This window comes from Nuphar pumila, chromosome 6 (genome assembly GCF_984573655.1).
Source record: "Nuphar pumila chromosome 6, dmNupPumi1.hap1.1, whole genome shotgun sequence".
Lineage (NCBI taxonomy): Eukaryota > Viridiplantae > Streptophyta > Magnoliopsida > Nymphaeales > Nymphaeaceae > Nuphar > Nuphar pumila.
Genome location: NC_143254.1, coordinates 131152416 through 131205493, shown reverse-complemented (window position 1 = coordinate 131205493; position 53078 = coordinate 131152416). Strand labels below are relative to the sequence as shown.

At 37.7% G+C, this 53078-nt stretch overlaps 1 protein-coding gene and 1 pseudogene across 2 annotated transcripts; one reads left to right on the top strand and one right to left on the bottom strand.

The window, feature by feature from the left end:
- The first annotated feature begins 15549 nt into the window (after window positions 1–15549).
- LOC149836257 (uncharacterized) lies at window positions 15550–39993 on the top strand. Of its 2 annotated transcripts, none has more exons than XM_090009086.1 (12): window positions 15550–15689; window positions 16918–17177; window positions 17285–17365; window positions 17507–17602; window positions 18987–19070; window positions 19412–19481; window positions 21010–21092; window positions 37366–37445; window positions 37646–37744; window positions 37837–37936; window positions 39545–39634; window positions 39732–39993. In XM_090009086.1, exons 2-12 carry the CDS (start codon window positions 16932–16934, stop codon window positions 39768–39770), a joined length of 1068 nt encoding a protein of 355 aa, XP_089865212.1. In that variant the 5' UTR covers window positions 15550–15689; window positions 16918–16931; the 3' UTR covers window positions 39771–39993. The 2 variants fall into 2 exon arrangements, with proteins under 2 accessions (XP_089865212.1, XP_089865213.1); XM_090009087.1 differs by having other exon boundaries at window positions 15561–15689; window positions 16924–17177.
- Window positions 39994–49260: 9267 nt separating this feature from the next.
- The window catches only part of LOC149836256 (subtilisin-like protease SBT3.9), a 5345-nt pseudogene continuing 1527 nt past the window's right edge, over window positions 49261–53078 (bottom strand).

Genomic DNA, 53078 nt, shown 5'->3' with positions numbered 1-53078 from the left:
CGTCCCCAGGATCCACTGTCCTGGCAGCGTAAATCTCTGTGGGCTTTAACCCTTGCCTCTATAGAGTCGCTACGCTTTGGCTTGTGTAAGCCCATGAGATTTGAATTTATACCACCTGCTTAGCGGCCTAGCTAGGCCCCATCCCACCAAGTCAAACCCTTTTGGGGCAAACAAAAGATTATTGAAGACTGTTTTTTTAAGGTTAAGCTATGCAAGGGAAAAATCAGTACTCATCAGCTGCAACCAGGATGGTGTGAACCCAGATGGCTTTAGAATAGGACTCCGATAAGCCTCTTGAGTACCATCCCTCCCTCGGGCGGTACTTCCAGCTTCGGCCTTGCCCAAAGGATGAATACCATGAATATCGAACTCGCGACGTCAAGCTTTGGGCCAACCTACCCAGACAAGGAGATGACAGTGAAAATTACCATAAACACACACCCGGAGTAAAACAAGCAAGGTGTTGCATTGTGGGCTTTGCTTTTCTCGTGCATCAGTGCATGAAAGAAGGTATGAATAAAGAGGCCTGCTTGGTTCACTAAGCACGAAGTGCAGTGGATGCATGGCCTAAGGCAGGTCGTGATCAAGGAAATAAAAAAAAGGGGACAGTTTTAGCCTCTCCACTCTCTACTAGTGACAAACTGTGAGTAGTCATTAGGCATGTAAACTCTACTGTTTTTTATTTTTGGGAGTTTTGGCAAATTGGTCCCTCACTTATTGCAGATTTACAAAATAGTCCCTGACTTATTGAAGTTAACAGCGGTTTTGCAATACTGAAAATGACGGTACTGTCTTTGCAAAATGATGCATTTCTCAAAATACCTTACAATTTGATTCTCAATTTTTTAAGACATTTTTAACCCCTCCACAAATACAGTACTGCCTTTGGGAGAAGGAGAAGAAGAGGATGTCACTCCTCTGTTTTTGCAGCATAGAAAATGATTGTACTATCCAAAATTTTGATTCACAATTTTTTTAGGATATTTTTATCCCTTCACAAATGCAATACGACCTTTGCAACTTGAGAATGTCCTAAAAACATGCAAAAAAATGGCACAGGCAGGGGGACATTAATGTCATATTGTATTTGTGATTGTCCCACTGCCTATCTTTTTTTCGAGGACATTAACAAATGTGTGAGGACATTCACGTGTGAATGTCAAGATATTCACAAATGTGAGTATTTAGTTAAAGGAGGTTTGCAAAATCAAGATCCCAAAAAACGTGTGAACCTCCTTTAACTAAATACTCTCACATTTGTGAAAAAATTGTAGTTGCTTAATTAATCCATAGTTACCTAAACAAAATGCATGCATATTGATCAATGGATGGATAGAGCATAAAAACACAAAAAATATGTAAAAGTACTTTAAAACACAAAAAAGACCCTTAGCAGCGCTTTTGAAACATCGCTCAAGATCCCAATTTTGTGAAAACCTTTAGTGGAACTTCAAAATGCCGCTAAAAGCATATGCATAGATGCAATTGTCATTTTTTTCAATTGGTTTTACCAGTGTTTTAGAGTGTCACTAATATAACACCTCCAAAATTTTAACTTAAAATTTTGTGATTTTTTTTTTAAATATGACACACCTCAAATGAGAGAATCATTAAACAATGAAAATTGTTTTGAAATAAGTTAGACAATTCTGGGCAAGTTACAAGAAGAAAATCACAAATGACTGAATAAATTTTTTTGGACCTGGATCCAGATCCATATCACACGGGGTTCCTATAGAGGAAACAGACTCATACATACAAAGGTTTAAAATTTTGCATTCATCTAACAATAAATAAATGACAATTAAACTAAACAGTGTCATAGTCAAAATATAATTTAATAAGTCCCAAAGTATCTAGAGCCAAGATTTCAGTTTAATTGAAATCTCAAATTTCATAGGATCACAAAAAGTGTAGTTATGGTTCACTAGTCGCGCCATCACACCATCTGTTATTCATTACCTGCATCCTTATAAAATGAGGTCAGACTCTTTAGAGCAGGTAAGGTAAATAACACAACCACAAAGATTCGCAAGCTAGAACAATCATCTCATTCATATTAATGTTGTAATTAACAAAGAGCATTAATATCATGGTTGAACCAATGCATACACAATCATGATTCATCAAAGAACACATCTGCAATATGAATTACATAGGATGAATATCAATGCTCAAGAACAAATTTCAAAGTGACGACAATGAATCTTTAATTAGAAAGTGTCTTTGGGCACTCAGGGTATCACCAAATTAGCAAAGATCACTTTGACGTGTATTATTCCAAATATTTTAATTAATCAAAGTGTTCACCTAATCGATGAGTCCCAAACAGGCGACTCATGATTGAAAGAAACTTGAGAAATGATCAAACAACGAATAGAAACTTGAGAAATGATCAAACAACGAATATGACATACAAGACTATTGCAGTAGATGAAGTATATCACATAGGACTTTTAAATAACCCTGACCTCCCTAACTTCAAGTGAATAGAGACCAAAAGAGACATCTTGCTCTCATAATAACAACACAGGTCAAGTAGGTGAACCTACATACCCAAATTGTTACTCGAGGATGTACCATATATTTTCTTCGAGTAGACCATGTGGAAATGAGTTACATGATTTTCTTCTTATTAAATAATTTATTTCATCATGTACCTCACCCCATGAGGCAAATAAGGGCTTTGAAGCCCAAGTACCCTCTCAAGGCAACAATTACATTATGTTGTAATTATATGTACCCAACCAATTTCAAATGCTTGGGTGCTTTTTAGCTTACATGAGCGATCTGCTAGTGAAGGTGAACCAAACTTTACATGTGGGAATTTATTCATGTTCTATTAAGGTATGGTGCTTTCTTATATACCTCAAGGGTTCTTAATAGACTCAAGCTGGTACACAATCTCACAATCATAAACATAACTCACACGAATCAAAAGTCAAGAACAACACTAAAATATCCACATGAGTGTGCGCATTAGTACCTAAAAGGTTCCTTGAACCACAATACTCACACACGAGACATAACAAAGCATGCAAACATTCCATACATAGCTCATTATTCCATTTTAACAGAAATGTAATTTAAACATGATAGCATAGTCATTTTGTGAATCATCACATCAATATATGTATAATACTTCATCAAACCATCTCTGACCTCACATGTAGCATATATCACCACATCACCACATTGTATGATTGCTATCATGCACTTCACACCCATGCTCATACACGTAGTCATAATCAATACGTATGTATATGTATATGCTTCCAATTGTGTATATATATATATATATATTTCAAAACTAAGTTATTCATTCTTGAAGTGTGTGTGTGTGTATATATATATTAAAGCAAGAACAATCGCTGCACACACACTATTTTTTTTATAAGGGCCGACCTGCGATAAAAATCGTTGCGTTGATTTTTTTTATAGGGGTAGACCTGCGATGAAAATTGCTTCACATACACACACTATTTTTTTTTATAAGGGTAGACTTGCAATGAAAATCGCTGCACACACAATGAATTTTTTATATATATAAAAATCAGTATGCAGACTTGCGCCTATGACGCGGACTGCATATGGAGCTGGCTGCCACATGCAGAAGCATTGCCAAACCTTTGTCTAGGCCATGATTTGAACTCACGGGTAGAAATGGCAGTGGACCGGGGGAAAGCGGGGCCCCGCCTCGCCCCATTTGGACCGGGGATGAAGGGTATGAAACAGGGATGGAGGCGGGGGTGGAGGATAAAATCCATCCCCGCCACGGAGGCGGGGCGGGGGTGGACGTGCACTTTTCCCCGCCCCGCCCCGTCCTCGCCACGATCCCCGCCTAATCCCCGCCCCGACCACTTTTCCCCGCAATATCCCTGCCCCGCCCCGCCTCATCCCCGTTTGGACCGGGGATGAAGGGTATGAAACAGGGATGGAGGCGGGGGTGGAGGATAAAATTCATCCCCGCCGCGGAGGCTGGGCGGGGGTGGAGGATAAATTTTTGAGGCGGGGCGGAGGTGGAAACCTTGTCCCCCGCCCCGCCCCACTGCCATCCCTACTCACGGGGGTTCACATAAAAGAAAAATTAGCACTTAGCTGGGGCAAACCCACTGAGTTTCTGTTCAAGCCATGGCCTGAGTTCTCATGGGTTCAGACCATGCTCTGAACACACAACAACAAGTAGACTACAAAAATAATTAACTTAAGATGCAAGACTATATCATGTCTACATCACTAAAACACAAAACAAATAATACCACAGGTTATTTAGCTATATTAGAACAACAGAAAATAGGACACAACATGGAGGCAAAAACATTAGTGACTAAATAATAAAATCACAATGCCTTGTTTTTTTTTTTTTTTTGAAAAAGTATATATATTTCACTATGTAAAGATGCATACACTAGCTCATAACATCCATATGAGTAGTTTTAACCTTACCTTTGTAGAGTGGGGGATGAACAAAGAGAATTGCAAGACCTCCTTCCGTATCTGTGTAGAGGAGAGTTCGAGTGCACCTTCCTCTACACTTAGCCGGTTAGGAGGTTTGTCAACTTCAAAAGTTTCCACACAAGGAAGAGAGGTTTGGTATAGGATATATATATATATATATAGAGAGAGACTAAAAAAAATGTGAATAGTGACTTTGCTTCCTTCCTCAAAACGTGTTTATATAGAATGTTTGAGAGAGAGGGGAAAGATAGATGAGAATGGAGCGTTGGGAGAGGTTAAAGGGAGATAGAGGATTGACAAGAGTGAACACCAACCTTCTTTTCCCTATTTCAAGACCCTTTTCCCTTCTTTCACAAAAATGGAAAGAAGATAAAAAGGTAAGACTCATATGTCATATACATTGTATTTCATTGAAACACAAGTTTATGAACCACCAAAGACTTGGAAGGGGGGAAGATGGGTTGTCCCCATCATGTGGGCCCCACACCTTCCCAACAAAATTAGAATTTACATGGCATCCCTCCTTGGATCTCAAACCGGTTTGGGTCCAAAACAAAACCGATGTGGGTCCAAACCCACAAGGATATTAACATTTTTTTTGTTAATCCTCAACATCTTAGGTCACATTTCTAAAATAATTATATTTATAACTCAAAGTTAAGAATTCACTTAATACTTTAAGCATGATTTACATTATATACTTGTTAATTAGTAACCCATCACTAATTAATCAAAAATTGTGGATAAATGCTTATTGTATAACAATTATATGCCAAGAATTTCTAATTAGAGAACATAACTACTCAATCACCCACATTGTCGGTTAGACATCACAGGGTGTCAAAGTTAAGCTGAAAACATAGCAATTTAACACAATCAATCACAAAGGTTAATAACATAGGGAATATAAATTTCCTACATTGCGCACAATATTTTCTATTTAAAATTCTAAAACTTTGCAGATCTTACAACTAAAGGTTTCAACGGAACAAGGACCCTTAGTAGTGCTTCAAAAGCACTGCTAAAGGCTGAATGTCCTAACATCCACACGTGAATGTCCTCCAAAAAAATGGCACAAGCATGAGGAAGGCATAAGTGCCAAAATAAAATATCCTAATCAAAATATAAACTATAAAACTAAACATCGTTCCCATCAAGTTTCTCACCATTGAGTATAACTTATAAAAAATATTTTGTCTATTAAAGTGTTTTAGTTGTTGAGCACAATGTTGTAATATCATAGTGTATCATATGATATGTATCATATTTTGGGGAGAAATCGATATGATACGCACTTGTATCTTGATACACGTGTGTATCATATTATATACCCCTGTATTGCATGATAGGGTGTATCTTATGATACACAATTAGTGCAATTTAAGTTGCATTAGTTTCATTCTTTTTTGAAACATTGAAGTCTTCTTAAGGAGAGTTCATGTAATAAGAATGGAGGTGATGGTTGTGTGGTTTGTCTGAATGTTTGTGGTTGGTGTACGGGAAGAGAAGTCAAGAAGTTTTGGAGGGAACGATTATTTCCCTCCATAGTATGACATGCAAGCCAACAAGAGTCTATGAAACTCACATGGTTATTCATTCCTAAATAGTTTGAGGGTGATTTCAGGTTGATTTCTTGCAAGAAGAAGAAAAAGAAGATGATGATAATAATCATGATTGACATTAACTAGCTTGTTTTTGTTTGAATTTTGAAAAAAAAATGGTTATGAATTTTTTTTGAGATAGGAGAAACACTTTGTGATTTTGTTTTGTTTATGTAAACATGCACTATTATGAATTTTGTAACTTGTTAGCTTGGTTTTGTTGTTTAACATGTACATCATTTCATAGTTTGCATTTTTTTGATAGATATGCATGCCATCCATAGCATAGTGTTTTGATTATTGAATGTTTGATGTCTTATCCAGCTCATAATTGTTTGATATATATTATTATGGTTTTATTTGTCATTATTTCTTGTGTTATATTTTTTTATAATTTCCCTGCTTTTTTTTAATTTTGAATAAAAAATATAATTTTTTAACAATGACATACGTATCTTATTTTGAGTCCAACCGATATGGGTTATGATAAGCTTCTTATAACCTTGGTGGAGCATACACCAACAATTCTAGAGCATGTTATTTTTTACCTTGAGTTGGCATTAAGTATAGTTAACATGCTATCTTACATAATGACAACTACATGAAAAAAAAAACTAACAACCCTATATTGCAACCTAAAAATTTGTTATTTCTAAATCATGTGAATCAACATTTGAAGTGCAAGAAATCAAATTATACTTCAAGAACTGCTCAAAATTCACAAAAACAAAGAAGGAATTCAAAAAAAAATGTTCAGAAGGAGAGGCAAAATGTTCATGATTAGCTTCATGCCAAGCACGAAAAGCACACCGAGATTGAGTGTGACAATTAAGTGTCTGAAGAAGAGAGTTTTAAGAATAGAAAATCTTCATTTTGAGTTTGTTGACGACGCACACACACCATCCTTCCTTGTGGTAAGTTGATACACATAAAGAGAATAACTTCACAATGGCTTCATACTCCACCACTTGAGAGAAATAACATATTTTTCCTACCATGATATCTATTTCCTTCACTTGCATAAATCAATTGGAACTTCAATATATAATCTACCAGACACCACTCTTGTTTGAGATCTTATAAATGTATTGATCTCCAAGAGTTTTCAATTTAGATATTCAGTCAACCCCTATAAAAAAATGACGGTTTATGGGATCAGAGTGTGGGCAGAGATGGAAGAGAAAAGTGAGAGAGAAGAGGGAAGAAGGTTGGGTTGGTGAACGGCCTGCTGAGGAGAGATTTGCACTCGTGCTATGTCTACAATGTGCAGTGGCTGGGGCATAAATAACCTGTTATAATCTTAAAACTCATAAGATGACCCATTCAAGTATGATAATCGTGTAAGCAAGTCCAATAGGTTTGACTAAATCCAACGGTGTTGCTATGATAAAAAAATTTCAACTGGGTCAATTCAGATCCATTCAGGTTCAATCAAATCCAATATATATTACTGGATCCAACCAGGTCTATGTCACCTTAATATATCTAAACATCTGATTCATCATAAAAACCAGATCAATAATAAGTCATACCAAATCCATATATCAATACAATCCAAAATTTGAATAACTCATAAAACATATAAAAAAATAATATGCAATTACACACAATATTTCAAGAGCTAATATAGATGCATGCTAAAAATCCAACCTCTCCCATACCAGGGTAGAGATCCACTCCATATTATAACTGGATCCAAGAAAACAAAAACAACCACGATTTTTTGGATCACAAAAAAATTAATATATATAAATTTTATGGATATTACCTTAACCTAATATCAAACTCAAGAGATGATTCATGATCCAAATAATTGATCCAATCTTGTCTTTTACCAAAAAATAAAGCTCTAGGAGTTGTTCAACAAACAAGAGATGCTTTTATGCAAGCTTAGAAAAGTGAGAGTATTGTTTTAGAAAAAAACAATAAACAAGAACCTTGAACCTGAATTTCCAAACTATCTTGAGTTAAATAGAAAAGTTCATGTGGTTTTCTAAAATTTAAGAAAATGTGGGAGTATGTTTTTTCAGAAAATCATAGACTAAAACCCTGTCCCAAATAATTTATAGAGAACAAATATATTTCTAGAATTTTCTAAAAGCAGAGCCCCTGTTATGAAAAATAGGAGGCATGGGTGGAATAAACTGAAAAGATCAAGGGTAGATTCATAAAATCGATTTAAAAACCATATAAATGGAAAAGAGGGTTCTTGACCATTCTCAAACCCTATCTTTTTCTTTTTTCTCTCTTCTTCTCCAATGCTTCACCTCCTTTCTCCATCGCTATAGTTCTGACACCACGTCTAGTGAGCTACAAAGCTCGATCGAGGAGTCTCATCCACCCCTAACTTCGACAGCAACCACTCGAAGGGGGCTCCTCCACCCTTGACTCAAGTAAGGACCATGACAAAGAGGGGGTTTTGCCCCTGAAGCAAACAATTATTGCTCCTGACGTTGAAAAAAATGCCGCCCTCCAATAACTCTCCTTCACCTCGGCATCACTAACAACAACCACTCGACACAGGTTCTCCTCTGCATCTTTTTCTTTTACTTTTTATTTTGTTTTTGCTTTATTTTCTTTATAGCTTCCTCTGTTGTTGTACTAATAGGGATTTGGTGGACCGATCGACCTAGGGTCATCCTCCGCTTTCATTGTTCCTCTTATTTTCCTTTTTCTTTTCGTTGACTCCTAACACACGGCTGTCTTCTTAATCGGCCAACGCAGGTAGCATCCAGCGTCACTGGGTTTTTCTTTTTCTTTTTGTGTAGCAACACACCTTATTGTGCAAGGTTGCCAAATCTGCTCGATAAAGGAGTTTCCTCCACCCCTTTGTTGATGATTGTCAAGTTTAGTCAACCCATGAGTTTTTTAGTCAAGGATAAGATCTCCTTTGTAGAGGTTTCTCTGTTGCGGGGCACGACCATCTGGCGACCACAGAGCATGGCATCCCGCTCTTATAGTCTTCTCTTCTAGTGCCAAGCATAGCTGTCTGGAGGAGGTACCACTCTCCGTACCGTGCACACTCCCCTATGCTTTGATACCAATGTTGGGTTTTTAGTATTGAAGTGTACATAGAGAAGTTGAAAAAAACTGAGAAATAAAAGGGAAGGAGATTGGGTTGGTGAACAACTTGCTTAGGAGGGATTTGCACTCAGGCTATCCCTGCAATGCGAAGGGGATGGGGCATAAATAGCCCTCTCCTAGATAGTTATTTCCTCAACTTTAAATAAGATGTTTAATATCATATGTTTGTGTTCCTATGAGTTACATGGCTCCTTGGATTCCAGTGTGAGACTGTTATGGTCACATTGGATTCAACAAAAATCACGATTCCATAACTCTAAGGAAAGATTAGGAAGTTTGATCCAAACAGGAATCATAGATGTTCTTTCAAACTTCCATTTTGTTGAAGTATGTGGCTCAATTTTGATGAGTGGCAGATGGTGGAATGAGCGACGACATCTAACGTGTTCTACATTAGCCGAGATACCAATAGTTGAGGGTGCAGGGGAGTAGAGTCCTCACGGTTTGGTACAAGAGTATTTTATCTTTTTTTTTTTTTTATAATTATTCTCTTGTTTCTTAAAACTCAGTACACCTAGGTTTAGTATATATACGTATGTTGTAACCCAAAAATTTGAGATAGTTGAAATACAATCGCTCGCTCTCGTGGACGTAGGCACATTGTTGAACCATGCAAATTTCTGTGTTATTTTTTTCGTTGATTTTTTTTGCAGATTCATCACAATAACTGCACTCTTGTTCAACAACTGGTATTAGAGCACAAATTACGATGTCTGGGGTTTCATCTACGAGATTCAATCTGATTAAGTTCGATGGAACTTGTAACTTCAGATTAAGGTAGAGAAGAGTTAAGGATCTATTAGTGCAGCAGGGCATGGTGAAGGCGTTATGCGAAAAGAAACCAGAAGGCATGAAGAAGTCAGATTGGAAGGATTTGGAAGTGAAGGTTGTGGCAACTATTAGGCTTTGTCTGGCAGATGATGTGATGTATCACGTCATGGATGAAGAATCACCGATGGCAGTTTGGCTAAAATTGAAAAGTCGATATATGTCCAAGTCATTGACGAACAAGCACTATCTTAAACAGAAGTTGTTTGGTCTTAAGATGTTAGAGGGCTCGAATCTGAGCAAATACATCAACATGTTGAATCAGATCATCATTTATCTAAAACAAGTTGATGTGAAGTTCGAAGATGAAGACAAGGCATTGATGTTGCTGAATTCTCTACCGACGTCTTCTGCATACGAGAATATGGTCACGACCCTGATGTGGGGAAAAGAAAACCTCGAGTTGGAAGACGTTACAGGTTCCCTATTATGTTTTCATCAATAAAAGAAATCCAGCGATGAGATTTCATATGGTGAAGGGCTTATGGTGAGAGGTAACCAAAAACGTGGAAGACGCAAGTCTCGTAATGATTCGGGTAATAATAAGGCTCGATCTAAATTGAGGAAGAAGAAGGACTTCATGTGTTACAAGTACAGAAAAAGAGAACACACTAAACGAGACTGGCCAGAGAAAAAGAAAGGCAATGCAGAGAACAAAGAGGGTCCATCAAAGTCGGCAAATATAGTGGAAGAGGACTTAGAGAGCGGTGACCGTGATATGCTTTTAGTTTCATCCATTTCAGAATATCTGACAGATACATGGATCATGGATTCATCATGCTTCTATCACATGACTCTAAATAAATATTGGTTTGACACCTAAAGGTTAGTCAATTCTGGTTTTGTTCTGATGGGCAACGATGCATCCTGCAAAGTGGCCGAAATAGAAAATATCATAATCAAGATGTTTGATGGTGTGGTTAGAACGTTGTGTGATATTAGACATGTGTCAGATTTAAGAAAGAATCTGATTTCATTGGGCACTTTAGATTGTATTGGTTTTAGTTATAAATCTAAAAGTTGAGTAATGAAAGTAAGTAAATGTGTGCTGACAATAATAAAGGGACAAAAACTAGCAGAAAATATCTATAGACTGCTAGGTACCATGGTTGTAGGTAGAGTTGCTGATGTAGAGTCTGAGTCAGATAGTATTGTCTTGTGGCATATACGGCTTGGACATATGAGCGAGCATGAAAGATGGAGCTTCATAAGAGAAATATTTTGAAGGGTGTCAAGACATGCAAGCTCGATTTCTGTAAGTATTGTGTTCTTGGAAAACAGAACAGGGTAAAGTTCAGGACAACCACACACAAGATAGGAGATTCTTGATTATGTTCATACAGATTTTTGGGGACCAGTCAACGTAGCATCACGGGGAGGACATATATATTTCGTGAGTTTCATTGATGATTATTCATAAAAAAGTCTGGGTGTACTTCATGTGGCACAAATCATAAACGTTTGCCAAGTTCAAGTTGTGGAAAGCTGAAGTAGAGACTCAAACAGGGAGGAAGATTAAATATCTCAGGTCAAACAATGGTACTGAGTACACAAATTCAAAGTTCCAGGAGTTGTGTGAGAAGCATCGGATTAAGAGACACTTTTTAGTTTGCAAGACACCACAACAAAACGGTGTAGCAGAAAGGATGAACAAATCGATAGCTGAGAGAGCTCAATGCCTCAGGTTGAATATAGGGCTTGCAAAGAGCTTCTGGGCAGAGGCCGTGAATATGGCATATTTCTTAATTAATAGGTCATCAAGGGAAACACTAGATGGAAAAGTAACAAAGGAGGTGTGGACTAGCAGTGCAGTAGACTACTCCGAGTTGGGAGTATTCGGATGTCCAACCTACGTGTATGTTTCTAGTGAGGACAGATCGAAGCTTGATGCAAAGTCTAGATAGTGTATCTTTCTAGGTTATCAGAAAGAAGTAAAAGGCTTCAAGCTATGGGATCCGAAGGCAAACAAGGTGGTGATCAGTAGAGATGTGGTTTTTGATGAAACAACTATGTTACAACGTACTCATGAGAAAGAGAAACATATGCTAGAAAATTGCAGTAGCAATAAGCATATGGTGCAGGTAGAGTTAGAAACACGTGATTCAAAGGGTTCTAGCTCAGAGAGTCAAGAACATCATTCTACAACCAAAGACATGCCCAAACACACCATCAAGCCTCCCACCAGGTATGAGTTTAGGGATTTGGTTTCTTATGCACTTATTACTAGTAGCAAAGATCCTACTACCTTTCAGGAGGCAACACTTAGCCAAGATAAAGGTAGATGGATGGGTGCTATGGTGGAAGAGATGGAGTCTTTGCATAAGAACCAAACATGGGATTTGGTGAAGCTTTCAGAAGGGAAGAGGGTGATAGGATGCAAATGGGTGTATAAGAAGAAAGATACACTATCAAAAAAAGAGGGAGAGAAGTTCAAGGCTCACCTAGTAGCAAAAGGTTACTCACAGAGGGAAGGAGTTGACTATGATGAGATCTTTTCTCCTGTGGTCAGACACACTTCCATCAGGGTAGTGTTGGCTTTGGTAGCACATTCAGACAAGCAGTTAGAGCAAATAGATGAAATTACAACTTTTCTTCATGGTGATTTGAAGGAGCAGATTTACATGGTACAACCAGAGGGGTTCAACCATCCTTGGCAGAAGCACTTAGTTTGTAATTTGAAGAAATCACTTTATGAACTGAAGTAGTCCCCAAGGCAATGGTACAAGCGATTTGACTCCCACATGATCCAGATCGGCTATAAGTGATGTGAGTATGATTGTTGCGTTTATGTGAAAAACCTTGATGATGGTTCTTTTGTTTTACGTTACTCTATGTGGATGATATGTTGATTGCTGCGTAGGGTATGAGTGGGGTCAACAAGTTAAAGACTTTGTTGGGCAGAGAGTTTGAAATGAAGGATTTGGGTGCGGCCAAGAGGATTCTTGGGATGAAGATTCATAGGGATAGAGCTTCCAGAAGACTATGGCTATCTCAACGTAGTTATGTTGAAAAGGTGTTGGACAGGTTCAACATGAGTAATGCAAAACTTGTGAGTACACCATTAGCGCATCATTTTAGACTGTCTACCACACAGTGCCCGAAGTCAGATGATGAGGTTCAAGACATATCAAAGGTTTCATATGCAAGCGCAATGGAATGTTTAATGTATGCCATAGTTTCTACAAGGCCAGATTTGGCACACACTGTTAGTGTGGTGAGCAAGTTTTTATCAAATCTGGGTCGATAGCATTGGGATATAGTCAAGTTGATTTACAAATACTTGAAAGGTACCGCAGACTATGGCATCATGTTCAACAGTCAACAAAATGAACTTTCAGTCGTGGGATATGTGGATGCAGACTATTCATGTAACTTGGATGACAGGAGGTCTACAATAGGATATATATTTACGCTTGTGGGAGGGCCTATTTCTTGGAGATCCTTGGTGCAACCTCTAGTTGCACTATTCACTACTGAGTCAGAGTAAGCTCTGTGAAATAGAGGGTTGGTCAAGGAGCCGGGTGTACAAAAAGGTAGAGTTTAGCTACACTGTGATAGCTAGAGAGCCATCTATTTGGTGAAGAACCAGATATATCATGCGAGGACCAAGCACATAGATGTGAGGTTTCACAAGATCAGGGAGTTAGTTTCTTCTGGTGAAATACTGCTTAAGAAAGTTCACACTTCTGAGAACACAATAGACATGCTGATAAAGCCTATTACTACAGATAAGTTCAAGCATTGCTTGAACTTGATTAATGTCTCCAGTTGCTAGATGGGAGGCGCCTTAACTTAGTATCCCAGGTAGAGTTTCAGTTATACTTTCTTATCTCCTAAGGGGTGGATATTCACCAAGGTGGAGATTGTTGGAGTATGTGGCTCATATTTGATGAGTGGCAGATGGTGAAATGAGTGACAACATCTACCGTGTTCTACCTTAGCAAGGACACTAATAGTTGAGGGGTGCACGGGAGTAGAGTCCCTGCGGTTTGGTTTAGGAGTATTTTATTTTATTTTTAAAGTTTGCTCTTAGTTTCTTAAAACTTGGTACACCTAGGTTTAGTATATATACTTATTCTGTAACCCAAAATTTTGAGATAGTTGAAATACAATCGCTCGCTCTGGTGGACGTAGGCACATTGCCGAACCATTGTTGATTATTTTTGCAGATTCATCGCAATAGCTGCACTCTTGTTCAACACATTCCATGCATGGGGTTCACTTGTTTATGATCAACGTATGTCCAGCAAGCCTTCCATGAACCTCTCTTCGGAATAGGATTCGTGTCTTCCTCCTTATGAGCTCTAGTCAAGAACAACCCATTTATTCTTGCCGAAAATTTGAAGTCTTATTTTTTGCCATAGCTTTTGCAGTTCCTCACAAATATATGAGAACTCCATTCTCCTGTAATGATCCTCTCTAGCAAAACCTGCAATCAGAGCTAGCACAAGAATCAACCATCTTTTCATAAATCTGATCATAAACCTCTAAAACTTTTCTATTCTCAATCACGATCGATTTAAGCAAAGTCTCTTTTGTTTCATTCTCTTCATTCGAAAGACCAACCACTCCAAACCATGACTGAATTTTCTTCTCCTTATCCCACCGTCTCTTTCCATTGGTTCTCACCATCAGGAGGATCACCCATATCTAGGTGACCCCACTGGAAGCTAGCCACAATCCCCTTAGGCTCTGATTGGGAGCAGGGCACCGAAGGAGTTGGGTGGGAACCGCATACAGTTATATGACGGGTGTCGTTTGGGAGAGGGAGTTGGAGGGAGGCGATAATTTCAGCTGGGAATCAGCAAATTCCAATCCTTGGAAACTTCACATATCAACTCCCTCTAGAAATAGTTACGATTCCTTGATTCACAAGGATTCCGGTGAGTCCCTGAAAATCGGATGTTTCAAAATTTGTACAGCATTTAGCAAAGTAAATGCCCTATTAATCACGCTGACAACTAAAATGACATTATTACCTACTATGTTATCACAATTTATTTTCTTTTTCTTAATTTTAGGTTAGGATCACACCCATATATTCGGCATATAATCATAAATCAGAAAACAATACTAATCTAAGTATGAAAACCATCTGACTAAGCAGATTTGGGTTCAATACATTACTAATCAGATCTGGGTTCAATCCAAATGTATATCCCAATCTTACTTTACGAATATGAGTTCGGAACTAATACACCGGATTCGGATTGGATATCTTCTATCTGATCCGTTTTCACCCCTAAATTCAGGTCAGGTCAGGTCATGTCGGTGGGAGTGGACCGATCAATTCCTGAGACACTTGGTTGGATTTATCGCCGAGTCGATTTGGGAATCGGACGAGTCAACTCGATTCGGAACTTATCCGAGTAAAAAAAACAAGGTTGACTCGTTATGAACCGAATCTCGTCCGGTTCATGAGTCACAATCGTGTGCCTGGCCGAGTCACGATTTACGTTGAATTTTTTTTTTTTTATTTTCGATACCCTAGCCCCCTCTTTCCCAGTTCCCCTCTCTCACGCGGTCCATCCCCCGGCCCCCTCTGTCCTCTCTCCTGCGGTTTGTCCCCTCCGGCCTCCACTCCGGCGTCGGCGACTGGAAGTAAGAGGTAATCCGGCGGTCCCAGCTCTCTTTCCCTCTCTCGAATCTCGACTCTCACCGGCCTCTCTCCTGCGGTACATCCCCCTCGGGCGTCGGCGACCGAGTTTCCGGCGGCAGGTAATCCGATCTCTCTCTCTCTTTCAGCCATGAGCCAGCAGATGGGAATGTGAAGAGAGAGGAGAGCAATTGGTTGTCGTGGACATGAACCTTCTAAGGTTGAACCACGTTATTTCTGGTAAACTTGTGTGTGCGTGCGAGACAGAGAGCTTCCCTATTGTGTGTCAGTGTGTCTGTGAGCTTCCCTATTGTGTGTTTTGATACTTTATGTAGATAAAATGCCACATCGCCATCTATTTATGTTCTGATATGGCCTATGTAGCCAATGGTATCAATATTATTAGTGGATAACCCTCCTCAGTAAAACTAGATGATCTAATTACTCTCAAGCTGAGTTGGAGCATAATAAGAACTCTAGTTTCCTAAGTTTCAAGCTGTCTGAAATTCAATGAAATCAAAATTACTCTAAAGCATTGGAATCAATCTAAATTTGGTTGCCATCATGACGAAATCCAATAAACTAATGACATTATTGCAGCCATTGAAAAATATATTGATGCCAGCCATCAAGATCAGCTTAGTTGATGTTTGCACTAACCCCAAATAAGATTTACAGGGACCCCTAACTTTGAAGGAATCCTTTAGTTTCGGCAACAAAAATATAGATGCAAATGACTCAATGAAGGTGATCGAAGCACTTTGATTTTTCGTGCAAAATTCAAAAGCAATATGTAAAAGGATTTTTATCTAATATATGTAGTATGTGAGAATGGTATCTGAAATTCTGTCTTGAACCAAGCTTCCATATGCTTCTCCCCAGTTTTTACTGAAGAAGCCATTGATTATGAATAGTTTTTTGGTGCTGCTAATCCAATGGTCACTACTCGAAAGAACGATGCCTCGCTAGTCCCTTGTTCCTAATCTGGATACTAAATAAGTGGCTTTTGAGGTTAATCTAGTGTCGTGGGCCTGTTGGGTTCTCAATGTTTTTCTTTTAGCAGTTTCAAGACACAGTTGGAAGCAATGTATGATCAGCAATCTCTAATCTTTTTCATAGTGGTAAATTGTTGGTGGAACTATTAACGCCTCAATTATCATTTTGATTCTTAAAAAACCTAGTATAACAAGGCTTTCAAAACCATAATATATGATTTTGTTATATTTTTTAATAAATTAAAAAAGACGTTGACTCATCTGAGTTACCGAGCTGCAAATGGGTGATCCGATACTGAGTTCCAAGAAAGCCAACCATTAAACCCTAGCTGGAGAAATGTGGTAAGCTTTGGAGTTGCAGTTGCAGGGATGGGTCGCGAGAAGAAGAAGAGAAGTGAGCACGAGGATGACCTCTCCGACGACGCAAAGGCGCCAAAGAAAGAGGATAAGGAGAAGGAGAAGAAAAAGAGGATGACACTCCCCTCTTCCATCAAGAACAAGGAGAAAAGGTCCACCGTCCACGCCAAGCTCAAGCGTGAGAAGAAGGTCGAGAAGAGGAAGAGGATCAAGGCCCGTGATGTCGCTGAGAAGAAGGCCCTCGATCTCGGCGAAGCGGTAACCATGGCCTCAGTTTCTCTTCTTCTTTCTCTGTTGTTCTTAAAATTTGGAGCTTCCTCCATTGAAAGATGAATGGTGCTATTTTTTTGTGACCTAATGGGCAGCCTCCGCCGAGGAAGATCCCTCGCACTATCGAGAACACTAGGGAGTCAGACGAGACCGTGTGTAGGCCTGATGATGAAGAGGTATGTGCCCTAATACTTCTGGCTTTTCTATGGAGTTGTTTCGATTGTTTCTGCTTCTGCTGTTGAGTTGGTGTTTGCTTTGTTTTGGGGGGGATTTGGTTGTGAGTAGGGCGCCCCATTGACTGAATCATTTATGTGCAGTTGTTTGCTGATAATGATGCAGATGAGTTCGGTTCCCTTCTCAATCGGGAGCGTACTCCGAAGATATTGATCACGACATCCCGGTTTCATTCTACTGTATGGCTTCTTTTTGGTGATGCTTGACCTTATTGTTGTTGATTTTCCTTCTTTTTTTTGTCCCCCTAATACATTACATTCAACTGTTTTGTATTTGTCTTGCTTTTGAATGTTGTTTGTTTGATGTGGTTTTCGGAAAACTCGATTAAATTGTTAGCTGAAAGGAGCCCGGCTGATTCACCAGTCGTGTGGAGTTGTATTTGCTTGACTATTACCAAAGTGTTGTTGGGCTCATTCACCTTTTTTGTTTATTGCTGAAGCAAAGCATGTATAGGGTTTTGGTTGAAGTTTTTCTTTTGTAATGTTTTTTTTTTTGAAAGGCAAGCTGGGGTTAGGCAGTCCCCCACCAGTTACTATTCAATCGTACCACTGGGGTTTTGAACAAGGTTGCCCAACTAGGAAGCGGAAGCGGGAAACGATACAGGAAGCGGAAGCGAGGCGTTTTAAAATTTATGCGAAGCGGGAAGCGAAGTTTCAATTTAAAAGTGAAATATGAATAAAAAATGAAGCAATATGGAATCAAACAAGAAACAAATAAAAACTAAAATAAAATTGATTATTCTTATATTTCATGATTTTTCTATAAAAGAGTTAAATTTTTGTTAAAATCTAACAATGATGGTTACCAATTTAAAGAAAGTACATGAAAAACGAGTGAAAACATGAGAGAAAATACATGAAAAAGATGAAAAGAAACGTGAGAAAAACATATAGTATTCCTAGACCATGTGTATGAGAAGCATAGAAGAAGCATGGGGGAATCAAGCTTCCCATGAAGTTTTGGAAGCGAGGAGTATCATGCTTCCGAAGCGAGTTTCCAGGAAGCGAGCTTCCCACCTACCTAAGAAGCTTCAGGGAGGCGTGCACTGACAGCTCCTACCAACCACGCAGAGCCCCCGCTGTTATGTTCTTTGGTAATGTTGATTTAGCATGGAGGACGGTAGAAGGTAGAAGCAAAAAACAAAACGTTGGGAAGGAGAAGGAAGTGTATTTTTTGTTGCACTTGGTGTTAAAACATGGACGCTTCACATTCACATATTTGGGAACAGTTTACAACGATCACCTGAAAGACCCAATAATGATTCTGACATGTGATCCTGCTCACAGAATTGTCCTCAAAATCTTTTAAGCTTCCTGGTCTTGACTGAAATAGTTATAATATCTCTTAAATTTATGAAGAAAAGGACTATGTACAGCTTATAATAAATTTGTTAAAAAAGGGACTATGAACAGCTTATAATCTCTCAAATTTGTTAAGAAAAGGACTATATACAACTTATAATATCTCTCAATTTTGTTTATGTAATATTTTGCCGGAAATGCATATATGTTTATAAGAGTTCTTATCATGTGTGTAATGGGAATATTGTTGATTTATTTGCAGAGGGGACCTGCATTCATTGAAGAACTATTATCTGTTATTCCAAATGCTCATTATTATAAACGCGGGACTTACGAGTTGAAAAAGGTTATTTTCTTTTCCTTTTTAATTTTCGGTTATTTCTATCACCTAAGGAATAAGTCCTGACTCTTGAAGAATGCAAGTCATAAGTGGGTGCCCAGCTTGCCCAGGGATCCTTGATAAATGATAAAGTAGGTGATCCTATTCTTGCATTGCCTTGGATGTTTTAAGAATGGGTCAGAATTCGTTCTAACATAGTTTAATATTTCATCCAAGCAAGCCGTGGTTGCTGTATTGCTTTGGGCCACAGTAGCAGTTTATATAGGGACTTCTTCTGCTGTTAGTAACCTATTCCATGCACATATGGTTACAGTCATTGGAATTCATATATTTGTTTGTTTATGTAGATTGTAGAATATGCCGAGAATAAAGACTTCACATCAATTGTTGTGGTCCATACCAATCGCAGAGAGCCAGGTTGGTAGTTTTTTCCTTATTAATGTGGGTTTATTTTAGTCAAAATACTGTTTACTGGAATTTCTCTGTCTTTCCCTTTTTTTTTTTTCAGTAGGTAGCCTATCCATTTGACTATTTTATAAAGCTTACGTACTTTGTTGCCAACTATTAAAAGAAACTGCAAGTAACTCTTTATGCCAGATAGTGGACAAGGAAGCCGAAGGTTTGAAGAATAAAGTAGTGCTTTGTGCTGGATGCGTCCATTATTCATGCAGTTCTCTTTAGTGTTTTTCCCAGAGTTACCGGAAGCGCCTAGGTAAAAAGGGAAGCGTGCTTCGGAAGTGCGAAACGTCGTGCTTCCGAAGCGTGAGGGGAAGCGTCCCCCTTTTTTGGGAAGCGCGCTTCCCTTTTATGGGAAGTGCGTTTCCCTTTTATGGGAAACACGCTTCCCCCTCGCTTCCCCATTTTTTTCATTTTTTTCGCTTCCCCCTCGCTTTCGGTTCGCTTCCGAGACGGTTCGGAATTTTCTTCTAAGTAGTCCCACGCTTCCCCGCTTCTTAAATTTTTGAAAGTGCCTCACTTCCCGCTCCCGCTTCCCGTATCGCTTCCCGCTCCTGCTTTCTCGACTGGTAACTCTGGTTTTTCCGCTTCCCACTGATAGGAAGGACCTTTTAATTGCATTCTCAAAAATATTGTCTAGATTGTTGTTGGATTCATCTTGTTGTACTTCTATTGCAGAACACTAGCTGCACCTGTCCTGCCCCCTTTATGGTGACAGAGTCTTGGAATATTGATGGGAATGGTTCGGGCATATGATTAGAAGAATGAGAGTTGTGCTTTTATTGCCTAATTGTGTGTTGTTTTGACAGCTGTGTTTGAGGCATGTGCTTCTTGTGTCCATTTGTTGCTCTCCGTCTCAGCAGCTACTACACTGATAAACTGTTCTCAAATGCTTCTTGTCCACATTACATGATTCTTCTCATACATTTTTCATTTGCTTCTTTGGTTGTATGTTTTCCACTAACTTCTACTCTTCTGTGTCATTTGGGGGTAGCCTAGATGCTTTTCATCTCTATCTAGATAATTGTTTTGGTTTTCAACTCTATCTAGATAATTAGTTTGAAATAGTGGGATATGAAATCATGGTTTGCTTCATCATCATGATTTTGGTCAGAGAGGAACCAGGGGACTTCCTTTTTTGCTTGGAAAAGATTTCTTTATTATGTTTCAGTCTTTTCTGATTCATCTTATGTTGTATACATATATTATTGGGCAAAAGTTGATCATACCTTTGCACTATGTTACATGGCTGCTCCATTTTTATCTGCTGTACCATATCCTCTTATATAATAATAAAAATGGGAAACTCCAAAAAAAAAGTCCATGTCCCATGTCTACAATCATATTACGTGACATAGCTTTTGGGATGATTAATAGATATTTGATTTTAGTCATTTTTTACTGTTTGTTTATTTTGCATCTTGGTTAGCCAGGTAGTTTACTTCGGCCTTGTGATTTGATATGCATGTGACTGTTCTTTTTTTTGTAGATGCACTTATGATCATTGGGATTCCTAATGGACCTACAGCACATTTCAAGCTCTCAAGGCTTGTTTTGCGTAAGGATATCAAGGTGGGCATCAGTTTTGGGCAATGAAAGGGTTGTGGAACATGTCATTGGTCAAGTAACTATGAGTGGTTGAGTTTGTCCTCGTGTGAATATTTTTAGTTTCTTATGTTTGATCCACACACTTATTGTTGTACAAGTATCTCCAACAAAATACTAAGATCAAGACCTTAATATTCTTGATAATAAACTTGGCACATATGCACAATAAGAACACTTTAGAACACTTGTGCACAAAAGCACAACTCACAAAATCTCACAAATGCACAACGGCATAAAAACTATTGGAATCACTTTATTGAGCACTTGGGCTTTGACTCAAAGCCATGAGAAAATACAAAGGGGAGAGCCCCTATTTATAACAACCAAAAGGGGCCTTGGAGGGGCTCCACTCATAGACGTTGGAGCCCCTCCAACGGTCACAAATGTGACCGTTGAAGGGGCCCAATGTCTATATGAGTGGGCCCCCCAAGGTGCCTTTTGGTACTTAAAAGAAAAGAAATAAAAAATAAAAAGAAAGAAAAAATAAAATTAATTTACAATCACATTCATAAAAGTGAATGTGCGTAAAACAGTGGAAAAGACTAAACTACCCCTACGACTAAACAAATAGAAATATATATTTTATATATATAATAAGTAGATACATATACATATATATTAATATATGTATATGTATTACCTTATATATATAAAATATATATATTACATTACATGATTAATTACATAATTTAACATTTGTCACCACTATGCTATTTGGTTATTCTATATCTTTCGCATTTACTTGCTTTATGCATACTGGTCTATTCAATTCAATGTAATCATGATAAGGGTTTTCAACAGCTATGCCATTTAGCAGCGATTTGTTTGTGTTTGATGAAAAGAAAAAAGAAAAGAAAAGAAAAGAAAAGAAAATGAGTTAACAGAGGGGTGGGGGAGGTTTGAAGTTCAAAGTATTATGCACCTAGTGGTTTTATGTAGGATTGCTCTTTGCAACACTCCCATTATCCTAATTTTCTTTGTACTTTTTTAACTTCACCTGCATTGTAACTTGGAGGTTTTTATTAGTTTGTGGTAGCCACTTAACCATCTCTTGCGCTATGTTTAATCCATTTGTCTTGGATTATTACTTTCTCATACTTGCCCGCTTTTGTTATATCTAGGGGAAGAAAAAAGTTTGTAGAAACTTCCCACAAGTTAGGAATGTTGATTTTTATGGTTCTCTTTTGGCTTTCTCTAACTTACTGATAATAGTTGTGTCACATATACTTCCCAAAATGGAGCTTCTCTTTCTTGTTATGTCATGAACTTCTATATGTGCAATGCCTTCTGATAAATTGGGGCTGGCGAGTAGAGCTTGATAGGTCATACAAATATTGCAAGGGATTCATAGTTGGCAAACCCGATGAGTTGACTCTAGAATCTCCCGAATCGACCCGGATCGGACCCCAACTGGGACACTGATTCAAGATCACTGATCCGCATGTCTCTTATGTGTTTTTTATCATGCATTTCATGGTTTTAATGCGTAATGCTCTTAAAAGGACAATTTTATAAAGAATCATATATTTTTAAATCATAAAGATCAACAATTATGTATAGTTGAATACTTATATAACTTGGTCATTGATTTCTGTTAAAATGTAAACTGTAATATATATATATATATATTATTTAATATTATTATATTTTCTTTTATTATTTTTCTTTATTTTCTTTTTTAGCATCTAGTTCAATAGAAACTAGATATTTGATCCAGTCAAGTTCCTGTTGGAACTTGACTGTGCAAATAGCTGTTGGACTGTAGTCCAACAGCTATAATAAATGCTGTTGGACTATAGTCCAACAGCTATAATAATAAATGCTGTTGGACGGTAGTCCAACAGCTATATTAAGAGACGTTGGAATCCAACGTCTCTTTTGGAGAGCTCAAAATGAGCTCTCCTCTCTCCCACTTTTTTGTATATATAGGGGTGAACCCCTTCAATGTAAAGAACCATGCTTCTTAAGCATTTTGTACATGAATAAAGTATTATTTATTTTTCAAGTGTTCTTCCTTTTATACCCTTTCAAGGGTCATGCTTGTAGTGTCTCCAATAGACACTTGTTTGTGAGTTATTTGTGCATTTGTTGAAGACCACCATTTCATTACATGGTATCAGAGCTACGAAATCCTTAGATCTTGAAGTGCTTTCGCCTTGATTTCCGTGCCACATTTACAAAAGGTGTTTCATCACCTTGTTCTTGGCTCAAGAAGATTTGTTTGAAGAAAGGCAAACTTGTGCTACAAAAATTTTTGGTTTTGTATCCTCTCTTATTCCTTTGTCTACTCTTTTTCTTTTCTTTTTATTTTTCTCTCTCTCTCTCCTCCTATTTATTCCTCTCTTACCCTTGTAAAAGATGGATGACAATGATAAGATCACCATGATTCCTATGAAGCTAAATGATACTAACTATGTAATGTGGGCTTCGATTATGAAGCACCACATTTGGGGAAAAGGTTTATGGGGTATAGTGGATGGTTCCGATTTGGAACCTAAACTATCTCTTACCAAGAAAGAGGGTGATAAAGAGGTTCCTCTAACGGAAGAAGAGAAGAGTAAGGCGTTAGCCACTTATGAAAAGAAATGGAAAGAATGAAGGATAGGGCATGCAAAAATTATGTCATGGCTCATCAATAGCATAGACATTAAAAAATGCTCTAGTCTAGCTAAGTTTGAGCATGCCGATAAGGCTTGGGAATACCTCAAAAACATGTATTCCCTTAAAGATATTGCACATGTATGCAATTTACAAGATAAAGTTCGGACAATGACTCAAAAAGATAAAACTATACGAGAATATTATAATGAGTTGTCCGAACTTTGGGAAGAGTTGTGTCTTCTTGAGCCCAAATGGCATTGTGCCGAAGACATCGAGCTTCGCCAAAAGCAACTCGATATGGAACATTTCTATCAATTTGTGAATGGTCTAAGGCCGGAGTTTGAATCCACCAAATCGGCCCTTTTACATCGTGGAAAAATTCCTTCTATTGTTGATACTATAGAAGAGCTCACTATGGAGGAAAATAGACTTAGAAAAAGTACTCCAAAAGGTGACGATGACTCCGTTTTAGCTGTATCTAGACCGGGGAATCATACTCGTACTTACAAGCCGCCTCATTTTGGAAGGCAAAACGACGACTTTGATAAAAGAAAAGTTATTTGTCATCATTGTCATGAACCGGGGCACTATAAGCCTCAATGTCCAAAGTTAAAAAGAAGAGAAGAAAAAAGAGTTGCATTTGTTGAATCTGAGTCAAAAGATCAAGATGCACCTGTGTCTATGGCTCAACTGATGGAAATCCTTCAACCTCTTCTCAAAGGGGTATCCTCCTCAACTGAAGCCTCAACTGGAGCGACGATTGCATCTTTCTCCGGTCCAGATAACTTTCCTTGGCTTTTAGATTCTGGTGCTTCTTTTCATATGACCCTAAATGTTAATAGTCTATCCGAATGTCTTAAAAATAACTCAAGTGTGTCAAAGGTTTTTACAGCCGATGGCACATCTCTCGAAGTAAAAGGAATAGGATGTTTTGAAAATCTTCAAAAATCCAAAAGATTTTTTATCCCAGAAGTTAGATATATCCCTAAACTTAATTTGAATCTCTTATCTGTCTCGCAAATATCTGATTATGAATGTAATATTTCCTTCTCTTCTCATGGTTGTTGGGTACAGGATCGCCAGTCAGGGAAGCTGATTGGGGAAGGCCATAGAGAATGAGGACTTTATTACATGGACTTTTTGGAATTACCCAAGAATGCATTTTGTTATAATATTCAGAAATTAGAATTGGATTTATGGCACAAAAGGCTTGGCCATCCTCATATGTCTAAAATTCAATATTTTCCAAGTTTGGAAAAATTTTGTAATTCTGAAAATTTTTCTTGTAAAGACTGCATTCTTGGCAAAATGAAAAGGTTATCATTTCTTAGTAGAACTTTTGTTTCCTCACGACCACTTGAGTTAATACATTCGGATGTTTGGGGCCCCGCACCAGTTATTTCCAAAGGTGGTTATCTATGTCACACGGACTTGGCTCCAAGGTCGCCGCACCCGCGTCGACACGCACCGACACGGGTGCGGATCGGACTCGGTCAACCCGACCCTGGGTGTGGTCAACGCACCCAGGGTCATTTTGGTCCATTTTTTGGAAATTTTTTTTTTTGATTTTTTTTTTTAAATTTTCTGGGCTACAGCTGTAAGGAAAAAACCCATCACAACTAAAAAACCTGTACACTTTCAAGTTTTAAGTACAGAATGGGCACAACTCAAGTTTTTGTGGTTTTTTCCTGTATGAAGAAAGTGAATTATTACAGTGTATGAAGAAAGTGCCCAAAAGTGAATTATTCCTGTATGAAGAAAGTGTACAGAATGCCTTCACAACTCATCACCTGTTCCCTAATGGGCACAACTTTGACCGAGTCTTATATATATATATATATATATATATATATTTAAATTTTTTTTTTTAATATATATATAGCCGAGTCCCCGTGTCCAAAATTTTTGAAATTGCGCCGCACCCGTGTCGCACCCGCACCCGCACCCGCACCCATGTGACATAGGTGGTTATACATATTATGTCATTTTTGTTGATGACTTTTCTAGACATACTTGGATTTATTTTCTTAAACATAAATCTGATGTCTTTGCTAACTTCCAAATATTTCATAAAATGGTTAAAAATAAGTTTCAAAATGATATTTCTGTTTTTCACACTGATTCAGGAGGAGAATTTATGTCCAACGAATTCAAAGACTATCTCAATTTACATGGTATTACACATCAAAGATCATGTCCACACAATCCACAACAGAATGGCCTAGCCGAACGCAAACATCGGCACATTATGGAAACTACTAGGACATTGCTAATTGCAAATCAAGTTCCAAAAAGTTTTTGGGCTGAAGCGGTCCTAACTGCCACCTACCTCATTAATAGGATGCCATCTTCCTCATTAAAGAATACAACTCCAATAGAAAAGCTTGTTAATTTAACTCCAGATTATTCTAGATTAAGAGTCTTTAGATGCAAATGTTTTGTTTTCACCAACAGAAATGACAAACTCTCTCCTCGTGCAATCCCATATGCCTTTTTAGGATATGCTGATAATAAAAAAGGCTACAGGTGTTTCGATTTTCAAAATGACAAATTATATGTGTCAAGAAATGTATCTTTTTTGGAAAAAGAAAGCTTCTTTGAATTTGAAAAATCCAAGGATGTCACTGAATACTCGTTTTTAATTGATCCAACTTCAAAATCCAATGAATGTGATGTTGGATGTGACCTTGACAATGATCAAAGTCCTATTGTTGTTGAAAATGATGATAATGAAGAGCAAATCCATAGGGATGTTAGTCTACAATATTCAAGACGTAGAGAGCAAAATCTTCCATGTGCATTACAAAAATACTCTGAAGTCTCACCTAGAAGAACGTCTAGAATCTCTAAACCTCCAGAAAAATTTGTGTCTTATGAATCTTTTTCACCCACGTATAGGGCCGCCATTACATTAATACAATCATATGTTGAACCATCATCCTATTCTCAAGCAAAAAATCATATAGAATGGATAGAAGCCATGAAAATAGAATTGGATGCACTAGAAAAGGCCAATACTTGGACGATACAAGATATTCCTCCGGGTAAGAAACCTATAGGTTGTAGGTGGATATACAAAGTCAAAACCAAAAGTGATGGGACCCTGGAAAGATATAAGGCCCGTTTAGTAGCAAAAGGATATGCTCAAGAGTATGACATCGATTATGAAGAAACATTTGCTCCTGTGGCCCGTATGACCACTGTTAGAACTTTAATAACCTTGGCCTCCATTAGAACATGGCCTATCTTTCAATTAGATGTCAAAAATGCTTTCCTGAATGGGAATCTCGTTAAAGAAGTATACATGGAAGCCCCACCTGGTATTAGTATCCCTAAGGGTAAAGCTCTTCGTCTAGAAAAAGCTCTTTATGGTCTTAAACAGGCTCCAAAAGCCTGGTATGACCGATGACCGATTTAGTCATGTTATGCTTGATATTGGTTTTCAACCTTGTTTAACTGACACTGCTTTGTTTGTTAAGAAATTTGATGCAGACATCATTATTCTTCTTCACTATGTGGACGATATGATCATCACCGGAGGCGACAAACAGGGAGTTGCAAATATCAAATCTCTTCTTAAAACTCTCTTTGAAATGACTGACTTAGGTTTATTAAGATATTTTTTAGGCATTGAAGTTGCTTATTCCCCTCGGGGGTATTTGATATCTCAGTCTAAATTTGCTCTTGATATCGTTTCCAGGTCTGGAATTACAGATGATAAGAAAGTAGACACTCCAGAAGTTGTCAATGTTAAAATGAAAATTGATGATGGAGAACTTCTTGATGATCCTACTCTTTATAGACAATTTGTTGGAGCTCTTTCTTATCTTTCCATTACTAGGCCAGATATAACTCATGCGGTTCATACAGTCAGTCAGTTTTAGCATGCTCCCACTTCCGTGCACATGGGAGCGATTTTGCGTATTATTAGATACTTAAAATCCTCTCTTTCACGAGGACTCTTCTTGTCTGCTTCATCTTCATTAAATTTAATTGCATATACTGATGCTGACTGGGGAGGTGATCCCAATAATAGACACTCAATTACTGGTTTTTGTGTGTTCGTAGGTGAAACCTTAATTTCGTGGAGGTGCAAGAAGCAGCAGAAAGTCTCTCTTTCCTCCACCGAAGCTGAATACAGAGCCATGGCAACCACCACTATGGAGGTTGTTTGGCTCAGACGATTGCTAGCGGATATGGGAGCTAAAGCAACGCAAGCTTCAAAGATGTGCTGTGACAACAAAAGTGCGATCTACATTGCAAGCAACCGGACATTCCATGATCACACTAAACACATTGAGATGGACTGTCACTATGTCAGAGAGGAATACTTACATGGAACCATTGATCTGCCATATGTTACATCAGAATATCAATTAGCAGACTTCTTCACCAAGCCTCTCGCTGCTCCCAGATTTCACTTCCTCTTAGACAAACTTTCCCTCATTGTACCGTAAGTTTGAGGGAGAGTGTTAAAATGTAAACTGTAATATATATATATTATTTAATATTATTAGATTTTCTTTTATTATTTTCTTTTATTATTTTATTATTTTCTTTTTTAGCATCTAGTTCAATAGAAACTAGATATTTGATCCAGTCAAGTTGTTGGAACTTGACTGTGCAAATAGCTGTTGGACTGTAGTCCAACAGCTATAATAAATGCTGTTGGACTATAGTCCAACAACTATAATAATAAATGCTGTTGGACTGTAGTCCAACAACTATATTAAGAGACGTTGGAATCCAACGTCTCTTTTGGAGAGCTCAAAATGAGCTCTCCTCTCTCCCACTTTTTTGTATATATAGGGGTGAACCCCTTCAATGTAAAGAACCATGCTTCTTAAGCATTTTGTACATGAATAAAGTATTATTTATTTTTCAAGTGTTCTTCCTTTTATACCCTTTCAAGGGTCATGCTTGTAGTGTCTCCAATAGACACTTGTTTGTGAGTTATTTGTGCATTTGTTGAAGACCACCATTTCATTACAATTTCATGTAACAAATTTAGTGATTATTGTAATGAAACAGGAAAAAGTACAAAAATGGATGCCTCTAAGGGCTACAAGAATACAAGAGTGTGCTGAGAACTATATGCCACTTATGGGCAAAATACAAACTAACAAAGAGTCACACAAGCACAAGCCACTAAAGGGCTACACAAAATAAAAAACAAATAATTTATTTATCACAAAATGCTTGAGAAAGCCTAAAGAATACGATGGGAGAGATCCCATATTTATAGGGCAAAAGAGAGGAAGGGGCTAGTCCAACTAACTGTTGGGCTAGTCCCAATGACTAGCAAGCCATAAAAAATAAAAACAAAAAAACATAAAAAATGATTTACAAAACTGCCCCTAATGGGCAGGTCCTATTACATAATAAGAAAAGACAAAAATTCCCTTAAAGGGCATGACCTAGTGTTGTGAAAAGCGTTGAGGCGTAGCGAGGCGCTCCACCAAAATCTGAGGCGAGGCGTAAGCCTCGAGGCGCAAAGCGTAAGCCTCAATTTTTTTTTTATTAAAACTTAAAAAAGACTACAAAAATTATCTAAAATTATAAATAAATAAAAAATGCTTTATTGATGAAGCAACAACCAACAAAAAATAAAAAATCTCAAATAAATACGGAAAAAATATGAACTGCAACATAGAATATCAGTAAGCATCCTTGTGGACAAAAAACAAACGAATTATTCTTTTCTAAAAAGAATCAAAACTGCTCTGGAACTTAACACATAGATCACTTTCTGTCAATGTGCTTAATACAGAAATTCAAAACTGTCATTAGGCTTAATACATCTATATCCTGTTATGGAACTTAACATAAATAAATTTCTGTCAATATCCTTAATACAAAAATTCATCAAAACCAAAAACATGCAAAGTAGGGATTTCTACGTAATTATTCTTTTTATCAAACACACGTATCAGATTATTAAGTCTATAATTTTTTTTAATGCTGGAAAGGCATATCAGATAGACTTGCAAATTATCATCAGAAGCAAAACATGCAGATGTAGGGATTTCAACTTATTATATATTTTTTTCCTCAATGTCAAATCCGCATATCAAAAATTTTCCCTAGGCTGGTAATGCATATCAGGTGTATTTGCAGATTTTCATTAACAACAAAAACACGTAGATACCACAATTTCAACATATTATATCTTTTTCACTGTCAAACACGCGTATCAAAATTTTCCCCAATGCATGGAAATGCATATCAGGCGGATTTGCAGATTTTCATTAAAAACAAAAACACGTAGATACCACGATTTCCACATATTATATCTTTTTCACTGTCAAACACGCGTATCAAAATTTTCCTCAATGCTGGAAATGCATATCAGGTGTATTTGCAGATTTCCAACAAAAGCAAAAACACGCAGCTGCAGTGATCGTATCCATTAACATACAAAAAAATTAACCATCTAATGAAACATAAAACACATACATTTTTTAATGTAACACCAGGTTTCTGTACATAAAAGAAAACGCAGGACCCCTAGCAGAAACACGACAGAATGTATTTGGCACAGAATCATCCGGACAAAAATAAATAAAATCATGCCTCATAGCAAAGTGCACAGGTTTCTAATCTTTTGTTTTTCTTTTATTTTCAGATGCATATTGAGAATGCCGAGCACATTCAGAGGTGTATTGAAAATGCAGAACACCTTTGGATGTGTATTGAAAACGCAAAACATACTCGGAAGCATCTTGAAAACGCAGAGCACATTCAGAGGTGTATTGAAAACGCAAAACACATTAACTGAAAACAAAAAGAATAAATTAGAATAGTTGAATGCATTTCTGTGCATGAACTACGGCAAAAAGAGAGACAAAATCTGTGCATCTGTGCATTTTTTTGTATCACGCGAGAGACGAGAGAAGAGATAAGAAGAAGAGGAGGAGAACGAGAGAGCAAAAAAAATCCATACCTGTTTCGGGGCTCCACCACGCAAGAGAGAATGTTGTGAGCCTGTGAGAGCCGTGAGGGAGAGAAGGTTGCCGTGAGGGAGAGAAGGCTGTGAGAAAAAAAAATTGAAACACATAAAAGGAGTAGGTAGGGCTTTGTTTAAGTCTTATTTTTTTGGTCGAATGAGGGTTTTGACCCTCATTTGACCAAATAAATCGAGGCGGCTACGCCTCAGTCCGAGGCACGCCTCGCCTCAAGGCGTGCGCCTCAAGGCCTATGAGGCGCACACCTCAAGGGTATTGCGTTTCAAGCCTGCGCCTCAAGGCACAAAGGCCCTCGCCTTGAGGCGAGGCACGCTTTTTGCGCCTTGAGGCGCGTTTTTAACAACACTGGCATGACCTATTACATGCATGTCACAAGAATAAAAAATACATATGTACATATATATGTACATATATATGTACCAATATACATAATGCATATATAGCCATTAGAACGATATTCAACTTTAGTAGATAACAAAGATACCTTATGTTGCTTTTTGCACTTCCAGGCCACTAGAGTAGTCTAAAAAGGCACGAAAACCAGCAGTTGAGCCTTTGTCATTAAGGTCTCCTCCCTAATATGAATCAAAGTAAGCGATTAATTCAAGCAAGGAGGAGGAAAACAACAAATGACCCCTAGAAACAGAAATTTATAAATATCTAATAATTCTCATCACGACACTCATGTCAATTGTTGTAAGAGAGTGCTGGAACTGGCTTGCAGTTTGGACTCACGATCTATATCAGGTCGGGTGATAGTCAAATAAGTCAATGCTCTAATCATCTGGCGATACAGAGTAGAATCTTCCAGATGATCCATCATCTTAGCATTGATTAATTTTGGAGTATATCCACCCTCTTCTCATCAATAATCCCTGACCTGTCCATAATTTCAGTAACAAACTTGGTTTGGGTTAGCAAATATCCTCGTGGAGAATAAACCACCTCAATTTCTAGGAAGAATAAAAAAAGTCCAAGATCAATCATCTCAAAATGTTTCTTAAGTATATTTTTAATATGGTGAACTCCCTGTTTATCTCCACCAGTAATGATCATATCATTGACATAAAGAACTAGAATAATGATACCTGCATCATATTTTTTAATAAACATAGCAGTGTCATACTAATAAGATTTAAATCCAAGTGTAATCATTACAAAACTAAATCTATCATACTAGGCATTAAGAACTTATTTTAACCTGAATAAAAATTTTCTTAGGTGAAGTACATTTCTAGATGGAATCTCATATCCATGAGGTGAATCATGTAAACTTCTTTTAATTTTCCATTTAAAAAGACATTCTTTACATCCATGATAAATGGCCAGCCCTTGACAACAACTACAACTATAAGAGTCTTAACAAAAGTCATCCTGACTGCAATTGTAAAAGTTTCATCATAATCTATACATACTCTTGGGAATAACCTTTAGCTACTAATCTTGCCGTATATATTTCCAAATTCCCGTCACATTTGGTCTTTATTTCGTAAACCCATCTACAACTTATGGGTTTCTTTCCTTTGGGAAAATCTTTTATCTCTCAGGTTTTGGATTTCTCTAGTGCCTCTAATTCATTATTCATTGCTCCTATCCATTCAGGGTCCTTTTTTGTTTGGTTATAGGTGGTTGGTTCAAAGTAGGACAAAATCCTAGCTAGACAAACTTTATATTGGGGAGAAAATGATTCATATGAAATAAATCTATCAGGTCTAGAGATTCTGTCCGATCTTCTCAAGTCACTTGATTGCTGCCTTTTTAGGTTGAAATATTTTTCTAGGGCACTAGGCCGTCTCTCATTTCCACGCCTACTATATTTGTTTGATCAAAATATTCACCATCCAACAATATGATCAAACACACAATCATCATTACTCTCAGGCAACAATTCTAACGAAAAAAAATATTTAGTAGCTTTTTTAGGCACTTTTTGATCGAATAAGCTTTCCTTTTCTATAAAATAAACATTTCTTGAGACATAAAGTTTTGTCATTTTTGAAATCATAACACCTGAAGGATGCAATGAGTTTTTGCTATTTCGCTGCCTCGGATCGTGTGCTAGAGAATGATCCATTTGAAGATCCATTTTTGAAGATGCTTCAGATTTTTTTGTAATATATTTTTTGGTTTAGCTCCAATGGATCATTAGGTTCTGTTTGAGCCATTGATAGGTGCATGCAGGATTTTTTAGGTAATTTTTATTTTATTTTATTTTTTGTTCGTATTCAGCCAATCTGGATCCTCTTTGGCGGATTTGGATCTAGTTGGTGTTTTTGATGTCCTTTCCAAACCTGTTGGGACCAGACCCACCCCATTGGTCCCAAGGGGCTGCATCTTAGGGCCCCAAGGAGGAAGAGACAGACCTTAGTCTCTTCCCCCCATGTCTTGAAATGGGTAGTTGGTAGTTGGGAAGCTCCTTGAAATAGGTTGGTCTTAGGTAGGTTATTTTTAATAGATAGTTAAGGTTTTTAAAATAAATAGGTTGACTTAAATGCATTTTGTTGAGTAGTAGACCTTAAAGGTAAGGTTTCACGTTTTCTATATAAGTTCATGTAAAATTCAAAAAGTACCAGTGTTTTTTTGAATGAATTTTTTTTTTTTGAAAATCCTTTATTCGTGTTCTTTGTGAGAGACGCCTAAGAGGGAAAGAGAGAGGGTGAGGTAATGAACTGTGAGTTGAATTCTTTGGCCGTATTGACCTCACTACTGGGTGCTACATGTTCACGTGCTTCTTGGCTGGCCTATGCTGGACTGAACGAGTTGCCGAACGCCTGGCTGGTGACCCTCATCCATCCGTGTGTTAGTAGGGTGCTGTTGCATGTATTGACAAAAAATCACTGATGATGGACCTCCCTAGGCATTGATCATGTTACAACCATCATGCATTTGCTGTGCGCTCTAGCTCTGTCCACCATGGGCCTCCTGTCGTCCGAGCATCCTAGTTCGGCACGATCTGATGCATGTTGCGGTTCAACCCTCAACGAATGCATGTAGAACGAACGTGGTGCTGAAATTGCCTTGCAATTTGCATTCTATCTCGAAGGGTCGACATTGTTTTTGCGCTTCGAGGATGAAGCGAAACGAACTCCAGAAGTTTGATGCAGTGGGTTTTTGCTGTTTCGTTGCCTTGGATCGTGTGCCAGAGCCGGATCCATTTGAAGATCCATTTTTGTAATATTTTTTTTTGGTTTAACTCCAATGGCTCGTTAGGTTTTGTTTGAGCCATTGGCGGGTGTATGTGGAATTTTTCGGGTAAATTTTATTTTTTGTTCGTATTCAGCCAACCTGGATCTTCTTGGGCGGATTTGGATCCAATTGGAATTTTAGATGTCCTTTCCAAATCGTTGGGACCAGACCATAGTACAAAAGTTAAAAACGGCAAAATATCGACAATAAAAAACTTGGGAGATTTTGAAAATTTTCATAAATATCGCATTTTGGGCAAAATCTTGACAATAAAAAATAAATTAAAAATTACATTTTAAAAGAAAATATAAATAAAATACATTTAAAAAAAATCTCGGGGGTTTTCACGCTAAATATCTATTAAAAATGTAAATCTTGCGATATTTGTCATGCTTTGAAAATCTTGCGAGAAATTGACGTTTTAAACTTTCAAGCAATTTTTTGCGATATTATCGCGAGATTTTATAAATCTCATGATATTTGTCACAGAGGACCAGACCCGCCCCTTTGGTCTCAAGGGGTGGCGTCTTAGGGTCCCAAGGAGGTCTTGAAATGGGTAGTTGGTAGTTGGGAAGCTCCTTGATAGGTTATTTTTAATAGATACTTAAGGTTTTTAAAATGGATAGGTTGACTTAAATGCATTTGGTTGAGTTATAGATGTTATAAGAGGATTTCACATTTTCAATGTAAGTTCATGTAAAATTCAAAAAGTACGTCTGTGTATTTTTGAATGAAAAAAAAAACAAAAAGAAAATTTTGAAAATTCTTTGTGCTTGTTCTTTGTGAGAGACGCCTAAGAGGGAAAGAGAGAGAGTGAAATAACGAACCATGGGTTGAATTCTTTGGCCGAATTGACCTCACCACTGGGTGCTTCATGTTCGCGTGCTTCTTGGCCGGCCTATGCTAGAGCCAATGAGCTACTGAATGTCTGGCCGGTGACCCCCTTCCATCCGTGCGTTAGTAGGGTGCTGCTGAACGTTTTGGCAAAAAATCATTGATGAAGGGCCTCCCTAGGCGTCAATCATGTTGCGACCATCATGCATTTGCTACGTGCTCTAATCGTGTTCGTCGTAAGCCCCCGTCGTCCACATTACATTTGATTTTCACCATACCCAAGAAATACATATGGTATGACTTTTAATGAAAGTTTGTCATTTTTGTTGGTAAGAACAAAACACTTACATCAAAAAATCCTTAAGCTTGAATAGTCACGAGAGATTTTGAAAAGTTTTTCAAGGGAGAAATGTTTTGAAGTTTGGTGTAGGGGACTTTATTTGTAAGATATACGGTTAGAGAGGCTTTGGGCCAAAATTCTTTTGGAACATGGTTTGAAATGAGAAGTGTCCCGGTGGTTTCAACTGTCTATGTTTTTTTTTTGGCTAATTCATTTTGTTGAAGAGTGTTATGACAAGACCTTTGATGGAAAATATCATTGGTTTCAAGATATTCTTTGAAATCTTTTGACATAAATTCTCTCACTGAATCTGAGTGAAAAATAAATGTTAGTTTTGAATTGATTTTTGATGAGGTTATGAAAAGTTTTAAATATTCTAAAGACTTCATATTTGTGCTTAAGAAAATAGATCCAAGTGTATCTAGAGAAGTCATCCACAAATATTACATAATAAGCGTAACCTCCTTTAGAAAAAATGGGAGCAGGACCCCAAATATCTGAGTGCACTAATTCAAGAAGTTTAAATGAAGATAAACTCCCTTTTGCAAATCCAAGTATTGCACCCAACATTATTTTGATGAGAAGGAGACACTACACCCATGGTCTACAGTTTGAGATACAAAAAGTAAATTCATAGGAAAGAGATTTTTTCCTATGAATGATATTCCCTCGGACTTGTTCAAAGTCGGGTCTAAGACCCCTCATGAATTGAAAAAGTTGTTCTTCAAGGATTTGTTTGCCATTTGATCTCAAAGTCTTTTGAGAGTTTTATAGTACTCTCATGGACTTGACCCCCTGCTTGCAATTGTGGATTCGATCCCTTAAGTCCCATTTATGAATGCCATCTTTTTGGATAAAAGTTTGCTTGACAAACTCCCATGTCTCATCTGCCCTTCGGAATTCAAGAATATTAAAGCATGGTTCTTCGTGCATGCTACCCATGAAGAGGGAGATAATCTTAGCATGACCAACTTTCCATTTTTTATAGGCTTTCTTGTTGCCCAACAAAGCCTTTTCTCTTTCACTTTCTTTAAGTGTTTCTTCTTTCGATGCACCGTCTTCTCCTACTATGATTTTTGTAAGAACGGGTTGAGGTTTCTGAGTGGAATCATCAACATATTGCCACAAATCTTTGCTCGTAAGAATTCTCTTCACGGCTTTTGCCCACATGTTCTAGTTGCTTCCATCACACTTGATGGGAACAATGGTGACGACTTCTTTGTCGGCCAATGGAATAAGAAGTGAAGAACAAGAGATTTAAAGAAGAGGATGAGATATGAATAGTTGATGAAGGTTCCACAAAGAAGCTTTTACACGAGCTCATGAACATCCAACACGAGCACAATCATGAACCCTCAAACTCCAAGAGCTTAAAGCTTTGATACCATGTAATGAAACAAGAAAAAGCAAAATGGATGCCTCTAAGGGTTACAAGATTACAAGGCTGTGCCAAGAACAATATGCCATTTATGGGTAAGATAATTCACAGAGTCATGCAAGCACAAGACACTAAATGGCTACACAAAATAAAAAATAAATAATTTATTTATTACAAAATGCTTGAGAAAGTATAAAGAATACAATGGGAGAGATCCCATATTTACAGGGCAAAAGAGAGAGCAGGGCTAGTCCCAATGGCTAGCAAGCCATAAAAAAAAAGACAAAAAAACAAAAAACTGATTTACCAACTGCCTCTAATGGGCAGGCCCTATTACGTAATAGGAAAAGACAAAAATGCCCCTAAGGGGCATGACCTATTACATGCATGTCACAAGAATAAAACTATACCAATACACATAATGCATGTGTGTGTGGTTGTATATATATATATATATATTAACAATTATACAGTTTGAAGCTTGATTTTTTCCATATCTCAACAATAAAAAATGCATAGTCCTAACTCATCCAAGTTACCGAGTCAATCTGCTGACTCGGGAGTCAAGTGTCAGGCAATCTGGTTCCAAGTCACGAATTTGCCAATGATGAATGGATTAGCTCGGAGATTTTCCAACTGCAAATTATCTGCAACAATGCCATGTCCATGAGTGAAACCTATGAGGAAATCAGGAAATGGAATTGCGTAATTCTTTGAAACTTTCTTTTGATTCCAGGTGTGTGCCTGTACTGATGCACATATCTGGCATTTATTAACTTTTAGGAGGAAATATTATTTATTTTATCATTCAGTGCAGCAACTGCTACTACATGATTAGGAATTTCTCTCTCTCTCTCTCTCACACACACACACACACACACACACACACATACACACAAAACTAGTAGCTTTTTAATTTGTTCGGGGATGCAGAATCATGGGAATCCAACCACTCATAAGCCAGAGCTCGTATTGAACAACTTTACAACACGCTTAGGTCATCGTATTGCAAGGTATAGTTTTTTTTCATGACTTTGTAGGACATCAGCTATTCTGGATTATATCTTTTCAGAGGTTCAGTGTAGCTTGAGATTTATCATAATATCTTTCTTACCTTTCTTCGCTGACCCCAATTGTTTTGGGATGAAGGCGTAGTTGTTGTTGTTGTTGTATCTTTCTTACCTTTCTGACATTGGATTCATGTTATTGCAAGGTTGATTGCATCAATTTTTCCTCAAGATCCAAATTTCCGTGGTCGACGTGTTGTGACCTTTCACAACCAGCGAGATTTTATATTCTTTCGCCATCATAGGTATGCATTTGTTCCTTTTGCTAGCATTGTTATGCATGCAGTGCTCAGTTGCCCGCCCATAAAATCTAACTGTGGCTTTTCTTCATATGCAGGTACATTTTTGAAACAAAAGAAAATAAAAAGAGTTCTCCCAAAGATGGGGCCAAAAAGGCTGAGAACTTATCTCATGATAATCTCATTGCTCGGCTTCAGGTATTTGCCCTACAGTGTACTTAGTTATTTCTAATAATATCTTTCACGTGCATTTTTTGTTAGATGAATGGTAGTTGGACTTTTGTCTCTCCTGAAAAGAGGAGAATTCCTAGTTCCATCTTTAGCATATTCCCTGGACAGGCTTAAATTAGTCACCACAATCAATTCACTTGAATATCAGGAGCTGGTGTTTTCTGCTATCTACAAGTGGGGTTGCCAAAAGTCAAGACTGAGTGTCAGGTTTCTTAGGCTTGGTTGAGTGAGCATAAAGGCCTGCTCCAACTGTTCTTGAGCTTGCATTCTCATGTCCAACTTGCTTCATATGAGCCGTGCTTTAGCTCCTTGACTTTTGGATTTGTTTCTTCACTTCAATGGGTAGTGTTACATGGGTAGAATGAATTTAGTCTGTGGTGTCAAGTGAGAAATAATGCATGATTTTTGGCCAGCAGGCACGTCTTTTGTGTGTTTTCTATTATGTGGAATGAATTATTCTGTTTGATAAGATGATTTCTAGGCATGCCCTGTTAATCGTGTGTTCATTTTGTGGTTGTCTGTGGTCATGGCTTGGAATGATAATGAATGCAATTCATGTGACTTAACCAGAGCTTCTCAACTCGGCCATTAAACTGCCTTCTATTCCATTACTCTTTTTGAATGTGCTCCTCTTTAATAGCTGCTCTCACCAAACCACTGAACAAGTCTTGTTGCATTGTCTGTTTAATACAATGCTTGTTGATATATCTTGGGTTTTCAGTTCTTATCATTTTTTTGCGTCTTTGGTAATTTATACTTTTTTGTGCCATATATTATTATTTTTTATATTTGACTATAAAATTGTTTAAAGGTTAATTTGTTATTTCATTGTGTTTACGAGTGCTTGGTGGCTTTCAACAATAATCCTATTTCAGCAAAGGCTGCTGCATGTTCTGTTTGGAAGTGTTTCTCTCTCTCTCTCTCTGTTGCCTGTAGCCATTTTCTATCATTTTACCATTGGTTGTGCTCATAAAACAGTAGCATTTAAACTAAGCACAAAACCTATTTCCTTTGCTTTGTTCTGATCCCATGTGGATGCAAAAGTGTGAAAAGGTACCTGTGACGGGTTGGTGTCAAGCCCAGGCAGCCAATGAGCGTAGGGTTCTTGGTCAGGGCTGGCACGCTTGGGCCCAAAATTCACTTTTGCATTGTTCTTGTGCTGGGATTGGACCTGGGCACAAGGAGTGAACAATAATTATTGTCTTCCTTTAATGTGCGTGGCCTGTCCCAGTCTGATACATGCGCACTAAGGCCATGAATGGTCCTGGCTGTCACTTGTGAGTCCAATAAAATCTGCTCACATCCAGTCTGTTCAGGCTTTTCCCCAGGCCTAATGGGCCTTGAGGTTCCAATATAAATCCTACCTGAAACTCGCTCTTAGCTGACACTCTCTGCCCATAAATGCGTAAGTTATGTTTGCTTGATACATCAATGGAAAATAGGAATTGTGCAGTGACACACTATGGTCAGCATGTTTTTTGGACATCGTGTGGTTTTTTCCTTAGTTCCTTTAAAAATTTTCTTTTAAAATTGGGTATATCTGGTCCTGTCTGTAACCCTTTATATTACCTACAGGAGTGTGGTCCTCGCTTTACATTGAAATTGATTAGTCTGCAGCATGGAACATTTGATAGCAAAAATGGAGAATATGAGTGGGTTCACAAGGTAATTAAGTTGTTTGTGGCACTCTGGTTTCTTTGATATTCTTTTCCTTCTCTGTTACCTGCAAATCTTACTCTTGTGTCCTTTTGAACGACTATAGCCGGAGATGGACACCAGCCGCAGACGATTCTTCTTATGATTCCTCCAGTTTCGGAGTGACACCAGTTGGAGAACCAGAGACTATATATAGTTGGTCAGGCTTTTATGTCATCAGTACCCTGGGATGAGCTAACCACATGAGACACATAGCAGAGCTCTTGCATGCTGGAAATTTTTTTGTGTTCTGTTTTTTGGACCATGTTTAACATGTCTTTTTGTGCGGATGTATATGCCCTTAATTGATGTGATAATGTTTATTTTTTGAAAGGCAAGCAGGGATTAAGCAGACCCCCCTGCAAGTTACACAACATACAAATGGGTTTTGAACTTGCAACGTCTCAACACATGGTGACGTGCACTAACAGCTCCTACCAAACATGTGATAATGTTATAACGACAATATTCATATTTAATAAAATTTAATTTACAGCAAAGAGTAATATTCATATTTAATAAAATGTAATTTACAGCAAAGAGTATGAACTTGAATCTGGGAAACCAATCAGGAGACTTATCCTTGCATAGTAAACCATGCCCATTTACCGATAAATGAGCTAAGCTGAGCTAGCCCGAGCTTGCATTGGGCTTGGCTCGTTTAAGACGGGCTGTGATCGGGTTTGAAGGGTTGTCACAAGTTTGAAACACAGGGGGAGCACTCTTTACGGCAAGGTCTAAGCTGGGTTTACTAACGGGTGGGTAGGGAGGGTTTACCAACCAAAGGCTTGCCAAAGTGTGGTTAGTGATAGGGGGCTTTCTCTTGGCCTAGCCAATGGAATAAAAAGAAAACTGGATTCCCAGTGTCATTCGTACGAACTACGAACGCTTGTATTTTATTTATTGCAATGTGGACCTCGAATGGGGTTTGGGTGAAGGTCAATATCTATTATCTTTACTTGGATTGTTGGTTTCACTAATGAGATCACTCAGATATTTGAAGTGGTTGGGGGAAGCCATCAAGGGTGGACAGATTTATTTAAGAAACTTACAATTGGTTCTCCACTAATTTTCGTCTAGTCTAGATGTGACAAAGTCAAAATTGTTAACGGCATGTTTGAGGGTAGAGGACGGGTTTGAGACACATTTCAGTCATGGTCACCAGAAACTCCAGTTACATGAGGGAAACTTGTTTCTTGGAAAACTGTTTTTGAAACCGGAAACCTTGTGTTTCCAAAACTTGTGGGAAACATCTAAAACTGCATGCGAAACCTGTTTCTTGTTGAGGGCGAAAAAATGATCAACTATGGCTGGGCGCTCGCAATTGCAGGGACAGAACTAGGAAGATCCTCAGTGGATGGGGTGGCTGCTGATGCTTCAAGTTCTATCACAGAACCATAATCTGAGCTAGGGGTGGCAATCGGGTCAGCGGGACAGAATACCTCAACACGAACACGACCCGTTTATTAAACGGGTTGGATGTGGCAAACACAAACACAACCCATTTATTAAACGGGTAACCTGACTCGACACGGTTAACCCGTTTAATAAACGGGTCGGGTGGACACGACATGACACGATTACACGACATTGCGACCCGTTTATTAAACGGGTCGACCCGATAACATAGACACGATAACACGGTTACATGGGTTGCGGGTTGACGGGTTCGTGTAAACGGGTTGTGGGTTTGTGTAAACGGGTTGACCCGCCCGCCTAACCCATTTATTAAACGGGTCAAACGGGTTGGCATACCCCTAACATGAACACGACCCGTTTAATAAACAGGTTAGGCGGGTCGACCCGTTTACGACACGAACCCGTTTAAGCCAAACCCGAACTCGGCTAAGAAGCAGGTTGGCGGGCCGGGTCAGATTTTGCCACCCCTAATCTGAGCAAGGCTTAGGTTCTGCTGGCAGTGACTGAACCTTCTAACCTTCGATTGTCTTGAAGGTGCGTTGAAGCGTGTATGAGGAAGGAGTGTCCGTCACCATCTCCTCCTCACTGCCACAGTGAATACCTTTAGCCAAGGAAGGGTTATTATCATATGGTTGCTCTGATTTCCCTTTATCGGGACTAGATAGAACAAAAAACCGGCTTGATTGTGGGTCTTTGGGATTGCGATGTAGGGTTGCGTTGATGAACTATTGGAAGGGGCTGATTTGCTAACAAGACAAGTCACTGAAGAGTGGTTTGTTGAACCACACTCCGAGTAAAAATGGACTTTTTGTTTTGATGGATTGATATCACCGAGTTAACAAGGGGATTAAGATCGGTTCGTAAATGGCCTGCTTCAAAGGGAGTTTTAACTTACACTTCTCTATTTTTGGTAAGTAATCCCTCCTCCAATTTATAGAAGAGGGTTGCTAGGAGTTTACCTCCCTCTAGCTAGCTGTTTACCCCAGCAATTTGTTACGCTGTTTCACCTGGAGTTTATCCAAAATGAGGAGGCCCTGATCCAGGGCAGTTTCATCTGTTAAGGAAGGAGTGAGCCCTCCTCTCTCTTTAACAGATGAATATTTTCCTTGAAATATGGCTACAATTATCAACATCTCTCACTTGGCCATGTGAAACAAAAACTAGATGCAGGATTTGGCCTCTCACTATTGGAGTATTTTCCTTGCATCAATATCCTGGAATAAGTTATATATTTGAGTTTCTCATCCAGACATATCTTAATCTCATACATGATACGTATTTTGAAAACATTTCTTCTGATATGCCCTTTATTAAAGGATCAACAATCATATTAGATGTAGGTAAGTAGTTGACTTTGATTTCTTTTCTTTCAATCATATCATAAATGTAATGGTATTTTACCATTATATGTTTACTTTTTGAATTATCAACTTCACTCTTCATAAGAGAGATGACAACTTTATTATTACAATAAATTTGGACAGACCTGTTGGTTATTTTCTGCTTTAAATCATTAATGAAGGAGTTTATCCAAATGATAAAAGTGGTAGTTACATTGCATGCAATATATTCAGCTTCCTTAGTATGCTGTGCAACACACCCTTATTTTTTACAAGACCAAGAAACTGCTCCTTCCTCTAGGAGAAAAACATATCCAGAGGTAGATTTACTATCATCTTTGCTGCCATCAAAGTCAGCATCAGAGTATCCTATTAATTCTAAAGAATTAACTTAAAAACATAGTTTCAAGTTTATAGTCCCTTTCAAATATTTAACTATTCTTTTACCGCTTGTCAGTGTGACCAACCATGATTACTCTAGTAGCGACTAACGAAACCAACAACAAAGCTGATATCTGGCCTCATGCAATGCATAACATACATCAAGGTTTTGACAACTTAAACATAAGGGACATTTAGTCTTTCTTGTCCATCACTTGGACTATTTTTTTTACTCAATTTGAGACTTTTAACCACAGGTGTTCTAACTAGTTTACAATCACTCATTTGAAATTTTTTGAGTATATGATTTAAATATCTTTCTTAACTCAAGCTTAAAAGTTCGAAACTTCTATCTCGAGTGATTTTAATTTCAAGAACATAGGATGTTTCTCCCATGCCTTTCATTTCGAATTGTGAATTTAACCATGACTTGATTTTGACAATCATATCATTATTGTTTTTAGTCAGAAGGATGTCATCTACATGTAGTGAGAAAATATCAAATTTACTCATACTTTTTCAGACATATCTAATGACATAATTGTCTTATGAAACTTTAAGTACCATTGATATGCTGATTGTTTGAGTCCGTATAAGGAATTTTTTAACCTATAGACTTTATCTTTTTTGCCTTCTATTATATAACCTTCAGGTTGCTTAATAAAAACAGATTCCTTAAACTCACCATTAAGAAAGACATTTTTAACATCCATTTGATGTAGATCTAGGTCTTAGTGAGCTATTATCATAAGAATTATCTATATCAAGGCAAATTTTACAACCGATGAATATGTGTCAACATAATCTAATCATTCTTTATGAGAAAAACCCTTAGCAACTAGTCTTGCTTTAAATTTATCAATGCTACCATCAAACTTGAATTTCTTCTTCAGAATTCATTTACATCAAATGACTTTCTTTTCCTTAGGTAAATCAGCCAATTCTCAAACCTAGTTTATATTAATATACTCAATTTCCTCGTCCATGGCTTTTACCCAGTTTGTTGATTCACGTGTGTTTATTACCTCACCATATAACATGTTATCTTTCATGTCATCCATGTTTAAAGCATAACACAGTTCCTGCAATAGATAGACATAATAGTCATCTAAGTAAGATGAAGGAGCTCTAGACCTTTTGTGTTCAACTTGAGGCTATTGAGAAGAAATGAGAATGATTTCAGAAGGTTCGCTGTTACTTATAGGTTCTTGCATGTCATCAGAATCATACTGTAGATTAAGAGAATCATCTCCATTTATTTCTAGAATAACTTCTTTCATGTTTTGATATTCTAAGAAGATTACATCTTTACTTTAGATTAAACCTTTATCTCGGTGGTAAAATTTATAGCCTTTAGATCTTTTGGAATATCCAATAAAAATACACCTTATTGATCTGGTATCAAGTTTATCTCTTGATCACTCTACGACTTTTATATGAGCTACAACCCTATCTACGAAGATGACTTAGACTAGGTTTTCTTCCTGTTCAAGATTCATAAAGGGTTGAGACAATAGTTTTACATGAAATCCAATTTAAAACATATATTGTCGTATGTAATGCTTCTCCTCCAAATACTTTAGGTAATGAAGCATTAGATAACATACATCTAACCATATTAAAAAGAGTCCTATTAAATCTTTCAGTCACACCATTCTGTTGAGGTATGCTCGGAGTAGTAGTTTGCAATCTGATCCCATGGATTTTGCAATATTTTAAAAATTCATTTAAAGTATATTCTCCTCCTCAACCAAACTATAAAACTTTAATCTTCTGACCAAGTTGATTTTCAACTTCTTGATGATATTTTGTAAATTTATCTAATGCTTCATACTTATAAGTTATAAGATACACATAACTGTATTTAGAAAAATCATTAATAAATAATATAAAATACTGCATTCCTTTATGAGTTGGAGTTTGGAATGGACCACATATGTGCCTGTGTATGATTTTTAATAATTTGGACGCTCTAGTGACATTTTGTGGGAATGGTTTTCTTATCATTTTTTCATAAAGACAAGATTCACATCTATGAAATAACGATTCATTAAAGTTAGGTATTAATTATAATTGAGAAAGTTTTTTTTTATCTTTTTTAAGTTAATGTGATCAAGTCTTTGGTTCTATATATTTACATCCACATTAAAGACAATATCAATATAAGCAGAAGTTGAAGTAATTGTATTCATGTCTGAGTCATAAATTTTGAACAATCCTTAGTTATGATCAAAGACCCCATCAAACAGGACATGACCATGTTTTTCTATAATGACATTCCTTGGTAAAAAATGAACTTTAAAACCCTTGGCAACTAAGGCCAAAATAGACACTAGATTACGTCTCATGAATAATACAAATAGGACATTGGACAACAAAAGATTATTTTTAGAGGTTTCAATTTGGTAAGTTCCAACACCCATAACATCAGAGTAGGTGTTGTTTATCATGTACACTCGATATTCACCAGGTTTATAATCGACTATGTCCATCATCCCTTCTTTGGATATTGCGATATGTCGAGTTGCCCAGAGTCCACCCACCAACCAAAAAGAGCATGATCCGCATAAGAGCATTCTGATATCATGCAGATAATATCTCACCTCTCCTTTTGCTTATTGTTTTCATTGTTTATGCTAGTGTTATTATTTGTCCAGCTCCTACAATCTCTCTTGAAGTGTCCAGGTTTTTCACACTTGAAACACTTCACTTGTGAGGCGGCTGCCTGCGGCTTACGAAATGTTGGACCATTTTTCTTATTAGATTTGCCATTTCCTTTAAAGTATTTCTTCTTGAATTGTGGGCATCTAGAAGGGTTATAGCCTCAAGAAGGTCCATCTTTGGCGAAGTGTAATTTGCTCTTTCATTTTTTTTTGCATGTGTTGCTCAATTTTCAGTTGAATAAGAAGTTCTTCCAAAGTTAGATTTTTTGAATTAAACCTAAGAGTTATTTGTACCATCTTCTAATAGGATAGTAAACTATGCAAAATGGTGGATATCTATATCCAATCATAAATTATATTCTCAACAATTTCCAGGTCCTTGGCCATAACTAACATTTTGCTGACATGGTCAACCACATTGTCATTTTCCTGCATATGACATGTATTGTATTGCTCTAAGAGAAGCTAAATGTGGGTTTATGAGGTTGTGTCATATTTCTTAGATATGGCTTCAAACATTGACTTTGCTGTAGGGTAATCTTCAAATACCCCAATGAGATCATCATCTATATATGTTAACATGATAGTTCTGGCCAACATGTTGTCCCTTTTGTATTTAGTATATGAGATTTTAACCTCGTCAGAAGCAATAGGACCAGGGTCACTCATCTCGATAGTAAGAGCATTCTCGATGCCCTCTAGAGTCAAAACAAAATGAATCCTCCTCTTCTAAATGTGAAAATTTGTGCCATTGAGTTTATCAATTTTGGCTAATTTAATAGCACAAATCTTACTTGTCATTTTTCTATTGTTGGTTATTTTAATATGGCATAACATGATAAGTTTAAGTCCAACAATCAACAAGTAGAATGACAAGAGAATATCAATCATGAATGCATAAAAGAGCATGTGCATAATAAAACAAAATTCATGATATCGATCTTAGTATTTCATGCAAATAAAAAAAAAATTGTATTGCAATCAAGCTCTTTGATTTTCACTAAAATCGAGCTAATTTGCAAACTCTAACCACTTTTCTATAATTTTAGAAAAATCAAAGGATAGAACCACAATAATAATCTCCAAAAAACAAGACTTAAAAGGAAATAGGGGGTTTTTAGCAAAAAAAAAAGAAGAGAAAATTGACCCTAGTTCAGATTTTTTTCGTGATTGAGTCATTTTCTAAAATTACCAGCAAAAAATAGGACTGCTGATATAATTTAGGGACACAAAAGTAATAATCAGGAAACAAAATGATTCTACTGTAATTTTACAATAGAGAAGTATAATCGACAATTAAATTAAAAGCAGGAGCAGTAAGGTAAATCAACTGCAATAAGACAAAACAATCTTTAATGTAAATGTGCAAGCTCAAAAGGTAATTCAGTCGGTTAGAGACTTGACCAAGAATAACTGAAAAGAAAACTCAATCAAATAGTAAATTGAATCTGATAGGGATATGACTGGACTTTTCAAAAAAGATGAGGGGCAAAAGTGTATTTATGCCTGTAAACAGGCATAAATATGGTAATTCTCAAAAAAAATATTAGAAGCTTCTAGATGAAGCTTTTGATATATATATATATATATATATATATATATATATATATATATATATATATATATATATATATATATATATATATATTCAGGAGAGAAACACCAGTCTGCTCTCTACCGTTTGCCGGAAAATAGGAGCAGCGACGGACGAGGTTCAACCGGTGAGATTTTTCTTTATTTGTTTCAGACTATGAGAGGAGAAAGAAAAAGAAATCACCGGTAAAGAAAAAAAAATCGCCGGTAGATCGCTTGAGAAGAAATCGATCTCCGTTGGTGCGTGCCAAAAAAGAAGAAGAAGAACAGGGGCCTTCGTTTTGTGTCAGTGTATTTATTATTTATTTATTTTGTTTTTTTTATATTTTAGACAACAAGACGATGCCAATCTCTGAAGGGTTGTTTACCAAAAAAAAACAAAAGGAGACTGTGCTTTTTCTTTGTTGTTTGTTTCTCTTTTTTTTTTTATGGAGGACGCCCTATGTCGGTGACCTCTTATTTTTTGTTTTTTTTGATGCGGGTTACAAAAGACTCCCCTTTCTTTAAAAAAATGTTACTATAAGAAAATACAACTTTCTTTTCTTTTGAGATCTAATGGAGGTAGACACAGGCCCTAGTTCGGGGTTCGTGTTCTTCCATTTTTTTTTACTTTTTTTTATTGATGTCCCTGACTATATATGTGCCGAATGTGCCATAAACCATTCGGTTTAAACAGTTAGCCGGATAGATTGCCAGACCAAAAAAAAATCAATAAAACAATAGTAAAAAGAACTGCGCCTTTCATTTATTTTTTTTAGGCAAAGGGAGGTAGAAAAAAGCCAGATGGAAGCAAAAGATACATAGGTTCACCTTTTTTTTTTCCGATGAAGTCGCCTGCAATAGGGTACCTTAATTAAAAAAAAGAAAATGGAGAACCTGCTCCCCTTTTTATTATTTACTATCACAGGTAGACCAAAAAAGAAAGTCATTATTATTTGAAAACACGAACAGTGGTCACCGAAATGCGGTGACCTGCAAGATATGTCTAAACAAAGGCACTGACCTTTTTTTTTCGATCTAATTTTTTTGATGACGATTGCTCGATGATTCAGAGATGGTATTGTGTATACCTCCAAAACTAGCTCTGATACCACTGATGGATTGATATCATCGAGTCAACAAGAGAATTGAGATCGTTTCGTAAACGACCTGCTTTAAAGGATGTTTTAACTCACCTTTCTCTATTTTTGGTGAGTAATCCCTCCTCCAATTTATAAAAGAGGGTTGCTGAGAGTTTACTTTCTTTTGGATAGCCGTTTACTCAAGCAATATGTACGTTATTTCACTTGAAGCTTATCTAGAATGAGAAAATCATTCTGAATAAAGCCCTGATCTAGGGTAGTTTTATCGGTTAAGAAAATAGTGGGCCCTCTTCTCTCTTTAACAGATGAATATTCTTCGTGAAACATAGCCACAATTATCAACATGTTTATAGAATATTTCTTGTTGAAAGGTTCTGCTATTCAAATTTGCGATCACTATTTTTGGTTTAGGCACAAAGTTCAAGGGGAACAACCACACAAATTGGCGCAAATGGGCAACAGTCCATGTCTCGGGTATACCCATCAACTTAGATAAGATGTCCCTGCAGATACGAAGTGATGCCTTTGAACACGTCCTTCGTACAACACTCCACGGACAGGCCCGAAAGCCTGATCCACTGAGTTACACGATTAGTCACCTAGAGTTTGAGTTCCATACCCATTGATGTGCCACCGGGGTTCTTCCCACGACCTTCGTGAAGGACACAAGTCATGTCCTCTGAGTTAAGAGGCCGTCATGAATGAACACAAATTTTACTGGGGAAGAAAATTTCCATAGTGAGTATAGTTCCTGAAAAGCGAATTGGTATTCAAGATGCTTTCTGGGGTTCCCTCCCAAAAATCTAGCGAGTAATGTCCATTCGAAGGGTGCAAGCATCTCATCATGGCAGTCCAATGTGATCTCCACCCGAAATTTATCTCGGTGCTGGACCATGGCTGCCTTGGGAGACGTTCCTTCCACCACAATGGCCCAAGCCGAAATTTCTCTCTCTCTCTCTCTCTCTTCTACGTATTCAAAGAGTGATTCTTATTACCTGATTCCTTTAGCCTTGAAGGGACATTGTATACCTCATTCTTCTGAAATTAGTAACGCACAATCACGTTTTATTCATATTTTCTCAAAGCTTATAAACTTATAACAACATATATTTTTGCAACTAGGAGATATCAGCATAAGAATCTTGAATCACCACCCGGGTAATGAGGGGAATGCGAACAACGTGCTTTCCATCTGTCCAAGTGAGGCTGCCAAAGGAGAAATCGCCTTGTATTAAGTGGGCTGGCGAGAATGTCACTCTGAAAGTTGAAGTTCTAACGGTTTTGTTGAAGGATAGCACCTTTGGCTCTAGGGAAATCCTCACACTAGGGGGAGCTTCAACTTTGGCTCTGTAAGTTGAATGAACTGGACCAACATTTGTAACTGTTCTCACTACTGTGATAGTTTTCTTAAGATTGGAGATGGAAATAGAAGGGAGGTTAAGGTCAGAAACTGATATTCTTGGTCCACACGATGTTGCCTTGGCAGTTAAGCGACTGATTGCAGAACTGCTATAGCCCAGAGAGCAGAGGAACTGAACATAGTCTGCAGTGTGCATGTCATAAACCAAGCCAGGGCTTGCTGCTCTGTTGGGGTTGACATGTCCACCTCCATAATCAAAAGGATCGGAAAGCTTGCGAGGGCCACCTTCAGCTGTGATGGGTTCCCCGTTTCCATTGGTTACAGAGGCTGCAGACAGACGGCCACTATTAAGAGCAAGAACAAGTATATAAATTACAACAGAGAGAGGACATTCAAATGGAAGTGATGATTGTAAAGGCATGAACCTGTGGTGACTATGGCAGACTTTATAGCTGCTGGACTCCAGTTGGGATGTAAGGACTTGAGCAATGCTGCTATTCCAGAGACATGAGGGCAAGCCATGGAGGTTCCAGAATCGAAGAAGTAAGGTTTGAAGTCTGGCCCTGATGCTAAGATATTGACTCCTGGAGCAGCTACGTCAGGCTGGAGAAATAAAGTTAGAATTGTCATGGTTAAGACAGATGATCAAATGCTTTGCTGGGGAAAATTTGAAAGAAAGCAAGAAAGACAGAAGATTGTAGTGTTGGTGCATGATGATAATACCTTTAAGACGTCAAGTGAGAGGGAATTAGGTCCTCGTGAAGAGAAAAATGCCACCTTTGGAGAGGACACTTTTCCAACGACATCATGTGTAAAGCTCACCTTTGCTATTGGGGATCTGCAGTCCAGTGTGCATGATCATCGATTAGTTGAGCAAGAAGAAACCAACTAATTTGGAATCTTTGCACGGGCGGAGCCAGAAATCCAAGTTATGGTGGTCACAAATATATATATATATATATATATATATATATATAGAGAGAGAGAGAGAGAGAGAGAGAGAGAGAGAGAGAGAGAGAGAGATGAAAACCTCTATAATGGAAAACCCTTCCAAACCTTCCCAATAGATGTTTTATTGGATTTTTGGTGTTTTTTTCAAAATTTTGACCGTAAAGATGTGATCTATGCTTGTTTCTATAAAAATCAGTTCTTGAAGCATTTGATTCGATGTATGGATAAGTTTTTATAAGTTTCAAAATCATCTTACAATTTTCATAAATTTTTGAGGCTTCAAATACCATTTTTTCCATCCAAAATTCATGATCCAAGTATTGATTTATAATAAATCAATATGCTGAATACATCTGTATGATCAGAATTTTGAAAAAAAACATCAAATTTTTTTTATTGGGGAGGTTTATGAGGGTTTTCATTCCCCTATATATATATACACACACAGGCACACACGAGAAATGTGTCCTTAGGCCTCCTTTTTCATTAGGTCTCAAAAATCATAGTTTTAATTATTTTTTCTCATGTCTAACACCCTAGATGTGGTCTATAGGTTTTGTTTAATGGGAACCGACTTTTAGATCATCAGATCTGACCTGCATATAGGTTTTTTTGGTGATCCAAAATCAATGGCTATGAAGGTACCCGTTTTTCCTGGTTCAGAAAAAAATGTTTTTTCATAAAAAAAAAACATGATCCAAGAGTCGATTCCCACTAAATCGAGCATGCTAAACACATCTAACAGTTCAGATCTATCATAAAACACTTAAAACTTATGGGGGCAGAACATGGCAGAACCAGTAATGGGGCCTAATATGTTCAGTTATATATATATAAAGAGAGAGAGAGAGAGGGAGGGTGGATGGGTGAGTGAGTGGGTTGTGGGGGAGGGAGGGAAAGGCACATCATTGGGGTCAGGGTGGGCACTACCCACACTGACCCAAACCTCCTACCTGGGATTTCCAGGTCAGGGCGGGCACTTGCCCACCCTGACCTGTATGTAGCTCCGCCCTTTTTGTTGTCTTCAACAAAATGTTTGATTGAAAGAAAATTAGAAAGGAATAAATGCCCACCTTGTAGAATGAATATAGGCAAGGATTTCAGTTCCCATCTGATAATCCACTTGAACACATGATATAAGAGAGCAGGGGAAAAAGATGTTAGATGTGTGCATTGAGAAGATGATACCAGCTGCTCCTGCACTTAATACGGTGGATAATGCGGTGGGGTATTGGTCTCTTCGGGCATTGGCACCTGCGAAACAGAGAACTATATTCCCTGCTGCTAATGTGGAATTCAGAGATCCTGCATCACAACTGAGATGGGAAAGGAAGAGAAACAATATAAATAGAAGCTTTAAAGTCTTCTTTAATGTTAATCCTTAAGAAATAACGGGCTCAAAGTATTACCAAAATTTGTTATGGATCTACGCCATAAATATCAATGACCCTTGTGATTTTATCACAATCTATTTAAAAGACGATCTTGATGGAAAATGTGACGGTTGAAAATATCATAGTTTTATCATGATATTAACGAGAACATTTTGTAATATTTTTATATTATTTAAATTTATATCTTTTCTAGTTTGAATGTGCTGATACTTTTTTCTCTTTCGAAGAAGACCAGATTTTTCAAAATATGGCAAGATTTTCCATTTTCCTGAGAACTAGATTTGTGTTGTTGCCATTGATTCACTTTTATTTCAACCATGCCAACTAAAATTTGCTTCGGAGAATGTGTGCAGAGTAGACAAAGCTCATTTGCATTGATGACATGGACTGGGTCATTTAAGTCCGAGTCATGCTTCATCTTGATCGGATTGGTCAAGTTAACTGTCTTGGCTGGGTCAAGGGACTAGCTCCCGTAATCAAGATGTTTTTTTATCAGCATTACCTGTTAAAGAAGTGATACAAATCCACAGAAATATTACGTTACCTGATGCTGGAGATGTCGGTTGAATTGTCGTTAGCAATGTCCTGAGAAAAGACTAATCTTCTGAAATGGTCCTCTCTTTCTCCGAAGTAGATGGATTGGCCCTTCACCATGTGAAAATCAAAATGCCTTATACACTGCAAAAGATTAAAGACATGCCAAAAATGTCTGTACATCTCTGAAAACTTACAATGAATGTGCGGTTGTTGCCCAGTCTGATGGCAGTAGGAAACGAACGATCAATGGTGCTCGCAGCCACTGTCAAGATCCAAGGTGCCCCATTGGTGACCTTTTGAGGGAACGGCCCGGCATTGCCGCCGGAACAAATAACTGTGATCCCTCTGGCCACTGCATGGAATGCGCCGATCGACACGAAATTCTGGTTATCAAGGTAGCCGGGCAGAGGAGGTTGGTCTGTGCCCACAGAGACAGAGATGATATCAACACCATCACGTATGGCTCTGTCGAAGGCTGCCAACATGTCTGCAGCTCCACAGATGCCAGTACCCCAACAGGCTTTGTAGATGGCCAAGCGAGCACGAGACGCACCTCCTTTTGCCAATCCAAGGCCTAAGCCCCCATAACTCGCATTGTGTACGAATGAGCCAGCTGCAGTTGAGGCTGTGTGCGTCCCATGGCCATTTGCATCTCTTGGAGATAGATACTCTGTGTCTCTAACAGACGGTGGTA

Excerpts from the sequence above, each read along its gene's own strand:
- LOC149836257 (XM_090009086.1), top strand. The coding sequence starts at position 16,932 with ATGGGTCGCGAGAAGAAGAAGAGAAGTGAGCACGAGGATGACCTCTCC. Across the intron at positions 17,178-17,284 it reads CCCTCGATCTCGGCGAAGCG|CCTCCGCCGAGGAAGATCCC; the intron begins GTAACCATGGCC and ends CCTAATGGGCAG. Across the intron at positions 21,093-37,365 it reads TTTTGCGTAAGGATATCAAG|AATCATGGGAATCCAACCAC; the intron begins GTGGGCATCAGT and ends TCGGGGATGCAG.